The 72,089-nt window shown below is 35.6% G+C and overlaps 1 protein-coding gene across 1 annotated transcript; it reads left to right on the top strand.

Annotated features, from left to right (window-relative positions):
* Positions 1-24,244: 24,244 nt before the first annotated feature.
* On the top strand, positions 24,245-68,556 carry LOC111151439 (zona pellucida like domain containing 1). Its single transcript, XM_022509446.1, has 10 exons — positions 24,245-24,353; positions 39,030-39,250; positions 42,359-42,540; positions 43,836-43,908; positions 48,332-48,429; positions 49,801-49,881; positions 60,399-60,570; positions 61,815-61,923; positions 67,952-67,981; positions 68,381-68,556. The coding sequence occupies exons 1-10, from the start codon at positions 24,248-24,250 to the stop codon at positions 68,554-68,556; spliced, it is 1,248 nt and encodes a 415-aa protein (XP_022365154.1). The 5' UTR covers positions 24,245-24,247.
* The last annotated feature ends 3,533 nt before the right edge of the window (positions 68,557-72,089 follow it).

Here is a 72,089-nt window from a genome sequence, read left to right as displayed (position 1 = left end):
AAAATAAAATAAAAATAGTAATTCTGAAAGTGAGACTAAACATTCACATGGTACAAACTTGATCAAGCATAGAGGTTAAGAGGTACAAAGTTCTTATGTTCATTTTATAATATAGTTCTTTAGTGTGAAGCTTAAACTTTGCTTTAATAGAAAACTAGAGTAAAACTGGTCTTCTTTATTTAGTTTTTCCTTTAATTCTGAAAGAAACATATTTCCCCAATTACAAGTTATAAGAAAGAGTTATAGACATTTTCTGTAATCCTGTACTGCTCTTTTTTATTCATTCATTTATTCAAAACATGTCATTGAACACTACCTACATACTAGGCATTCTCCTGGCGCTAGGCAAGCATCAGGGAACAGAACTCACAGGAGGGATTACATCCAGGTTAGTGTCTGGAGGGAGAAGACCCAGAAGTAAGTAAATTACTTAGTACACTAGAAAGTGGTAAGTGCTTTATAACTGGATGAGACTGAATCATCCAGGGAAGCAAATGTACATATAGAGGCGAAGAGGGCAAAGACTGAGCCCTGAGGGCAGTTCCATCCCTGAGAGATAACTTTGTGAGAAGCCTGGAAGTTAACCTTTGCCCTAGTTCCTTACACAGGGGGCTGGTGATTGTCAATTTCACCTTTCTAGGTCTGACTCTAATAACAAAAAGACAAAGACTTGTCTTTGTGTTTCACAGTGGAAAGATCCTTAGGTTGAATGACAGAAATTATGTAACTCTCCTGTTAGCAAGATCCTAATGTACTGACTTACTATCACTATGTTTTAGTATAGCTCCATGCACAAAGAGGGCTTTTCACTTTCATTTTCTAGCTCGAGCTATTCAGTCACAGAGTTCAGTTATATGATTTTTTTTTAAGATTTTATTTATTTATTTGACAGACAGAGATCACAAGTAGGCAGAGAGGCAGGCAGAGAGCGAGAAAGGGAAGCAGGCTCCCCCCTGAACAGAGAGCCCAATGCAGGCTCGATCCCAGGACCCTGGGATCATGACCTAAGCTGAAGGCAGAGGCTTTAATCCACTGAGCCACCCAGGTGCCCCTAGTTGTATGATTTTTAAAGGAAGTTGGGAGTTAGCCATATAGTGTGAGGAAAACTGTTACTGGCCAGAGTGTCTTTGAGGTCTAAATTCAGCCTTCTTTAGGAACTGAAGGGCATTCATTGGTAGACTTTCCTCTGATTACAAAACATTTAGTAAATCCCCCCTTTTTTTTTTTGAACAGAATAACTGCTCAGATTTCCACTTCTGGTGCTATCAAATACCAATGAATATTTTATATAGCTAAAATTATTCCTTGATACAAGCATATGCTGCAGGTACAACTAATCAAATATTCACCCAAGTCATATAGCTTGTAAGACTAATAAAGGGCTCGGAGTTTTCAGAAAACTGATAAAATTTTCTCTTAGAAGTTAGTGGAATGTATGACATTACTGTTCACTACATTTTAATGGCAAAATAATAACAAATAATGTCAGTTACTTTATCTCAACTATTTCATCTTTTCCTTGCTGAAAGCCTGTAATGGAATTACAGTCTTTTTAGCTAACCAACTTTTAAAGAATGTGGGTAGTGGTTTCAATATTCATGAAATGCTCATTTTTCTCATAGGATAGAGGCTACTGATTTTTTTTCTGTAAGTGACAGAATTAATTAATTGATGTTTGAACCTGTTGAATTTTCATTTTAACTTTCAAAATGATAAAAAACATGACAGACATGTATTCAAAGTAAAACCTGAAACATCGCTTGAAAACACCTACCTCAAAAGCTTCATTATAGAATGAAACAGCCTCTGGAGGATGAAGAATAGCTGCAGTTCCTGTCAACATAATGAGGAAAACCTACAAGGGATTTCCTGGAATCATTTTCTTATGATTTTAATAACAGTTCTTAACCAAAAAAATAATACAGGAAATTTCTATTAGTGGTATTCAAAAAATTGGTAGATTTATGTATCTCATATTTACTCATGAATAGAATGGTGTTTTAAGTTTATGGAGCTGACACTTCTCTGAAAAACATGAACCTGGATCTGTTTGGTCTAGAAAGTACCAACTCTCTCTCAACGCTAAACAAGACATAGAAGGCTATGTGAATCGCCTCCAGTTATTATTTTTTTAGTAGTTACATTAGCTTTAAGTTCACTTGCCATTTAGAGAGAGAATTTGGTTCAGGGAATGGACTAGAAATCTTCAAAGGCTGAACTCTTAGATTTTAATCTCAGTTCACAGTAGCCATAGGCAACTTGCCTCTGTAAGAAGCAATTGAGAATGTAAATGTTGTTAACATATCTTGAACCAATTGAATACAACAAAATTTTATAAAGCTATATGTCAGGGTATTACTGATAATGTGCTTTTTCTGGACAGGCATTATTATTAAACAGCTGGTGGAGTACTATAAATCTACACAATGGGCTTCGATCTGCCGTCTGGTCAGATCGTGCATAAGGTGCATTAGGTTAAGCTTTAGTTTGGTCAAAATATCCTGAAACGTTTTTCCATGGCACCTGAATCCCAGCTTCCCACTTTCCTTCCCAATGAGAAATCATAATGGTTACTGGAGTGGAAGACTTAGATGACGTCCTGCTGGGTCCAAGGTCTCCAAGGGCTGATGGAGCATGTTGTTTGGAGATCCCTAAATAAAAGCAGAGATTATGAAGCAGGTTCAGTGTCTAACTCCTTTACAATTGGGTCCTGTTGGGTTTTTTGCATTGACAGCCTCTTAGTCATTATGATTCCAATCAAACCATTTTTCACGATGATATTCCATATCCCATTTTCATCACTACCTGAAATGTAGTATTGAAAGGGCCAGGCATCTTTCACAAAGCATAACAGGACATTGATAACTGTGCAGACGGACTCCCAGTCCAATCTCAGGCCTTGTTTCTTACTTTATAATCTTTTTTTTTCTGGACCATCAGGCTTTCCCTCATCAGGCTGACGATAGCTCGCTTCACACATACCACTCAAGACTTCTGTGCAGTATAAAATAGAAGATCAAAAGCAGGTAGGAGAAAAAGAATAAGGGAATGAAATGAAAACTGAAAGAGATGTAGCTGGAAGGAAACAAAGGTCTATAAAAGACGAGCTCAAGTTTCATGTTGGTGATGATTAGTCTTGCAAAATCTTCTGAGACCGAGGAAGCATTTGCTTGTTGAAAATCCAGGGTTTCCCCCACCCCCCTCTTTTTTTTTTTTTTTTTTTTAAGGCTTTTCATAATGAGCAACTCTTCTCTCATTTGAAGGGTTGAATCTTTTCTGAAAAAGTTTGGTAAGGCCAGGCATTGGAACACTGAATCACATGCACCAGAACCAGGCACATGGAGGACAGCTGACTCCACAGAACCAGGGACTTGGGTAAGTGCCCAGCACCAAAGCCACCTAAAGTGACAGCAAATGCTAACTTTTTAGTAAGCATGGAAAACTCATTTTAATTTAATACTTTTTTTTATGTCATAAGGCAATCTCCAGTAAAATTCTGGTGGTGTGATTCCAGCGATGGGTAAGTGTTGGGCTGGGGAATCTCTTAATATCACAAAGAGAAACGAAAAACATCTTTCCATATTTGAGTACAGAAAGGTAGAGAGAAAATTTTATTTTGTGAACTAGAGTCTCATCCCAAAGATTTGGGTTGGATTTGGAAAAAGGACTTACTCTTTTGGTAGCTTCTTCAATTTTGAAGTTAGAGCCTGAGGTCAAAATTTATACATGATTACTTACACCTTTGTATTTGAGCCTGGTGTTCCAAACACAATGCACTTCCAATCGGCTATGGCCCATGGGTTTTCTATTAATGAAATACCTTACCTCATTTCTTACCAGAAAATCTGCTTGAATATGGGTGCCACCATCTCTACTTACAAAGATGATATGATAATTGAAAATAATTATGGTTTTATTTTCTTTTAAATGGAAATAATTTTAATAATGAGTCTAGTGTTGTTAGAATTGCCATGGAATCTCACGTAATCTGGGAGGAAACATGGTGATTCCCATTTCTTGGGTGACCTCTAATGCTCCTTCCATTCTAAGATTGCCTTCAGTAAAATTAGTTGTTTTTGATATTGAGGAGAAGACCTTACTTCTTAGGTTCATGTGTTTGAAATAACAATCTTTCTGGTTCTCAGGAATATGGCATTATTTGTTTTGCTGCAGTAAACTGGCTTCTTATGATTCATCTTAGGGGCCAAAGAAAAACAATTCTAAACTTTCAGTTTAAATAACTTTGATAGCAACCGCAAAGGGGTTGAATTTAGTTAAAAACCTAATATTTCTTTTAATATATAATAGAATATTTCTTTATTATATCATTTTTCTGTCACTAGCTTTATCTTATGAGACACGTATCAGAGCTATTATTTGAACATTGCTCCTAGTTATACATTTTTTAATGTACCTAAGTGATTTTTTATTTTTCTTTACAGACTATTATTATACTTGACTAAGTATAAAAATCTATAAATATGTTATATGTACTTTCATTTTAGAGGCTTCCAGCAATGTCTTCAAAATAAGATATAGTAATTGTTATGGTTAATAGCCACATAATATAATAACAAGATCATGCTAGATATTGCCAACAAATTCTGCATTCCCTTCAAGACATTTAAAGCTTTTTTCCCCTTTTTAAGAAGGCTTATGACAATGATCCAGAGGATAAACAAACAAACAAACAAAAAATCAGATTTTTTGGCTAGAAAATCTTATTTCAAAGGTAACTTTTGAACCATAAGCAGATGCTCAGACTATAATCTATTTAGTTATGACATCAAACAATGAATTACTGAAGATTTATGTTTTTGTAGCTTTTTCAATAGCTTGGATAGCATTAAGATCCTTAATAGAGGATGATAATCTTTTGTATCATTTAAATACCTATTAGCAATGTTTGCTTGCAAGGAATTCAATTTTTTGGTCAATTTACCAAATTTGTGCTTTTTTTTTTTCCTTTTGTGTTTAAGCTGGAATGTAAACTGGGTCAAGACTATAAATTAAGCTTGATCTGGCTTGCTGTGTTTTGTTTTCATTACAAAACAGTGTAGCTAGAAACCAGGCATAACAGTTTTACCAAGACATGGTAAACATTAGTCTGAGTTTCATAGATTCAGAGTCATTGCTGAGTCACTAGGTATCTAAGTTGATTTTGAGTGGGGAATTACAGGAATCCCAAACTCTCAAGATTTCAATGATATGGTAAAGAAAGGTACATCTCAAAAAAGTAAATGGTCGATTTGACCAGTTCAATAATTTTTTCCAAATATTGAATGAACATCATGGTAAGTGTTTTATTACTAATGATCAACGTTTCAGATTGGCTGAAAGAAATCTCCTATGAACATACTGTGTCCTGTCCCCTAGATTTACGTATTATTTTATATAGAGTCCTATACTAATTGTTTAAAATGGGGTTGGCAAACTTTTCTGTATAAGGCTCACAAAGTAGATATTTTTACTCTTTGTGGGTCTTTGTCATGACTACGTAAACTGTCATTGTTGCTCAAAAACAGACGTAGAAATATGTACATAAATGAGTGTAACTGTGTTCCAGTAACATTTCATTTATAGACACTGAAATGTGAATTTCATATAATTTTCCCTTTTCATGACATATTATTTATTTTTTTTACTTTTTTCAACCATTAAAAAATGTGAAAACTGCCTTTGCTCATGTTCCATACAAAAACAAGTGATGGGTAGCATTCAGCCTACAGGCCATAGTTCACTGACCCCTAGTTTAAAGTATTAGTTTTCTAGAACTCACAATAAGATATATTAGTACATGAAGAAATATAAAAAACAAAATTACCTGTCTAGATTTTTATTGCTTTTTTAAGACATAACTAGAGCATTAGAAAATATTATAGTGCCAAACGTTGAAGAAAAATTAAAAAGCTGCTAAGCCTTAAGAATAGCAAAGTTAAAATTAGATTAAGATGACAGTTATATTATTTCTATTGTTATATATGTGAAAGAACAGGATGCTAAATACAAAAGGTATTTTTTAGTTTGTTAAAATGTAGTTGAGGTTAAATGAAAATGTCAATGGCTTTGTTTGTAAAGTTCAGATTCTCTGTAAAATGAAGTTAACTTGAAATTGTCACTAAGACTACAGTCATTTAATATCTAACTTCATCATTAGGAAGAGTAAAAAAAAAATGAAGACCGTTTAGTGTCCTATATTAGAATTTAAAGTATATTTGCTCAAATATGTTTACTTAATAGATAACCAGAGCTCATATGACTACACTGTCTCTCAGTTGAACATACCATCATTAAACCACTGAATATAAACCTTCTGTAAATTACATGCATTTTACTTTCAAATTAAACCACTTTTTAGATAAGATATAATTTAAAATTGGAAAGAACTTACTGCTAAATTTCTATTTCAAATGTAATTTATCATAATTTGGACATAAGAAGTTAATTGAATAATGGAAAAATACTAATCTTTTAAGATTTTAAATCATTACCATAGAATATATACATTTAAAAACTTATATGTACTTGTGTATAATGTGCATTTGTGCTCATATATTTGAATTCTGGCACTGAAATTCTATTTAGAAACTTATTTTGAATAAGTATTTAAATTTAAAGTAATATGTTTCTGATTTCTAAAAACTTCTTGCTTTGTCGTTTCTATCATAGAAATGTGTGCCACCAATATTAATAGAATGAGGAGACTTAGCAAGGGATTATATTAAGTTTGGTGTTTTAGTTTACAAAATTGAAAAAATTATTTGCAAGGCATAACAAGTGCTAACAACTTTTTCTTTAAGAAGTCAAGCAATTACTTAAAGCTAATATTCAGGGAACATAAAAAGTATAAACATTTTTAAAAAACCTGAATCAATTAACTAATTCAAGCAATTTTTAATCCAAAAGTTTTATATACATATAGATGTAATCTTAGACCCCAATCTCATTTTCTTTTGTATTAAAATCATATAAAAATCAATATAAATTACTTCTAGTGGTGGGTGGGTTGATTTAAGGATTTTAATGTAATGTTTTGTTGAAATTAAAAATTTGAATTTCATTAGTGATAGAATCATTAAAGAATAAAGAATTATCATGATCAGGACTAGAAGTTAATATACTTGATTTTCTACATTTTGGTAGTGTGGTATTGTCCCTTGTATAACAAGGTAATAATACATTTAACAAGCATTTCTTGAGAATCTGTAGTGGATTTGGCACTTTGCTAGATCCTAAATATAAAAGTGAACATAATACTCTTGCTTTTATGAAGCTTACAGGTTTATTAGGGGATAACAAAGATGTACATATAAATCAGCTGGGGTGATTTTGAACTCCGACTCCCACCAGACATGTAGCAGTGCCTGGAGATATTTTTGGCTGTCATGACTTGAGTGGGAGTCCTCCTGGTATTTAGTGAAGCCGAGGATACTGTTACATCTGCTACATTGATGTTAGAACATCCTGTAACAGTTATCTAGACTAAGATGCCAATAGTGCTGACTTGGATAAACCCTGATCTCAGTGTAGCACATTTTTAGAATTGCTATTATAGAACGGTGCAGAGACCCTGGTGGAAAAAGAATAGGAAGTGGTCAATTCTATGAGCAGGAAGTGTTGTCTGGACAAAGGAACATAAAGAATGAATCTTGGAACACTGGAAAAATAAAATAAAATTTAAAAAATAAAATAAAATAATATCTACCATCATTTTATTCAAATAAAGACTTATTCCCCCCCCCCCAAAAAAAAGGAATATCTGAAAGAAGAGCTATGTGTGAACTGACTCTTGAAGGGCTGAATGGAGAGATGTTCCTCATAAGAGCGCTAGAGTTGGGAAGAGGAACTTTCAGACTGAGGCAGCAAAATGAACAAAGGAATGAATGTCTGAAACAACTTCTCATTTTTGGGAACATAAGTGCAGAGTGGGTAGAATGGGCATGGGAGTAGGGAGATTTGGGGTTGGGCAGGTAAGTAGGAATCTTACCTCAGGAAATTTTTCTTTCTTTTGTTTTGTTCTCTTACATCATAGAATTGGGTGTCCCTCTGAAAGGTGTTGGGGATAATGAGGGGTTTCAATCAAGGACATGACATGATCAGGCAGTCTGTTTGTAGGATTCATCAGGTGTGGTGTCAAATGTCATGGTTATTTAAGGAAACACAAAATCCTACATCATTTGATCAGAGAAAAGCCACAGGAAGAAAAAGCCTTCCAGTAGGAAGAAAAGGATCCCTACTTCTTTTCCCATAAATGTTGTGTTTCTGGTTCCATACCTTTTACTTATTTGGTCCGAACTCTACCAAAGCAATAAAAACTCAACCTTACCTTGATTTCTGTGTTTTCATAAGCGTGTTATGTTTCTGATTGGTTGACTCTCACAGGCCTAAGCTGCCATGTTGAAGAATTAGGTAGCATTGTCCTTTCTCAGAGGTTGTTTTCAGATTTTTGTTATGGAACCATGACAAATTTTTAAAAATCTGCTTACCAATAAAAGAAGACAACTAGAAAGGAAATCTCAGCTATAGCAAAACCTTGTTCTTTTATATCAGTGATTCTCAACCCTGGATGCCCAGTAGAATCACTGAGGGGAGAGGGGTGCCTGTTTGGCTCAGTCAGTTAAGCATCTGACTCTTGGTTTCCATTCAGGCTGTGATCTCAGGGTCCTGGGATAGAGGACCATGTTGGACTCTTTGTTGGGCTCTTTTTTGGGCTCCCTGCTCAGCGGGGAGTCTGCTTGAGGATTCTTTCCCTCTCTTTCTGCCCCCACCCCGTTCATGTCTGTTCTCTCACCCTCTCCCTCTCTCTCTCAAATTAGTAAATAAATCTTAAAAAAAAAAAAAAAAAAGAGTCACTGAGGGGAGAGATTTGGGTATCTGTATTTCTTTCAACTCCTTAGGTTAACTCAGGGAACTCTGCCTGAATACAAAATATTAACCTCACATTTTTACTATGGTTTTCAATGATTTCTTTTTAGTTTTTCTCCAGTAAGTGTGTCTTCTTATTTCTATTAAAGATTAAAATGAATTTTAATTTTTTTGAGGTTACTAACTTTTAGAAGGTGGCTTTCTGATAGTGTTATAGGGCAAGGGGAAACTAGTCTATGATTTTGTATGTAAAACAGGTTGGGTGAGTCTCACTATCTAGAAAGATAACTAGAGATTTGAACATGGCGTTTCCAAAAGTGATATTTATTATTTTCCAACAGCCTTATTTTGTGCAGCCTAGCTCTCTGATTGGTTGGTTGATGTGGCCAATGAGCATGGTGCAGTGAAAGCAAGGTTAAGAGTTTGATTTTCCTGTAACGCATTCTCTGTTCTTTAGCTGTGGGTCATACACCTCATCCTAGACAGCTGCCTTAAAATTGTGGGATTTCTTAGCTAACGTGCTACAGGAGGTTGTATTGTGTTCCTGTGAGTGTGCTGACAGAACTCATCACTGTGAAAAGTAACTTAAAATGCCAGTCCTAATCCTTTGTTAAATCAACAAAATAGTCATTAATTACCTGCTCTGTGCAAGAGGATGACATTTTTTTTTTTCATCTGTCAAGAAACAGAAGGAAAAGAAGGTGCAGTTTTCATTCCCTATAGATTATTTATAACATCACACCAGTGAGCAAAGGAGAAAACACTATCATTACAAATTGTCTTCTCTCCAGCTTCTTGAATATTTTCTTTTGCATTTACTTTCTCTGTCATTAACAAGCATTCCCTTTGTGGAAGATTTTTCTCTTAATTTCTTTCCTAACTTTTTTCCTTCAATTCACAAGCTTCCTTAAGTAAATAACTATTGCCTCTACTTCCTTAATATATACTTAAAACAAACATCCTCCTAAAATATAAACAAATAAATAATCACAATCTGTAACCATACTTGGAGTCCTTACTTACAGCATGGAAAATATAGTTTTTCTCAGCATTTTTCTATGGGTAGCTCAGTCTGGGAATGTTATTTTCCTTTTGCTTGCTTCTTCTGTGAGACTAATCAAACATGTTTGTGGGTAGGGACATTCGCCCATGGGCACCGTGTTGCTGCCTTGTTCTAAATCAGTGGGTTTCAAACTTTCCAGTATGACTCATAGTCAGATATTTTACATTGTAATCTAACACCCAAACACATATACATAGTATATATATATTTTACAAAAATATGCCATTTTACTCTATTTCATTCTATCCCATCCTATACTGTCCCATCTTTTCCATTTCATGAAAAATGCTCTTCTTGACCCAGTAAACTAACATCCTAGAGTAATACTAATTTTTAAAAGGTTCTTCTAATCTAAACTCGTGATTTTCAACAGGATCTGTGGGTTGTAGAATCCTCCTAAAAGTATCATAGTTGTACAGATACTTGGAAAACAAAGCTGTTTTTTTGTTGTTCAGTGAAGATTTGTATTTAATAAAGTGGGTAATTTTATTTAGATTTTCAAATAGCACAAATAATGAGATTACTTTGTGTTTCAAAGACTTAACTTCTGTTCTCATTTATACTTTATTCTCTCTTTTTTTTTTTTTGAGTCATCCAATGAATGGACTAAACTAAACACTCATTGAAATTCATTTGAAAATTAATTCTGTATTGCTGGGTGACATCTTTTGTGTCAGTCTTTGGGTCAGAGACATTTTTGTCATAATGAGCCCCAGTTTTCAAACTGGTCTTGATGGAATATTTGCCACTATAGTGTGAAATAAGCTCTCCTGAAGATCTCCATGTCTTAAGAATTTATGTTTAATTTTGCCAAAGACCCCAATTTACTAGTTACGATACAACATTATTTGTAATCTCATCCACAATAATATGTCCCGCTTACCTCCTCCTTTCTGTTCACCTGTTTCTCTCTCACTTATTGACTAAGACTCACTGTAAGGACCTTACCTACTGTGGCCCACAGTCATCTCTACAATTCACCTGGTGCTTCAGATCCCAGAGACCATTTTGATTTATGAGACAGAATCTGAAATGTTGTAACCAGAGTTATATCTTATATTCCCAGCACTGGCTATTGCAGGGGCTATGATTTTGTTAGAATTATGCTCATCTCAAAGCCACAAAAGCTCATGAGCTCTTTTCTTAAGAAGTGGTAACTATCCTTCCCTTCAAAACTCTTCATTATCCAATGTCTTGACATCATTGACTTTGATCCTATAAATAAGTTAGGCTGATTTCTGCTTCTTTTCTGTAATGCTAATAGAAAAGGGATGAAATATTTTTCAAATGTTCTGTAAAGTACTTATAATTATTTAGTCACTTAGATTGTGCAAGTCCTTATTTTATAGATAGTAAGAGAGTTCAAGACAGGTAAAGTGGGTTACCTAAGGTATCACAGTTAGACTAAGTTAGCTGTAGGTCACTGTATTTTGAGTTTTTATTATGATAAATGTAAAATATACAAAAGATCAAAGTAATAGCTAAGCTTTAATGTTTTGCCACAGTGCCTACACACACACACACACACACACACACACATACACACACACACACTTTTTTGATAAGTCATTTTAAAATAGAAATATAGCTGCTACTTGAAAATCAGGATTAATGCTTAATTCTTTCCTTCTAATTACTGATTTTCAAAGAAAGGATTTAATATACTGATCACCTCCATGAGTGGTCTTTTTAATTCATAAAATATGAGTGGTCTTTTAAATTCATAAAATAGAAGCATTTAATATGGAGCTAACTGAAATGTTTACATACAAGGATTTAAATTTTAGATTCTCCCTGATTTCAACATTGATTCTTAACTAAAGCTTTTGTATATATGTACTACTTGATCTGACTGGCTAAAACTTTTGTGGATCTGACTTTATCATGGCTGAAAGTATTGTATTTTGTCCATGTAATTTTGTTGTTATCAAACATCTAATTTTGATGTATTAGAAATTATTACTTCAAGGAGGTGCTTTTAGTTATATTCTTTTGTACTATGTATAACAATTATGCATTACCTGGGAAAACCATTTAGCCACTTGGCATCAATTCCCACATCTAAAAATCAAAGGCAGCTCTGTTGCTTCAATGTATTCCTCAGAGTGATGTCATGAAGGTTAATATTACATTCCCCCAAACAGCTCAACAAATAATAAAAAAGAAATGAACATTAATGAGAACAGGGTTGAAAATGTATTTGAGGCAGAACAAAGTGCTATCACAAATTACCAGCAGCTTATTTTATTTTATTTTGTGACTATTGCTTCCTGAAAGCCTTGAGACCTTTGAGAAACAAACAAAAATGTAGATGCAAGGAGAAATAAATAAGAGTGTAAAACCAATAGCAGCTTATTTACTTTTAATATAATTTTAATTTACCAGAAGAAGAACAGAACTGTCCAAAAGTGGAATAATGCTTTCCCTTGATATGATTGGGATTAATCTGTGAGCCCCTTGCTGATTTTTATTTCTTATAAAATGATGAGATAGACATGAGGGTGTTCTGGATGCAACATTTGACACCCCCTCTGTTGTTGTGGAAGGCAATAGATCTCTAACATCTCCTGATATTGTAAGCCTAAATTCTGATACGGGAGGTGATTTTAGAAAGAAGGCCTTGAGGAATTTAATATAATTTTCTCCTCCAGTTCTTGAAACATCATGGTTTCATTGGCTCTTGATAGCTGGAAGTCATCTTAGTCATCTTGTCATCAAACAGTTCACTGCCCACAGGAGGCCCAACACCACACAGACAATTAGTGGTGGAATGAGAACCAGAACCCAAGACATTATTGTATTTAATCAGAAGCATGCTAGTGTATGCTACATAAGTGTTACATTATATGAATTGATAGGCAATGTGGAAACAAAAATATCTAAGTGAGTTTCTACAAGGAGGTTGTGGGTAGGCCCAGACTATAATATATGATGGTAAAACAACTTTTTCATAGGAAATCTTTCATTATCCCAAGGTCATAAAGATATTCTTCTAAATTAATTTCTAGAAGTTCTATTGATGTAATTACTGTGAAGCTAAAGTGTTTCCCCTCTGATTAAAAACTTTTTGAGGATAGAAACACATATTCAGAAATGTGTATTCTGTGCACTTTGTGAAGTCATATCAAATTGGAATTTGTCATCAGCAGATTCCACTATATAATCTTGGGGAGGAAAAGAAAGAAATGTTAATTAATTTAAATAGTATTTTCAGTCTTCCTATTATTCCAGTCAATAAATTGATTTATGACTGTGTAAATGTGAGGTAGACTACATCAAACTAATACCCTTCAGTCAATCTTAGTTCCCTTGTAATTGTGAGTGTGAACATCTCAATATGGGGTATATGAACTTAGTGTTTCATGATGTGAATTCTATGTCTAATGTGACTTCTGAAGCAAAACAACCACTTATTCTGTGTTTAGTGTGAGGGTTTTTTTTCCTGATGCTCTATATTGAGTAATTGAAAAATATATTCTGAGGTGTCTTAAGATTAACATTCAATTAGAGTTACAAATGACCAAATCTAGCTATTATTAAAGATTTTAAGTTCAGATTATGGCTTTTTATCTATAAGTTCTAGTAGACTGTACATTTTTTAACAAGCCTTTGAGTAATATTTGATTTTATATGCAAAAGCTGTTAATTAACATACTGAAAAGGAAATAAGATATTAATTTTTTATCAGATAAAGTTTAGTGTGTTTGTAAGAGTTAAGTTATCTGCTATAAAAAATCTAAAGTATTCAACTAATGCTCAAAGATAAAAAATAGGTTTTTAAATATGTTCTATTTTATATTTTCTTAAGTATTTCAATAATATATATAATCTTCAAAGTATGTCAATTTTACATAAAAAGTCTAAATTATTTTTTTAGCAGCAATGTCTATAATAGCCAAACTATGGAAAAATCTAAATTATTTACTCAGTTACACATCTTAAATCAGAATAAAAGAACTAACTTTAAATAGGTCACACAATTACAAAGAATATCAACATGCATAGTTCTTTTGACACAAAGAAATGATACTCTAATTTTTGATTATCTTAAATACTTTTATGCCTACATATTCCTGGATTTAAGAGATACTAACCCACTTAGAAAGCAATTATCTTCTAAGCTTACAGCAATTGCTTATTAGTCAGAGGCTTTGACTGGGACAATGGATAGATTCTTATTTGTAAGCATCATGCAACATAGCCTTATTTATTTTCTATACAAGGACTTAATAAATTAGAGAAGAGATTGGTCTCATTGTTGTTATAGTGCACATAACTCATCCAAACCATATAACCCACATTTCTAACATTCTCTAGATTCATGTTACCCATTATCCAATTTTTCTCTCTGAAACGCCAGTGGTACAGTTTTAATCTTTGATTACATTTTGCCTTTACTGACTCTTTAAGATATTTGAATGAATTTGTCCTGCTTTAGATATTTCTGATTTTTACAGAATCTTGTATTTTCTCGTATTATTTCGGTCTGATAGGACAACAGAATTCTTATGGCTATAAAATGATACCAGAGCAGTGAGAATTCTATATTTCAAGAGTCTAAAGGAATGCAATAATTCAAATACAATACATAAACCTTTGCATTTAGTTATATTATCTCTTTGGTCTCTTTTTTTGTATCCTGAATTGGGGAAAGATCAGTCGTAAAATACATTTTCAGTGAATTGGAGAAATCTGAATATAGTATTGATATTAGATGCTACTATGAATTAATTGTAATTTTATTGAGTTTAGTAATGGTATTGTGGTTATATGGAAAAGGTCCTTTGTCTACGGCCATACCACCCTGAACGCGTCCGATCTCGTCTGGAAAAGGTCCTTTTTTTCTTAGGAAATGTATGTTGAAATATTAAAAACCAAATTGTCTAAAACTTAATACCAAATGATGCAAAAATCACCATCACCACAAGAATAGATGGATGGACTGATAAAGAAAATAAACCAAAAATATAAGAAAAATAGTATCTACTAAGTAATATATATTACCTTATATTTATTATCTCCCTTTCTAGTGCATAAACTCAGAGAGTAAGGATCATGTTTATTTTGTTCACCACTGGATCCACAATGCCCCGGGTCTGAAACTTAGAAATTGCTCTATTAAAAAAAAATGAACACATAAAATGAGTGAATTAATTAACAGAGGAATTTCAAATAATGGGGGTACTAAAAAGGGTACTCCTTTATTCTTAGGCAAGAGCTGACCAGGGTATGAAGTTATCTTTCCATTATCATTATTGGTACCCATGCAAATACTTTCGATTTTTTGGAAGTTATGTTGGTATTCAGCCAGAATGTCAGCATGGTGTCTCTTCTAATTGGCTGGTTCTTCTGTTGTGCCTTTTCATAAATATTTTGTATATTATCTCTATTAAGAAAGAAACATTTTTGTTTGGAAATAATCATACTAACTGCTAATTATTTAGCTAATTACAGGGAAATGGGCATTTAAAATAAATAGATAAATTACATTTTATTATTAATCTGTTACCATGGTACTTCATGAAAAATGAGAGGAAGTTAATATACTAACATATCTTGGGGCACCTGGGTGGTTCAGTCGTTGGGCATCTGCCTTCAGCTCAGGTCATGATCTCAGGGTCCTGGGATTGAGCCTTGCATCAGGCTCCCTGCTATGTGGGAAGCCTGCTTCTCCCTCTCCCACTCCCCCTGCTTGTGTTCCCTCTCTCACTGTGTGTGTCTCTCTCTCTGTCAAATAAATAAATAAATAAAATCTTAAAAAAAAAAAAAAGAAATATACTAACATATCTTCAAAGCTGCTTTAGTAGGATAAAATGTACACATACCTTGAAAATGAAACTGGTGAATTATTAAAAAAAAGGCTTTTAGAGTGACCTAGTTCAATCTGTCAGTACCCCCCAAACTAAGGTGTTAGAATAAATGTTTAAGCTGAACACTGTAGATCATTTTAATTCCATAGAATACTCAAGAAAACCCTCAGCAGAAAGACAAATGAGAAAAGTGGGCAAAGAGAAATAAATGAACAGTGTGTCAGAGAAGATTGGAGAGGGCTTTTCTCTTAGAAACAGCCTTGAGCATTCACGTTTTCTCGTGGTATACATCAGCATCTTTAGTCATAAAATTTCTGAGTATCTTCTTGATGGCTAAGCATATCTCCTTCTTTGAGGCATTTTTCTGAAAGTTCATGGTACATTTTATTCTTTGTTTAGCAAGACAAGGACACTCTATGTTAGAGAATGTGTATGTACATAGTAATGGATATTTCTGATGAAAGTTTTTCCACTTTCCTTTTAATATATCTATTGCCTTTAATGTCCAAGTGGAACATGGAACTAAAGAGCACAGAGTTTCAGTCTAGACACCCCATCAGAAAATATGTCTCTTCATTAAACAGTTGTGGTTTCCAGCACTTTAAAACTGATGATTGTGGAGGGTGAACTAATAATTTCTTTTTCTAGAGGCAAGACCATGTAACACTTTGAGACTTCACTGAGCAAGACAGTTGCCTACCTGTACAAATTCAGTGCCTTTTTGCCCCAGTTCTTACCTGGGTCTTATTGGTTGCTTTAAAGGGCTTTATTCCTTTAACTTAAACTTTGATCTCTGCTAAATATACATATTTCTTCTCCTCTTTCCCGGGAGCCTTTACACTATTTCCAGTCATTTAAAGTATAATGAACTGTTTTTTATCTTTTCTGAGGGGCAGGCTTGGGTGGGTGATACAGAAGCACCAGGACTGAGGTTATGCTCCCTGTAGAAACCAGCAAGCTTGTGCAGAGCAGGTGGCTAATAAATTCGGAGGAGGGCTGACAATGAGAGAATTAGGGCAATCACTGATGCGAAAGGCCCCTTTCATATTTTTAAAATCTGTATGATAAAATGATCAGCTTTAGTTTAGTGAAAAAAAAATCCATCTTAGCATGATGATTAAACATATGAAGAGCTGATGTTTGAATTTCCTATCTTCCCACCTAGAACAGTATCATACAGATGGTCTATATATAAGGAATAAAATTAAGGAAGTAAGAAACTGATAAATGACTGAACCCATTTGTTTCTGTAAAAGTTACTTCTTGAGAGTAGATAAAAGAACTTTGAACTTGTTCACTTTTTCTCAGGTCACAGGGGTACTATTTAATAAATTGCTTTTCTCAGGTACTAAGGGCCACCTTTATTCATCTGAAAAGGTTAATGCAGTTGTTCAAAATGTCCAAGTCTTTCCCAGAGAATAATTTATGCACTAAAAGTCTGTTTTATTTGGGAAATGCCTATATAATGTTAAAAAAAAAAAAAGGTGAAGTACAGATTAAAAAGAGGTAGATCTGGCAGTTCAAAACTAATTTTTTTTTCATTTATATGTATTGTTTATATATCCCTGACTACCCCATTTAAAATTTTAATACTCCCATCGTTCCACCCCAGAACTTCCTATCCTTCTTTTTGCTCTGTTTTTTTTTTCATAGTGCTTATTCCAAATATACTCTGTATTTTACTTACAGATTTTCTTTCCTTCTGACTTCCTTACTAGAATGTAGGTTCTAGGCAGACAAAAAGTTTTCAGCAGCCCCCCTCACTGGATATGTAAAACCAGGCATATGTAAAACATTCAATAATATTTAATAAATGAATACAGGAATAATCTTTCTTGATCAAATTTACTAAGTGATTGCCATTTTTCCCTTTGAGGAGTGTAGGTTTGTTTTCTAGAAGGAAATGCCATGTGATAGTTGAGGGTGGTTTCTAGAGTCATTGTGCATCGAATCTTGACTTTAATTCTGGTTATCTTAACCTTGGGCAAGTTAGTTTACATATCTGTGCCTTAGTTTTCTATCCCCAGAGTAAGACAAATAAATTACCTATCTCATGGTTAGATGACAAGTATAAAGTGCTTAAAAAAAAACGTGCGGAGAAAGGGGAGCGTTCCTACACTCTTGGTGGGAATGCAAGCTGGTGCAGCCACTCTGGAAAACAGCATGGAAGTTCCTTAAAAAGTTGAAAATAGAGCTACCCTATGACCCAGCAAATGCACTACTGGGTATTTACCCTAGAGATACAAATGTAATGATCCGAAGGGACATGTGCACCTGAATGTTTATAGCAGCAATGTCCACAATAGCTAAACTATGGAAAGAACCTAGATGTCCATCAACAGATGAATGGATAAAGAAGAGGTGAGATATGTATATATATATATATATATATATATATATGCATATATATATATATGCATATATGTATACACACACACACACACACACACACACACACACACACTGGAATACTATGCAGCCATCAAAAGAAATGAAATCTTGCCATTTACAATGATATGGATGGAACTAGAGGGTATTATGCTGAGTGAAATAAGTCAATCAGAGAAAGACAATTATCATATGATCTCCCTGATATAATGAATTTGAAAGGCAGAGTGGGGGATTTGGGAGATAGTGAAGGAAAAAAAATGAAGGAAGATGGGATCAGGAGGGAGACAAACCGTAAGAGACTCTTAATCTCACAAAACAAACTGAGGGTTGCTGGGGGGAGGGGGTTATAGAGAGGGTGGTTGGGTTATGGACATTGGGGAAGGTATGTGATATGGTGAGTGCTGTGAAGTGTGTAAGCCTGAAGATTCACAGACCTGTACCCCTGGGGCAAATCATACATTATTTGTTAATAAAATAATAAATTAAAAAAAAACATTGTGGTACACGATCAGTCCTTAAAACTCACTAGTATTACCATTAAGCCAATCTGTGAAAAGAATAATATCTTTATGGCCCTCATTGCCTAAGCGATATAGTCATGACAATTATGTAAATCTTAAAAATATTTTGCCTTAATCATCAGAATTGTTTAGGTAAAGGCATATGTGATGTATATGTTATTAATATAATTTACTCTCTGAAGATTACAGAACATTAATTTTATTTATTTGACATACTCCAGTTAGACCAAACAGAGTAGTGTAATAATTACAAAGGTCAAGCTTGGTTTTGAACTTTACTCTGTCATTTTCTAGATCTGTGACCCTGAACAAGTCAATGAAAAACTTTAGGCTTCAGTTTCCACATCTGTAACATGGGTAAAAAAATAAACCTACGATGGTAGTTGAATACTAAATATAGCACAATGCCTGGCAAATAACAGATCTTGGTAAAAGGAAGGTCAAAATAAGACAATCAAATATGCAAAACTAGAGAACGGTGCTTATGACAGAACCATATCAATTTTCATAAAATTGAGAATTGAAAATGAAATTACATTCTTCTGACTCATGTTCAATATTAAGCAAATAAAACAGAATTTATATTTTAGAAGAAATTACCATTTTAAAAAGAAAATTTAATATGAGAAACTTGGACATATTTGACAGCAAATCACTTGGCCCATGATTTTCTTTGAATTGCCACATATAAAACACAGAATCTTTTAGTGCCAGTTTAAGAGATGTGAGTGTCTCTTTTTACACTTTAGGATTAACACTCCTAAATTCCTTAAAATTCAGTGTTGTGGACATAAGTCTCTTCTCCCTCCTTTATCCCCATCAATTTAAATTTATGAAGGTACAAAGCTAAGAAACTCATGCAAAAACCTTGTGCACACTTTCTCCAATGTTTTTGTTATCTAAGAACTTGTTATGAATGTTTTTTATTATTGGTTGTGTTAGGCAGTCCTGCATACCATTGTCAGCACTGAAGTTGGGGCACTGGTTTTTGCAGTTAGTTATGGCAGAGAAGATGGGAAATAACTTTGCTCAAATAGAGTCTGCTGGAGCCATGATGGGACAGCAAACACCACATGTCCCACCAGAATGGACAATGAAAATTGGGTTCTACTTTGTGATGTGAAGCTCAACTAAGCTTTTATAACCAGACAAGGACTGGAGTACACATGTCTAGAATTATAGCCTCCTAGGAACTAGGGCTCTTGAGCAAACAGGACTTTATGCTTTAGTGAATGTAAAGAGTCTCAAATTGTCCCAAATCCCAGGCAATTCCATTTCAGAAAGAACTTTAGGACCTGTGGCAAGATAACATTTCGAAGCTTGCCTCTGTGAGATGATGTTCAGGGTCTCTGTGTGTAGGGGAAATGATGAGATGGGATGGAGGGTGGGAAGTTTGCATGTTAATAGTTCATCATTTTGTTCTAACTTGCAGGTGGACTATAAAGAGTCTCCCCAAGTCTTGAGATGTGTTATAGGGATCAAAATGTGGATACCTACACAAGAGATGGGGATGTCCTTTAAGAATCTCCTGCTTGATATACCTTAATATTAACACACAGATCAGTACAAACACCATGATAAATATAATGTCACCTAAATGCACAGAGCTGTTACTAGACCATGGACACCTTGGTGTTGAGCAGTCTAGCTCCAGAACATGTGGCTTTGCCAAAGAAGCACAGGCCCTGTCACTGTATTTTTTTATTGGATGTACTTGAGAAAGTATCACTTGCATATCAATATGTGGTGACTCTGAAACTGGTATTTCAGTGTGTTCTGTATGTCCACACTATGCTATGTTCTTTTTTACCCTCCCCGTTTTTTGAAAATTTCTTCTCTTATGTTCAATTAGCCAACATATAGTAAGTACGTCATTAGTTTTTGATGTAGTGTTCAATGATTTATTGGTTGCGTTTAACGCTCAGTGCTCATCACCACACATGTCCTCCTGACGCCCATAACCAGGTTACCCTCTCCCCCCACTCTCCTCCTTTTGTAATGTTCAATTTGTTTCCCAGGGTCCAGAGTCTCTCATGGTTTGTCTCCCTCTTCGTTTTCTTTCTTTTTTTTTTTTAATGGTACATTTTTTTTTTTAAAGATTTTATTTATTTACTTGACAGAGAGAGAGATCACAAGGAGGCAGAGAGGCAGGCAGAGAGATAGAGGAAGAAGCAGGCTCGCCGCTGAGCAGAGAGCCCAATGCGGGGCTCGATCCCAGGACCCCGGGATCATGACCTGAGCTGAAGGCAGAGGCCTTAACCCACTGAGCCACCCAGACGCCCCCCCTCTTTGTTTTCTTTCCATTCAGTTGTCCTTCCCTTTCTCTGTGGTCCTCTGTACTATTCCTTGTGTTCCACATATGAGTGAAACTATACGATAATTGTCTTTCTCTGCCTGACTTATTTCACTTAGCATAATCTCCTCCAGTTCCACCCCTGTCAGGGCAAATGGTGGGTATTCATTCTTTCTGATGGTTGAGTAATATTCCATTGCATATATGAACCGCATCTTCTTTATCTATTCATGTGTTAAAGGGCATCTTGGCTCTTTCCACAGTTTGGCTATTGTGAACATTGCTGCTATGAATGTTGGGGTGCAAGTGCTATATTGTTTATGCACTTACAGTTTCTAGTCTTCAATCATCATCCTGATTTTCAAATGACAAATACAGAGAATGACTAGGGGGTGGTTGAATCCATATCTGGTGAAATAAAAATCAATGTATATTCTGTTGACTTAAACTTCTTTCTATCTCTATCTTTTTTTCATCAAAAAATATATATGAAGTGCTTTAATCTTCACAACAGTGCTGCCACCACTATTGGTAGGCTGTTTCAAATAGCACGAGTTTCTCATCCATTTTTGGTAAACATAGATGTATCCAGTTTAGTCTGTAGCAATAATTCTCACAGTTTTCATAATGAGGGGTTTTTCTCCATTTTTAAAAAATAATTTTCGGGGTGCCTGGGTGGTTCAGTGGGTTGGGGCTCTGCCTTCGGCTCGGGTCGTGGTCCCAGGGTCCTGGGATCGAGCCCCGTGTCGGGCTCTCTGCTCGGCGGGGAGCCTGCTTCCTCCTCTCTCTCTCTCTGCCTGCCTCTCTGCCTCCTTGTGGTCTCTGTCTGTCAAATAAAATAAATAAAATCTTTAAAAAAAAATAATTTTCTTCCTCATAATGCCTGTATTATAAAAATCTAAGCAGATTGCATTTACCACATAAGAATTTGTTTATCCATTTCAGATGAAAATATCTATTAAAAATCTGTTAATTAATAGGATGCCTGGATGGCTCAGTTGGTTAAGGGTCAGACTCTTGATTTTGGCTCAGGTCATGATCTCTGGGTCATGAGATCAAGTCCTGTGCTGGGCTCCGTGCTAGGCATGAAGCCTGCTTAAGATTCTCTCCTAGTCTCTCTCTTCCCCTCCTCCTGCTTGTACTCTTTCTCTCTTTCTAAAAAAAAAAAAAAAAAAGGAAGGCAAAAAGATTCATTAATTCATAAACTTAAAGAAAAATAACTGATGACTGATGATAAATAACAACCAAAATAACAATGAATTTATTTAATAAGAGATGATATTTAGGTAGTGTGAGCAGCAAATGTTACTAGAAAGACCTGGAGTTGAAATCTGGTTTCTCCACGTGTTTTCCATGCCACTTAAACTTCCTGAGACTTACTTGTCTCTCTCTCTCTATATGGAATAATAAATGCAATCTCATCCAGTTATTATAAGGAATATGAATTAGAGACAATAGGCAAATGATCTGGCTCACAGTGTCTTCTTCATGCATAGTGTCTAAATGGTAAGTGTTATTTTTCTCCTATGAAAGAATATAAAAGCTAGAAAGTGTTTCAGAATAAAAATCACTCATCAATGAAAATTCTTGACTCTGTGAATCCTAAGGGATGGATCCACACTGCTCTATCTAATCTAGAAATGCCTATTTTTCTAGATTAGAAGACAACAGTATGAGTCTAGAGTCTCCAAAGCCTTGAGGGAATCAATGGGAGCTATCATGAGAAGGCATATGTATACTACATGAGAAGGGTAGGGTGTATACTAAGTTTGTGTGGGATGAGATATACTGCTCAAAACAAGCTGCTCTCTTCCCTACTAGTATTCCAAAGACTCCAAAAGGGCAAGGATTTCCTGTCTATTTGAAGTGCCTTGAGGAACTAGACAATGATGTTATAGAAATGGCCAAGAGAACCCAGGATCTGAGTCAGCCATTTGTGTGAACTTTTAGTTTACTGAATGTCCTAGGAAATCAGAAGTAACCAGACATATGGCTGTTCTCCCAAAAGTCATGAGGCTGGTACCTGAATAGCATGTTATAATGCTGAAGGAAGGAAGCTCCTATTGAATATATATTTTTTCAGTCTATTTTTGAGAGTAAACTCATGCCTTCCTTTCCCACATCCTTACCAAAGTGACTTTGTTCACCATAAACTTGTTATACTAAAATGATGGTTCAAAAGCAAAATGTATTTCCTTCCTTTTGTTAAAGACTTGCTTAATCATCTAAGGGCAGATCTTTAAGGGAAGCTAAAATAACATCCCCCCCAACCCCAAGCTTTTAAAATGCACTAAATTATTTGAGTAAACCATTTACAATTTTCTTTTCTTTTTGCTTTTTACACATGGACCAAAACCACCAACCCAAATTATTATTTTTTTTTCAGTGCACAAATTGCACTGAGACTAAATTGGGTGCTTTTGGAAGATGTTTTAACTTTATCTGGCCAAAAAAAGGGCATGTGGGGAAAAAAAAAACAAAACAAAAACACCAGACTGACTGGTGTTTAATTATCAAAGCCAGTTTATATTTATTTGTTCAACACAGAATGACAATTTAAAAAATCACTTTCCATTACTTTCTCCTAAGAATTCAAGGTGCTCATTTATCTGTATAATCAGTCTTATTTACCCACGAATGATGAGTCATTGATGGAAGGATGATGTCAGTTCACACATACTATTTTTCTATTCTTCCTTTTGCTTTAGCCCTGTGTTTCTGAAAAAAAAAAAAAAAAAAAAAAGCAAATGATACACACAACACTGATTTTGAGAAGCAGCACTAGTCTAGAATTCCTTTGTTGAAGGGAAATTTTTCCTGACATTGTTTAGCTGTTAATAGTACAGAGAATTCTTTGAGAATCAAGTATTGAGTGTTAAATCTCTCTTAATTATATTGGTATTTTAAAGTGCAAAATTGTCTCTACATTGGTCAGTTTGTCTAGATATGTTGTTCTAATCTGTTAAATATTTGGTTTGAGTTCTTCTTATTTATAATACATTTTCTTTTGCAAGCTTTATGACTTATATCTTAGTTCTTCCACTAGAACAGTCTGGATTTGTCACCTCTAGCAAACTGACACCCAAGAATGGGAGCAATTTACAAATATTGTCACCAAAATGTCTGCCTCGTTTCTGATAATTATTTCTCATAATCCTCAGACTTTAAATGAGCTTTGCCTGCATGGAGATAGCCTGCCAGTCTCCTATCCAACAGTGAGTTCAGATCAGCCTCAGTCTTTCCAGCAAGAAGGAGTGAAAGCTGGTGATGTACACATGATAAGAACTCTTTTCTAGGTTTTGCAATGGAACGAATATGGTTGCTGTTGCTTCTAGCAATTGGAGTGCTTCTGGGGTCTGCTCAGTTTAATGGCTACAACTGTGATGCCAACCTCCACAGTAGATTTCCTGGTAAGTCTGAACCTAATCCTTTCTCTAATTGCATCTGCAAAGAGTGATTATGTTTGAATAGTAAGGCCCTTAAGTACATAGGGAAAATGGAGGGAAGTGATATCCATCTACATTAAGTAGATATTAACAAGTGGCAAATGACAAAAGACATTTTTCTGGAGTTGTAATTTATATCCAGATTAACATACAAAGTGTTCATCATAGTTAATATTATTATAATGGCTGCTCACAAATGTGAAAAATATCGGTTATTGGGTGATAGAATTGGGAGAGGCTAATTTCATCAAAACTTGCCTAATTAATGCCCTTTTTTTCCCTCATAAATTAATCCAGACATTCAAAACAACCCTTACATGCTGACAGTTTTACTTAGGAATAATACTTAATAAAATGATTGTGAAATGTTGTGCATTACTCAAAAATATTATTTCAATGGTGTGTTGGTCATTTCCAAAGCACAACGACCAACTTGAGGATACATGGCCCAGCAACCATCAATGTTGTGGACAGACAGGAGATTTTGACCAGATTGATGGACATGTCCTACAGGTTCCTACAATCTGCACTCAGTGAGAAGTAATTCAGTGTTTCATTTAACTATTCATCATTTTATGTCAGCTAAAGTTATAGATTCATAGATAAACATTTACAAAATAAAGATTAGATAGCCTGGAATCATTTTTCCAAGTTTGCCATGCAAACTGAAATACTTCCGGTCATGTTTTACATTTTCTAAACCTGCCAGTACTCCTGTGTTTGGAGCATGCCAGAGCAACATCCGACTTGCATAGAGTAATCACTAGGTAGTTATGTTGTTGATGTGGGATTTCTAATTCACCTGAAGTGAGGTAATCTGTATCTCCAGAATAAAGATCCAAGTGTGTAGGAATGCATTCAAGAACCCAACTGCTTGGCAGGTTAAGTACGACCTGGAGGTCAGGATGGGGAATGTCTAAAGGTAAGTCAAGCAAGGTGTTCTAAGGCAGGGATGTTAATGATTTTGAGTACCACAAAGGAGGGCTTTTAAAAAATATTTTTTATTATGGAAAATTCAAATATATACAGAAGTAGAGAGGAGTAAAGCATTTGTACTGATCACCCAACTTCATCAATTATCAACACATAAATTTTGCTTCATCTCTCTCTTCTTACCAACCCTCTCTCTGGAATAATTTAAAGTAAATTCATTATTCATGTTTCAGAATGTGTATCTGATGGAAAAGAACTTAAAATCTTTATACTTCATGTATATGTCTAATAAAGTTAATGATAATTCCTTAATATATCATCTAATACTCAGCTAAGTTGCCTCTAATACATCCCCATGGTCCCTTTATTGACATGTGTCTTTAGTCTATTTTATTTTATTTTTAAAGATTTTATTTTATCCATTTGACAGACAGAGATCACAAGTAGGCAGAGAGGCAGGCAGGGAGGGGGGGGAGAGGCTCCCTGCTGAGCAGAGAGCCCGATGCGGGGTTCGATCCCAGGACCCTGAGACCATGACCTGAGCCGAAGGCAGAGGCTTTAACCCACTGAGCCACCCAGGCGCCCCTAGTCTATTTTAATTTATAATAGTTTTCTGTCCCTTGCTTTTCTAAAATGTTAAGAAATGTGGTCATTTGTTTTGTGGAATTGTGGCTTGAATCTGGTTGATGTAGCTCTGACGTGTCATTTTACATGCTCCTCTTTTCCCATACACCCTATAAACTAATTAGGGCTAGCAGTTTGAGTAAATTCAAGTTTGGTTATTTTGCCAAGAAGACTTTGTGAGTTATTCATGTGAAGTATTTTGTCTTTGATCTATAGGCAATGAAGACCCATTGTGTCCTTCTAAATATATTATTTGAAGGATCTGACCTGGTCACATTTTGTTTTAGAAAGCCAACTTTGGGAAAAGTGAAAGAATCAAGTTAGAAGAATCTAGAGGCAGAGAGAAATGTCATGAAGGCAGGTCTGTGGGAGCGGCAGAATGAGACAGCTCTTAGAAATATGTTGGTGGTGGAATTGACAGAGCTTGAGAGCTGGTTCAGTTGGGGAGGTGAAAGAGAAGATGATGTTGATGTCTTAGACGATGTTTTGAATTCAGATAACTGGGTGGTGATATTGCCAACTAACACCAAAAGTATAGGACAGTTGCATGTTTTAGAAAAAAAGTTTGGGTTTGAGAATAATGAGTTTGAGGAGTTTCTAGAACTTCTAATGGCAGCCTCTATCCAGTAGTAGAAAAAAATGGACCTGGGTCTAAGGAGAGAGGTTGAAACCAAAGATAGCTATGTAGGAGCTGAATCGCTGTAGAGTAAGTAATGAGTGGGAATAGGAAAATAAAAGGTAAGAAAATAGACTATTATTTTAGATAACATTGGTGATGAAGGGAAGAGGAGTAACCTGAGCCAGCAACTAAAATACGAAGAGAGGATTTGGGGATTAGAGAACTTGAGACCATTTAGTATACATGAGTAAAGGGAAAGTATTCAGAGATTGGGAATAGCAATAGAGAAAGAATTGATATGATGAGGCAAGAAAATATGGAAGAGAGCAAAGATACAGGTGGAGGAGTTAACCTGGGGAAATTGGTAACTCTTTCTCTAGGAGAGAGGGAGAAATAAAAGACACAGAGAAGTTGAGGGGTGCTCATTGTGACATGGGAGACAGAGGCAGAGACCCTCTGGAGAGTGAGGGCCCAGAGGCCTGGTTGAAGCCAGAGAAGGTAGTCAAGCTGTCCCCTATTATGTGCAGAAAAGAAAGTCAAATGTAAAAAGATTGTTCAGCAGAGAGGATCTACCTGATCTTGTACTTAATACTTGTAAAGGTAAATAAAACATGTAAATGAGCCAGGAAGAGGCTAAGACAGGATAAGGAAGTATTTTTCATATAGAAAATTTAAAAATTATGTTAAAACACTCACTTATAATGGTGCCCACCAACCACTTGCATTAAAATCACCTGGGATAGTTGTTAAAAGTGTTTTACCCCAAATCTATTTACTTCACTGTTTTACCCCAAAAATGTAGTGTCCAAATCTCTTATAGTGGTGTATTTTAAATCCTGAGGATGAGTCTAATGCATATTTATGGTTGGGAAAATCTGACACAGTGTATACTATTATTTTCTTTAGCCCATTATTCCAATTAAAAGCATAGTCATGTGTTAGGGGAATAAAATTAAAGACAAAATCTTCCCGCCATCCAAAAATGCTCTCTGTGAGGAGAGTAGAGATGAAAACACTTATCATCGAATAAGCATTAAACCAGAATGTGAGGCTTATCATAAACAATCCATCAGGAGAGTGCAAAGACAGAAAGAAATCTTACCCTTTTATGTAGCCAAGCAGATGCAACATATTACATATGTTTTCAAGATAAACAATAACTAGTCCTCCAATAAGAGGACTTGACAGCACCATTTGTCACAAATAGTTCATTCTAAATATACCTGGTAATTGGGATGACCATCTGTGTTAGCATATTGGCTTTATCTAGAGGAAAAATAAACTCCTATCTTTACAAAAGGAAGTCCTTTTGTAATTTGGAGCCGTGCTCCCTTGAGGGGAGGCTCCCACCCACCCACCTATAGAAATAGGGGGGCTATTTTCCTTGATGTTTACATTTCCAAGAGATGGTTCCCTGATCCTTGAGAAACATTCCTGGGTCATAAAACTGAGAGCAGTCATAAAACTGAGAGGCCTATCTAATCTTCAGAGGATTTATATACTTAGAATTACAAGTTTTCTAAGTACAAGTATTCAGAATTACAAGTTTTCTGATGTAAATGATTTAAGAAAAGGGAGGGAGAAGTTTCTTCTTTTATTTTAAACAGGGAGAAGTAAATCTCTTTTTTTTTAGATTTTATTTATTTATTTGACAGATCACAAGTAGGCAGGGAGGCAGGCAGAGAGAGAGGGGGAAGCAGGCTCCCTGCAAAGCAGGGAGCCTGATGTGGGGCTTTGTCCCAGGACCCTGAGATCATGACCTGAGCCGAAGGCAGAGGCTTAACCCACTGAGCCACCCAGGCACCCCTAAACCTCTTAATTTGTATTTGTCCTTATACATGTTAAAACTTCTAGTACTGTTCAGCTTAGAGAACAAATATCCAGACTTTCTAAATGTACACGCATGTGCACGCACTCACATGTGTACACGCACACACATATTATTGCAATGAAAAATTTATATTAAAGAAGTCTAAGATCCGGATAACTCAGAAGTCCCAGGAGAGGCTTTAAGTTTATATGGGTATTATTTTCAAGTAAGCCTATTTTTGCAGGTCATTTGCAGAAGACTAGAATGAGCAAATAAAGCATAAAGGTTAATTGCTCACTCCCCTCTTGACTTGTGGCTTCTCTTTCACATCAGGATCACCCTTGATGTCATCAGGAGTTCCACAAGCTGCTTAGATACTAAGCAATGGGGTAGAATGAGAATGAGCCTGGCAAAGGAGAGGGACTATCTAAATGCAAAGTAATGTTAATAATGATGAAAGTAATCATCTCACCCTATCTGACCTTTGCTGTTTCATGACATTAGAACTATTTTTTTAATTTCCATGGCATTTATCCTTGGGCCAAGGGAACTGCCATGGTTTAATTCATTTTAAATTTAAAGGGACCCCATTTAATTTTAAAGGTAGTTAACTCTTGGCTATCCAAGCTGATAGTAGGGGACAGACTATACCCCACTGACATTATGGTAACGCTCTTTCCAGAATAAAATTCAAACCACAGTTGACTTTTAGAGTACCACAGAATTATTTAGCCTAAATTAGATATATGGATAAATGCATTTGGCCTCTGTGACCAACAAATACCTTTCTGGAACTACCCCACCTTTTGGAAGGTGGTAGCATATAAGGGTTAGCCTCTAAGAAGTCTTTAATGATAAAGGCACCATGGAGGAAAGATGAGGCTTATAGCACCAGAAACTGTGGCACGGCGCTCTCTTATAGTGAACTAACCACTCATGGGAAACTGAATATATCAGTGTTACACAACTTGTCATTTTGATTTCTACTTAAAACAACACTAATAAGGAAGAAAACAATGGGTCCCATATATTGAGTGAAATGTGCATTACTAATTCTTTCTTGCAGTCCTTATGACAAACCTATAAAATCTTTTAACATCATTTTACAATGGGGAAATTGAGGATTAGCATCTGTTTAATGTTGCAAAGCTAGAAATTGACAGAGATATAAAACTAAGACCTTTTCCATCAAACCATGATGCCTTAAAGTGAATACTAAGTTTAAAAGAATCAAAGTGGGAATTATCACATCAAACAATCTGAAAAATCACATAGTAGGGAAAATTGTTTAGCCTTTTAAGTACTTGCTTGACTAAGGAAATCTTTTTTTCCAGTGATATTTATTAATATTTCAGTAAACATAAGTGTTCCACAGGAGATAAAATTAAGAATCACCAATTTAATTGAATTTATGAGTGGGTCAAGCAAAATGAACTCTAATCTTGTGTTCGGTTCTGCTTGACCATTGCATTATCCTGTGCCCAAAGTAAAAGTGGTTAATGGAATAATTATTCAAGGGAATATGTTTTGGACTCTCTGTGGTAAGAAAGGCCTACTCTCCTGCCTTCCCATGTAGTAGTAGTGTTTTGGTCTCCAAGCTGTCCAGAGGATGCCTGCCTTCTGCATTACACCTGTGACTGCCATTACAAGACCAGATGAAGCAGAAGAACTGATCCAGGCAGTGATTGCTGATCACTTCCTGATTAATCTAAGTGATACAATGCAGTGGCAGGAAGAATAATTAGCCACAGGTTTAGTGGCTTAGTAATTCAGAGTCCATACCCTTCTTTATTTCAATAAAGAATTTCTTTATTGCATGAATTTTTCACTTCCTCTGCTTGTGCAAGTAAAATCCATATGCTTTTTCCTGCCTGAAAGAGATGACCAATGTTTTCTGGTTCCAAAGAATGTAGAGCAGATAGTAATGAATGTAAGTCTGCAAAATTTGCCTCAGACTGCATATGAATTTCCTGCAGCACTAGAAACAACAGCTTGTATTTGCTAATGAGAAACAGATGTGAAAAACCAAGGTGGCAAGAAACCTGTTCCATGTAGAAAGAATTCCTAATCTACCTTCAATTCTCCATCAGCTGCTGGTGTTATGTGTGGAGGAAATATCACTACCTCTTTGGGACTTCTTGCTCATTTAGCACCAAAATCTCAATATTGTATAAAATCTTGTTGAGAAGAAAATCAACTTAAAAAATGAGTTAAAACAATGAACATAGCATCTGTTCTCTAAGCAATTTTTAGTTTATATAGTGCCAAATATTTCTCTCATTTTACAGAGTTAGAAGTGGAAATGATATACAAATTACTCATAATCTGCTAAAATGGCACAAATTAGTTTTGGAATGTCTATTGGAGTTCAGGAAGTAAATTCTTTCCAGGTGAGATCTCTATGGCACTACAAAGCAGTGTACTCTTCAGTATAGTAAAGGCTCCTCCTGTTATATGTAATAGGTTTTGGTTTACACAATCAGTTTCAACCCAATGCTACTTTGAAGGGCATGTAATCCAACCTGTGAACAGAGGTGGTCATATTCACAGGGTCACCTACATCTTCGTCCCACCCGCACAGAGCCTCCATCTGCTCACAACAGATATCCACCCCCATCCCAGGTCTCCTTTGGTTTGGGGAGAGTGCCCAGAACATACTTGTCATTTCAGGTGCTCCACTGGTTATTAAACTGATGTGGTTTTTGCAATGGGGGAGAGGTGGGGAAAGAAGACTGATCCTATTCCCAGCTTTGTTTCACACACCACCACCTGAGCACTAAGATAGATTTTTTTTGGACTCAGGCTCACAAAGTTTTTTATGAGCCCTCTTTCACTGAGATTCAAAAACTAGGTACAGAAATGAGTCAGGATTCATCTCCTTCATGCTTCCTCCTCCCCACCCCTTCCCCCCCCCTCGTGCTTCCTCTCATCCTCTTCATTCAAACTTTTTCTTGTCAGCATGGAAATCATACAAATAGGCATTTGGTGGGTATGCTTAATCCTACCAGATAGAATCCACCCTAAGGGTTAGATTCTGCCCCAAGTATATAGGTGTGACTAAGCAGTTCAAGTGACTAAGAGACTTGCAATATTGGCATCACCTAGGGGCTTGTGAGAAACACACAAATCAGCCCACCCCCCACCAAGATCTCCTGAATCAGAATCTGCACTTTAATAGGATTCTCTCATAATACATATGCTTAGTAAATCATAAGAAGTGTTGGTTTGAGGGGCACCTGGGTGGCTCAGTGGGTTAAAGCTTCTGCCTTTGGCTCAGGTCATGATCTCAGGGTCCTGGGATCGAGCCCCGCATTGGGCTCTCTGCTTAGCAGGGATCCTGCTTCCCTCCCTCTCTCTCTCTGCCTGCCTCTCTGCCTACTTATGATCTCTCTCTCTGTGTCAAATAAATAAATAAAATCTTAAAAAAAAAAATAAAAAGAAGTGTTGGTTTGAGAATGGTGCCATGATGTCCTGCTAACTTTGTGTTGCTGCATAACCACACTGTGTATGTCAAGTCCAGGTGGCTGTCATGCACTTGCTCACTATTGGTGACAACAGGAATCAGCAAATCTATCACTGTTAAGGGAAAATAATTAAAAAAAAATCATTATTAGTAATGAGGCAAGATAATTAGTTACCAAGACTAATGCATTTTAAAAGGTTAAATACCTAAACAAAAACAGAAAAAAAACTATTAATTTCATATTCTTTAATGGGTTGAATTTTCTCAATTGGAAGTCAGAAAATATGTGACATTAAAGATATTGATGTCTGACTAAAACTCTGAAAACAGTAATCATCTCAGGCACTTAGCAGAGTACAGATAGGAAATATGAGTTCTGGATGAACAGTCAAGATGACACTGTATTAATTGCACACATATTTTCTTTGTGAATCTTGGAACTTATTATTAACCATTAGAAACCATGTATGCTCTTTGTGAAGGAATTGAACTAAGCATTTTTTTTTAAAGATTTTATTTATTTATTTGATGGAGATCACGAGTAGGCAGAAGCAGGTAGAGAGAGAGAGAGGGGAAAGCAGGTTCCCTGCCCAGCAGAGTGCCCCATGCAGGGCTTGATCCCAGGATCCTGGGATCATGACCTGAGGCAAAGGCAGAGGCTTTAACCCACAGAGCCACCTTGGTGCCCCGAGCTAAGCATGTTTTAATAGAGATTTGATGCATATTTGTTAGGTACCTGGGGAAATCCAGAGCTTTCAATGAGATCATAATCTACTGGGAAAGCAAATATCCACTCCCAGACATAATGTCAGCAGGTCAGTAGCCTCACAGTTAAAGGGATGCAAGATAGAGTCCTTCCCCTGGGAAATGAGGGAAAGTCTCATTAAATGGACAACTTAGATATTATTTTTTCTATTCTCAGCTCATCTCCCTTCTTACCTCAATGCAGTCATGAGTATTTCATCTATTATTATTGTTTATTAGTGATACATTGAGTATTTGGTGATTCTCAAATTTATGTTTTCTGTTCTTTGCTATACTCCAAATATTAGAATTATATTTCTGATCACCTGTTGAACATGTCTCCTCTTTTTCTTTCCTGTGTTCCTATCTCAGGGAATGACCTACTCACCCACTAAAGCTAGAAATCTGAATATCAGTTTGACATCTCTCTCTCTCTTCATGCCATCATCTAATCAATTTCTCATAAGTTAGCCCATTAGAATGATTTCATTTCTATGGATGGATGGATGGATGCAATCTCCACACCAACATGGGACTCAAAGTCCTGATCTCAAGATCAAGAGTCACATGCTCCTCTGACTGAGCAGCCAGGTGCCCAGGAATGGTTTCATTTCTTCTCAATGGTCCCTTCAAAACAGCTCTCTCTTACAGAGGCATGGTTATATACAACAGGTATGTGAGCCTCTATCATGTCTTTATCAGGCTGCTCTATAATTGCCTAATTTTTCTGCCTCCTCTAATCAAACATGAACATCTTGAAGTAAGGTAGTGTTCTTAATGCCTTTATCTTCAGAGTCTAGCAAAGAGACTTAATATGGATACAATAAGTAGTTTTAAAAAATTCGTTTTTGACATGAAGTAGCATATAGTTTAGATCTTGAGAATAAATAGGAACAATAGGTTCTAGCTTGTATAAAACTGATGGAACTGATTTTATCTTAAAGATTTTTATTTATTTACTTATTTCAGACAGAGAGAGAGAGAGCATGAACAGGGAGAGGGGCAGAGGGAGAAGCAGATGCCCAGCTGAGCAGCAAATCCAACATGGGGCTTGATTCTAGGACCCTGGGATAATGACCTAAGCCAAAGACAGATGCTTAACAGACTGTGCCACACTGGTGTGCCACTGATTTTGTCTTAAACTCCTGTGCACCTCGCCTTTTTTTTTTTTTTTTAAATGCACTGACCCCAGAGTTACTGATTTTCATGTGAAGATTTTTCCATTTTCAGACAGTGGAAGAATATTTTTGAGCCACTGCTCTGTGGGGCTGAGTACTAGCCTACAGTTCAATTTTTTGGGGGTGTCACCATGTTTGTATCAGAATATGTGTATGCAGATCATTTGAATAATGTATTGCTCAGTGCTCTTATTATGCTTGGTAATAATTAGAGAATGTTAGAATAAATATGCTGATGTTAATGAAAGTAAATGTAGATCTCAAACTTAACAGTATTGAGATGAGATGAAGATCAGTCAGTCTATCAAAAGCTGGGGATCTTTAGTCTCATCTGGATGCCATTGGATTTAAGCTAGTTGAGTGTGGAATTGTTGAGGAAAAAGAAGAAAGTTAGATATACTTGTTAGATATATGAATGATATGTTGCAAATATATTGTCAGTAATTGTGTCTAAAGGGAAATTATAGTTAGGTGTTCTAGGAATTGAACTTTATTGGGAATGAAGAAACAGAATGAGATTTTTATTCATATATATAGAATTAGATTCATCCCTTCTTTATTCCCATTTATATGGTAATAATACTCTAAGAACTCTAAGTTTGGACACTTTTTTTTCTCTATGTGGTGAGATAGATGGTTGATAGTGTGACAGGATATTTAAAATTTGCATAATTTAAGAAAGTTGAGACAAACTCATGGCCTGATTGATTGGAGAGGGAAGTATAGAGCATTTCTTTATTTTTACCTGAATTTGATTTAATACTGTATTTTTTTTTTATTCTTATGAAAAACTTTAGCCTGGTTAAAATATCAGAGGTGGGGACTGGAGTGGTGCATTTGGTTGGGCATCTGACTCATGGTTTTGGCTGAAGTCATGACCTTGGGGTTGTGGGATTGAGTCCCACATTAGACTCAATCCTCAGTCTGCTTACGACTCTCTTCCCCTTTTCCTGTGCCTCTCCCCACTGTTCTCTCTCTCTCTCTCTCTCTTAAATAAGTAAACAACTCTTTAAAGTATCAGGGGCAAAATAGCTATTTTGTCAGTATAACCCCACATAAAATCTGTAAGCTGACCTATCGTAAACATGCTTAGTATCTTTAAATATAAAACACTAGAAGTAAAAAAATCTAAAGGTATTTATTCCTTGATCTTGTTTTTAACTTGTACTCATTGGGTTGTTTAATACTCAAGTGTTGTTCAAAAGAATATAGCAATTCTGGCCAGAGATTGGACGATAAAAACGTTGAAGAAATTTAGTTGTCGAGAGCAACTGTTACTCATTAACTCTGAAAGAAAACTTCTCTTATTTTGGCAGAAATTGCCCTTTGGCAACTTAAAGTATCTTTTCTCCCACCTCAAAGCCTCACAAATGGAAAAGTTGTGCTGAATGGATGTCTTTAGTATCTATAACCAGGGAAAAATGTGTTTCTCAGAAGGGATGGTGAAAAGTCTTTAGAAAACTAGGTTAGGATGGATTTGAACAGATCTCTTTTCTTCTACTGCAAAAAGCCTTTAGCTTGTTATCGTATCTCCTAGTGGGATCAGCTTGTAGCAAATTCAGTTCCATTTCAGGAGTTACAAGTCTTCAGTTAAACGCAGAAAACTGAAGAGAGCTCTACATCTGGACAGAACAATCTTTGCCATTTATTAAGCTCTTCTAAGTATCCACTAATTCCTCTCAAACAAAGGTGACGAAGCTGAAGTCTTGGTTTAAATTAAGGGGAATGATATTTCTCCTTTGTAACATATTTAATGATATGTATTCACTTGGATGAATTTGTGATACTCCAAGTAATGCAGTGATACAATTCTTTATTCCACTGGACAGAAAAAGAATTCTTAGTAAACTCACTGGTAGTTAAGAATTTGATCTGACATTGAGGAAGACATTTTGTTAACTTACAGAGACCATTTTTTATGAAATGGTTTCCTGTGATTTTGCCAGTGTGTCACTTGGCCTCCTTTTCTGCCATTTCCTTCTTTCTATTTTAAATTCAACTGAAAACAGAACCATCCAGTTCTCCATCAAGCCTGGACATATTTCACACTTATGTTGTTATTCACACTCCCCTTTGTGTTATAAAATTTCTACTCCTTTAAATATCCAATTTACTGATGCTTCAAAACTCAGGTCAGGGACATCTTCTCCAAGAAACTGTTCCTAACTAGCTCATCTGGGTAAGGTTCATTCTTGGTACTACCCCAAAGCTCTCTGCCTAATCTTTCTGTCAAACTGGGCCACATATATCTCCTTTTATGGACTATGATGTGCTGGAGAACAAGTACCACTACTTTGTAAATCCTCTTTGCAGTCTAGTGTTCCAATATTTCATGTAGTTAATTACTTAATTAAATATTCACATCAATGAATATTATAGCTTCCTCCTTTCTGGGACTTTCAGTTTATATAGAAGACAACTAGACAAATACAATAGGATTCTAGGGCAATATGACAGCATAATGCAGTGGCATAATTTAGATTTGGGATTAGGGAAGTCTTTGGGGAAAGGACAAGAAATTTGAGACCTGAAGACTGAATAGGAGTTAAGCAGACAAAGACTTGGGGGGAGGAGGAACATCCTAAACAGAGAAAAGAGCACTGATCAAAGGCCCCGTACAAAATGTATTAGGCTTTTCAAAGTACTCATAGCATTTGAGGAATAATTTATATAAAATAATGTTACATATTTGTAGTGATTTTAAGGGTACAGCTTATGATTTTGACAGGTGTATGCAGTCGTGTAACTACTACTCAGATCAAGACAAAGAACATTTTTATCATCCCACAAATTTTCCTTGCTTCCCCTATTCCAGACAATTCCACCCCTGGAGGTAACAGCTATTCTGCTTTTCATCACTCAGTGTGATGCTTTCAAAGAGCTAAAGAAAGTTCAGTGAAACAAAGGTAGGGAGCAAGGGGGATGGTAGAACGATGTGAATGCAGAGGTAAGATGATGGCAGATCATGGAGCGTCTTGAGGACCTGCTTCATGATTTGGAATTCTGGCACAAGTAAAATGGATAGGTTGAAGACCTGAGCAGAGGTGAAATTATTGCATTCATGTATGAATAGCTATACTAATTAGAGAAGGTTAAGTGTGGAAATAAAGGAATCAAGTAGGAAGCTAACATAATTCTCTAGGGTAAGAGATTTGGTGGCATGAGCCAATGAATAGCATGTAGATAGAGAATAATCAATAGATTTTAGATCTTATTTGGAGTTTGTAGACCCTCAAACATTTATTAAAATGAACTCTATTATTTTAGTAAAAGTTATTTTATTATTTTAAAAGTTATGGTTGCATTTAAACAGCTAATGTTGCTGAAAGCTAATAGAGATATTTTCCCAACTTTAAGTAGTATGTATTATTTCCTATATACTTCATAATGAATTATATCTACAAAGGGAATATTGCTTGGAGTTTTCTAGAATAACTAGTCTAATATTTGCCTTTGGCCAAGAAATAGATTTTCCATCTTTCTCTTCATCTTTAACCATGAAAAATATTTTCTTTCTTTTTGTAATGAGTTTAAAATCATAACCAAACAGAAATTTTCATTTTTACTTATTCACATTCTCAAAATATGACTCACTTTTCCAGCAAAAACCAGTCTGGGGAATGAATACTCCAAAGAAATATGCTGTTGAACACTTAACCCTTAGATTACATTTGAGATATTTAAGCCAATAATACTATGCCCAAAAACCTTGAGTGACATTTATGTATTACTAAGGTGAACATCATCTCATTTACTAAAAATACATTTTAGTTTGCTTGTTTTTCCTTTTTTTGAGCAAATTGAGTTTACTTCCCCAAAGAGCTTAGTCAGTTTTTGCTTTGTTTGTGTCCACATTTTGAAAACCTGATGCTTTTTTTGGATACTTTAAGTGGTAAAATGGAGTGTTAGAAAGTGGTAAAGTAATTGTATTAATTTCCTAAGGCTGCCATAACAAAATGCCACAAAAGGGTGACTTGAAACAAGAGTAATTTATTGTCTTGGAGTTCTAGAGGCTAGAAGTTGAAAATCCAGGTGTCCGCAGGGCCACATTCCCTCTGACACTCTGGATAGAATCCTTCCTTGGCCCCTCCTATCTTTTGGTGGTTTGCCAACAAGCTTTGGCATTCTTTGGCTTATAGATGCATCTCTCCAATTCTGTGTCTTCACATGGCATCCTCCCTGTGTCCATCTCTTCACATGGCATTCCTTTTTTAAGGACACAGTCATTTTGGATTAGAGACCCACCCTATTTCAGTGTGACTTCATCTAAACTAATTTTATCTACAATGACTAAATTTCCAAGTAAGATCATGTTATACAGACTGAGGGTTAGGACTATAGTGTATCTTTTTTATGATGGGGGGAGGGACATGATTCAACTTAAAACAGTACCAAAAACAATAAATGTAAAAGCTTCTGGCACTGGGGAATCGCCTCCCAACCCACCTCTCCATTTGCTACATATATTTTCTTCATCATATGAAGAAATGTAACTCGGTAGAGATATGAAAAGCTTGTGTGTGTGCCTATGCTCACCTCTGTAGACCTAGAGTGGATCCCCTCACTGATAACTCATGGAATAGTCATGGAAACTGTGATAATTATGTTTTAAATTTCCACGTCTCATTCATTCCTTTTATTTTGGCATAGTCATTGGCAAAATTTACTTAGAGCAGGCTATGCATTTTTTTTTTTTTTGTAGTATCAGCACATTTGTTCTCATTCCTTTCTCTCTAGAGTAATTTAATACAGGCAAAATAAAATGGGATTCTGACAGACAGCTTTTGTTTCTCCATCCTGGATAAGATGGGTTACAAAACACCCAAACTCTCAGCAATATGTCTTACAATGGATTTTAACTTCTCCTTCTTTACACTTGGAAAGATGCATCATTTGTAGTGAGTCTCACTACTCTGGACAGGCTATCTGAATAATTCAGTTACTCTAGCTTTGAATTTTCTCTTAACTTGATTTTTTTCTACTCGATTCTCTAATCATTCTGTAATACTCAACTGACATTTAATGCACATCCACTGTATACCAGACACAAAGCAACGGAGATATTTTCTAACTCCTAAATTACTATATCTAAGACTATTCTTCCTGGCTACTTTTCTTAACTTTCATATTGGATTATGGTATATTCAACTATAGGAATCAGTTAAACAGACTGAAGGGATGAGTAAATACATTAGAGGAGGTTAAAGTTATTCTTGTACCCTGTACTGTGCTTTTGTGACTGTTTACTTTTTATATATTTTTATTTCAGCTGAAAGAGACATCAATGTCTACTGTGGGGTGCAAACCATTACAATGAAGATTAATTTTTGCACTGTACTTTTCTCGGGTTATTCTGAAACTGATCTGGCCCTGAATGGAAGGCATGGGGACTCCCACTGTAGAGGGTTCATCAATAACAACACCTTTCCTGCAGTCGTCATTTTCATCATCAATCTTAGCACCTTGGAGGGCTGTGGAAACAACTTAGTGGTAAGACAAGTGTGAAATTATGTGCTAGGTTTGGGATCACGACAAAAAGTCTCCCCATTTCATGAAATAATCAGAAGACCAATCTATCTTTCAAGAAAAAATTTCCAATAAAACTAAACAAATCACTTCCTTTGCCTGTTTGAGGCTTCAGACATACAATTTTATTTCCCAGTAATGGTTCTGTTTATTGTTGGTGAAAGTTGAGGGGTGTGAGATCAGCTGTGCTGTTCTAAACAACATTATTTGTGCGAGTGACATTGATGAATATTTCCCTACATTTTATTATTAGCTATGCTTTTCGTGCATTTTTATGGAACTATCTTATACAAAAATTGTTTGTTCTGGTGAGTTTGGCAATGAGTCTCTTGGCCCCTTGCTTCTAGTGACCTTATTCAGAAAGAAAGATGAAATACAGAATGGGAAACTCAGAATCTTCTAGGTCCATGTTTACCATGGGACTATCTACAGCAGTATTAGTGGAAGAGGACTGTCAGCATTTTCAGTGGGATATTCTTCATCGTGTGGGACTGTTCTTTGAATTTCCAAACGTTTTTCATATCCAATCTTACTCATGAAATCCCACTATATTGTTCAAAAAAAGAAATCTCTCTAATCATTGTAAAAATCAAAAAACTGCTTCAAATATTCCCACCCTGAATGAGAACCACTAGTCTATGCTATTCATTTATTTGTACTTGCACTAAACACCAATAAATAAATAAATAAATAAATAAATAAAAAGAAAGAAAGAAAAGAAAAGAAAAGGAAAAAGAAAAGAAACTGAGTGAGGAATTGATACTCCCAGGAATTAAAATTAATCGAAGTATAAATATTATGATTTGAGGGGTGTTACACTGAAATTCATTGAATATTATTTTTCATTTTGCTTGGTTAAATATAATCTTATTGTTAAATCCTAGCACAGACAAAAAGGAGATACAGTGAGCATGACCACTTAGCCCAGTGTATGAGGAGAAACTGGCTTTTCCTCTTCATAAATTATTGTTTGGGATTAAAGGGGAAGGCTTAATTTCTCTAAGGGCAGGTTTTCTAAGAATTGATGGGAGATGGGAGATAGGAAAGGGATTTCTTTGATCTCCTTCCTCATCTTCTCTCGGAGGCCAGTTAGAGTATTGTGCCTGCACCGTGAGTATTGTTGACTCTTTTTATTAAAAACATTTATTCATCTCTCTGAGTTGTGCACAGAGAGGTTATGAGATGGGCCTGAGAGAGAGTGAAGCAGGCTGATTATTGCATGTCTGTGTTTCCTTGCGGAGGGAGGAGCCCACACGGAGAGCCAAGGTCTCCCTCCTCCCACCATATCCTGGGGTCTCTCCTTCAGGCTGCTTTCTTCTCTGGATTTAAGTCTTGCCAAGCTGCCAAGAAAATAGTTCAAGAGAAATGCCAGGCAAATCATCTGGGTGTGTGTGTGTGTGTGTGTGTGTATGTGTGTGTGTGTATGTGTGAACATACTTATGTGTGCACGTTGGTATGCACATGTGCTATTTACCTTTTTTAAAAGCTGAATAACTTGGGTATAAAAATTACTACGTATGTGTGTGTGTGTTGTTTGTTTTGTTTTCACAGAATTTGTATGTTTAGTTAGCCAGTCAGGAAGGTGTGAGAGGAGGGGAAGATTTGCTTATTTTTTCATTTTTGCTCTGGATGTCACCAGCTTTGGGGTCTGTTCCAATGACAATCCTACATGGGAAAAATTAAGTAGACTATTACATCACTGAATTAGAATTAAAAAAAAAAAAGTTTTCATTTACAATGATTCTGGCTCTGTTCATGAATCAGCTTGATGATTGCCTTGGGTTTGCCCATGTACTTCTAAGTTCATGCAGAAGGTTTATTCTATTGTTGACAAGTAAGTATTACAGGTTCCATAATATCTGCTAAAAGTATTCATGAGTGTCATACTGTCTTTGACATAATGGGAGAAGCTGTATTGCTCTAAGGTGTTACAAAAGTCAAGAACATTATTGATTATTCCTAAAATGGTGGTTCTTACATTTTAGTGGGATTGAAGAATCCAATGAAAGCTAATCAGTCCCAGGAAAATATGCATATGGACAATATTTTAATATAACTTTTGGGAGTTCATGATCCCCCTGAAACCCATCTATGAATGGTTCCCCTGGAAAGAGATGAGAGTCTCCATGTATGTACTACAGATGAAGGCCCATAGATTGACCCTCAGAAAATTTGTGACCTTAATTCATTTGTTCAGAATTCATCTCCGGGGCCCCAAGATGCTGGTGTCATTGTGTGATGCTGACCACGCGAAGGCAAACAAGACTAAGAGGACCCCCACAAAGGGTTCTGATTCGGTGAAGGGGACTGCCAGTTCACGCACCGTGGTTGCTCCTGTGATGGAGATAAGCACCACCTACAGGGAGGTCAGGAACTTTCTTAGGGAAGATGAGATCTAGGGGGGAAGCAGGATACATCATGGTGAAGTGAGGGAGAAGAAGGCAGAGGGAGCATGTATGGCTAGGGTGTTATTTTTATTACTATTATTTTAAAAGATTTTATTTATTTGTTAGAGAGAGATCATAAACAGAGGTTGTTGCAGGCAGAGGGAGAAGCAGATTTCCCACTGACAAAGAAGTCCACTGGGGAACTTGATCCTGGGACCATGGAATCATGACCTGAGCCCAAGGCAGATGCTTAACTGACTGAGCCACCCAAGTGTTCCAGTGGCTGGGACATTATTAGCCAAGAGTTTAAGTCTGGAGACATGAAACCAAAGTGGAAAACAATATCAGATTAACAGGGATTTTTTAAGGCAGGCCACAGAATTTGGACCTTACTCATGAACATTTTCGAATTACTTGCTGTAGCCTTCTGGACATGTAATCTCTCTCCTTTCTTATTTGTGAAATATGAATAAAGTGTCTTTGGTGAATATGGAGTTTCCTTTAGTTAAAAGACATATATAATCATTTATAAATAGCATTTTGTGTATATAATCTCAAAACCATGGCATGTTGTAGTTGAAACAGACCCTAGGAATGATCTGATCTAATGTTTTATTTTGCAGATGAAATGCCTAGATTTACATATAGCTATTTAATCATTAAACTTGATCTACTGTTTTAATAGGTATCCACAATTCCAGGAGTTAGTGCTTATGGAAATGCAACTTCAGTACAAATAGGAAATATTTCGGGATACATTGATACTCCAGACCCACCAACAATCATCAGCTATCTACCTGGGCTTCTCTACAAATTTAGCTGTAGTTACCCACTGGAGTACCTGGTTAATAATACCCAGCTTGCCTCGTAAGTTCACAGTCTATCCCTGTTTTCACATTCTGTCTATCTATCTGACCTTGCTATGACCCATATCAACAGATCAAATATATCTATTTCTCCCCAAATTAAAACTGGCTCAAACTGGCCAGATGTCTGCCTGGGGGTTCTCCTCATGCCCTTCAGAATCATCCAAGCAGCTAAGAACTCTGGATGCTGATGCAGTCCAAGAGGACTGTCCTGTTTCTGGGATGTAGAACAGTTACTGCATGTTGGGTCTTGCCTGGCTTCAGTCTCTGCCATAAGCTCTCACTGTTGAACTCTCCTGCCTCAGAATGTGAGACTGCATGCTCTTGCTGGGGTGTCAGCTGCACAGGTGCCGATGGCTCCCAAAGAGAGGTAATATCACTCAGAGCCAGAGGGCTTCAGATGTGGATGGAGCTCATAGCCTTTTGCTTATAGTCATGCATTCATTCATTTTTCCCAAAGTACATACTCCAAGACAAGGTTGTGTTCACAATACTGCATTGCCCCCTGGATTTGTCAGATTTGTCAAAACTTTGGCAAAATGGGATAATTGAGTGAAAACCTTCTCTCCTCAGATCTAGCGTTGGCTTTCACAAAGGTGTAGTGATTGTTTAATCTTAGTCATGAGGGAGTGTGGAGGTCACATTCTTTTTCATTTAAAAAAAATGATCACAGCTGGTTTTAGTGGCACAACGATGACAAATAACTTGGTGAAAAGCAAGACTTGGAAAAACAAGAAAAGAAAGGCTTTGAGTCAAAACAATACAGGTGTAGAGGGAAGTGAGTCATTAGGGTGTCATAGACTTAATCTGCTCCCCTGTTCTTCCCCAGTAAACACATTCCCAAGTGTGCAGTGTGCCTGGAAAGTCATTCATTCATTCAATAAATATTTATTACACTTCTACCATGTGCCATGCAGTGTTCTAGCAGTGAACAAAGTAAAACAAAATCCCTGATCTCATGAAACTTCTCCAGGGATTGATGAAAATGTGTTTGTATCAGATTCAAGTTATACTGGAATGACATTTTTCTTTAAAAAGTCCCATATATGCAATGCAAAATGCAAAGATGCCTTTGTAAATAAAAAGATCATAAAGAACAGTCTGTCTTTATTTGGTCTCTCTGGCTTTTTGATTATTTATCTGTTCAGTGATTTAAATAGTGTACCTACTCCAGGCCTAGTTAAAAGTATGTCACGCTTACTCAAGAGTTTGAGCCTTAAATCCAACATTAATGTATAACTGAACCTTTTAATTTAAAAACTCATCAGTGCTTTCCTTTCTCTAAATCTGTTTTAGGTCCTCAGCTGCTATTTCTGTGAGAGAGAACAATGGTACATTTGTCAGCACTTTGAACCTGCTCCTTTATAATGTAAGTTGTTGGGTGAAGGATGTTATGTTCCCTCTCACTGTTCTGAGGAGCCATTTATGCGGATGGGTTTTATATCAAAATCTACAAAAGCTACATTAACCCTGTTTTACTTTGGTAGCATTTATTCATCTTTACTAGAGTTTTTGTATAGCTTAGTGATAAAGGTATACTAAAAACTGCATTACTTTCTAAAAGTTGATAAATGACTTAGATTTTATTTTGTAAATGTGATTTTACATAGTTGCTTCAAGTGTCTATCTATATTTATATGTATGTATTTATTTGTGTGCCTGTGCGTGTAGCCGTAGTCAGGGTCAAGATTTTGAAAGTAATATTATTATGATAAAAAGAGAGGAAAAATCCAAGTGATATTTTTCCTGGTGATGAATGTGTTAATATTTTCAGTATGGGATTTGGCTGATGGCAATTCTGTCACATTTGAAATAACTTGGGTTGACTACATAGTATTGTCTAAACTCTTGTCATGTAAATATAGACAGTGGCAGCAAAATGTGAAAAATACATGGATTTCTATTTATAACTCTAACATTAATCCCCCAAATGATATTTTCATGTTGATTAAAAATTTTTATTCATACATTTTAAATGCCTGATTTAAATATCAATTTTTCAATCTATCAACCAACATTTTTGTAAATTATGAATCTGATTTTTACATTATTATTCATGTCATCATGGCACTGAGTTATAATTCATGCAACTGATTTAAAAGTCAGTGCTTTATACTTTGAATATAATGAGCTATAAATATTGTAGTAGGACATTTTCCAAAGGCATTTAAAAAAATCATGTTTATAAGTTTGTAGTCTGACACCACTGAGTTCTAAACAACAAATTAAAATGTGTTGGAATGAAGATTGCCTTTCTGTCATTTCCAAACTTCCCTCTCCAAGGAGAAACTGCCAAGTTACTTGGTTCCACAGTACTCAGCAAATATGTGCCAATATTCATTCCCAATATGGCCAGATATTTATTTTTGTTTTGAGCAGTATTTTTTAAACTGGAAAATTCCTATCTGTTGATTTATATGTGTAAGTTCCCTGGGGTAGAATTGAGGTGACTGGTTTGGATTCAGTATTACTTGTTATATTTGAGTGAAACAAAGATGAAACTTCCTGATCCTAAAAAAAGTAAAAAACAAAAATTATCCACATGGTGTTTAATGACACCATTATTTTTTTGTGAAATTAAACTATTCTATTACTGGTAAAGCAGAAAATAAAAATTTAGAAGTGTGGATTTGGGGAGAGCTTTGCTGTGAGGGTCTTTTCTTTATCATTAGAAATAGTAATCTCCTGTTGCTAACTAGATATAATCCTTCAAAACTTTCTAGAATTTTAATGCTAAATGAAAGCCTATAATTTGGTGATAACCTTAAGGTTTAAATTCTGTGGTAAAAAGGTAACCAATTGTTTGATATCAGACTATAAGTAAAACAGATAGTGTCAAAACACATCCCTTTTTTTTTTTGATGTGTCATGCTTTTTATTTCACAAGACGCAACATCCTGAGAGCTCTGATGGGAACAGAGTCTAAAAATGTAATTTAGGGAATGCCTGAGTGGCTCAGTTGGTTAAGCATCTGCTTTTGGCTCAGGGCATGATGCTACCTCGCTGGCTATTCATACAGCCTGCTTCTCCCTCTTCACGTTCCCTACCTCCCCTCCCCACCCTGTTCTCACTTGCTATTGCTCTCTCTCAAATAAATAAAATCTTTTAAAAAATGGAATTCAGAAAACAGAATAAATGCATCTCATTTTTAACCAGTTTGCAATACAGGTGTCACTAATGGTTGAATTAAAAAATTAAATTGAATTTTAAAAGTTATTTACTAAATAATTATATAATGAAATTTGGCCATTTCTCCACGAAGTATTTTTTTAATTAACAGACAATTTTTAGAGCAGTTTTAGGTGTACAGAAAAACTGATCTGAAAATACAGAGATCCCACAGACCTCCTGTGCTTATACACAATTTCCTCTATTACTTACACCTTGAATTTTGGGGTCTATTCATTACAATTGATGAGCTCATATTGATATATTAACTGAAGTCCATAGCTTATATTTGGTTTCACACTTCATGTATATTTTGTAGATTTTAGCAAATGCTGATGACTTGGATCCATCGTTACTGTATCACACAGAAGAGTTTCACGGCCCTAAACTACTTTTTTAACATGGCATGGATGAAATATTTTGTCATGATACAGGATATTACCAAACTAGTAATTTAGGCAAGCTTCCAGCTTTAAAATAAATAAGTCACAAAGGTGAAAAGCAAAGTCTAGGGAATATAGTCAATTGTATTGTAATAACAAGGAAAAAAAACCTAGTAATTTACACTAGAAAAAAATTGATTTCCTTTCACTAATTGATCCAAAATCATACTTATTATTTGTTTGGAACACTAACATTTAGCTATCCATATATAATTTCATTATAGCATTTCAAAATGAGTATTATTTTATAACCATTAGTGGCCATATCCTCCTATTTTACATGCAGAGTTTTTGATTTTTAACCCATAGTAATGGGTTATGAAAAGTTATGAAAAGCATGAAGAGTTATATACCTACTACTCTCATTCTTTGGAAACGAAAAGTTGTGCCTAGTCTGGTTTCATGCAATTGTTTAAGTATTCTGAAAGTCAGTAAATATACTTAGGAAAATTTTATTTATAAAAAAAGATAACTTTTATTGACTATGCCATTTCCATATATGTGGATTATTTCAAGTTGAACTGTGGCCTTATTTATGTGTAATATAAATATATAGGTTTTCTCCACTGTGGAAATGGAAAGTGAAGATGACTTTGTGCATTTGAATTGTACCTAAATATTAGTGTCTTCTGAGAAAATACAGAAAGAGTAAATCTGAAATAGTACTACATTAACTATGAATGTTTCTTAATAGTTGAAGAAAAAAATATAAAATAAATATAAATGACTTTAGGGACAATATTATACTAACAAGAATAAAAAAGCAACTATAAAAACAAAGGAGGAAAAAGTACCCTTAGAAGCAACTTTAGGAGGAAAAAATGTGATGATTCATGGTTAAACCACAGCTGAGTCCCACCATTTGCAAATGACTTAGCAGTATGATATTTGTAAATAAACAAACATTCTTCTGGCCCCTGCTAATACCCTGTTGATGCAAGAATCAGATCTGTATACTTAATGAAGTGTGGAATACTTGGAGAAGTTTGCAAAGGGAGCCGGAAAGATAAATAAAAATACTACCTATTAGAAATGGTTGGAGGAGCTATTATCATTTACCACAGAAATAGAGAAAATAAGTACAGCATATAATCCCTCATTTATATGATTTTATTTGGGAATGAAATGTTCCATACAAGTACAACTTTTTCAAAAGTAAAGTGTCCAAACAATAATTTTAAAAATTTATATGTTCAAAAATTCAAAATCTGTCACTTTCTTCCTGTCCTTCTTGGACAGAATATGCTCTGTATTTTGCCTTTGCTTGATGTCTTTGAAATTTCATAATGAACATTAACATTTTTCCTTTGCCGCAAAATATCATTGTCTTCAGGGTTACTAAATTTGGAGGAAACAATTTGCTTGCATGCTAAATTATTTGACAGCTTACATTTTTAGAAATTCTTTTCTTTTCTTCTTGTTTTTTTTTTGCATCCTACAATTTTTGTCATTAAACTGTCACTTCTTAATTTCTAACCTATTACTTTAATACTGTAAATTGGGGAGTAATATAAATAAGCTCTTGAAATTTTTTATAAAATAATGGTAGAAAGGTAGAAGTGAAATCCTGAGACACCCTTCTGTAAGTAACTGCCAAGGAATTAGGTGAAGGAACTCCGTGGCATGCATTTTGGCAACTTACAGGACATGTTGGTCTCTTTTTAGGTTTTCAAAAACATTTTGGTATTTTCAAATTGCCAGATAAGTGATTTTGGGCAAATGACACATTATCAAGAGCATAAAGACCAAAACCCTAATGGAAAGGGCTTAAACTGAAGTAGATGTAATTTAAAGAAACTGAGCATAAGCCAGTAATGTAATTTAAATAAATGAAGTATTAATTTAAATGAACTCTATGTTGACAATTGATTATTAAACAAATTAAGTATTAATCACTGACTATCAACCATTGAATGCAATTTAAATACACAGAACATTAACTATTATATATGATAAACTATGGAAACAAAAAGATTTATGCATGGAAATGAATTTGTTACTTGGATATGGTTTAAGAACAGTTCTGCTGAGAAACTAAAGGATTAACTGGATCTTTTTGGGGTTGATTCTGTATATTTATGTTGATTCTCTCCCTTTTTATATGACATTATTGTTTTAAGTGGCAAATGTGCTGTTTGGAAGACAATGACAGATTAATTGCTCATTTTTTTTCATCATTAGGATTCAACCTACAGCCAGCAGTTAATTATCCCAAGTATAGGATTACCTTTGAAAACCAAAGTATTTGCAGCTGTACAAGCCACTAATCTGGATGGCAGGTATTTTCAAACTCTTTTCTTTTTTTCTGTTGGTTAAAACATTTTGACCACATAAAGCCTAATGAATCATAAAGTTAGCTCATTCATTTTTAATTTAAAAAATACTGTCATTGCCACACCATTTAGGAATGCTAATAAATAGAAATAATAAATTACAAAGATTAAAGGGTGACACTTATTTTGTGTCATTAATTGGAAAATAAGAAGTCTTCCCATAAAGAAGGAGGGAGAATTACTGGAAGAGGGAATGAGCAGATCTTCTGGGATACCACAATGTTCTAGTCTTTCATCTGAAAGACGATGAATCAGATGCAGTCATTTTGTGACTGCATGATTTGTGCACTTTTCTATGTGTATGTTACTATTCAATACAAATGTATTTAAAAAAAACAACACAAAGAACTCTCCCCATAATGATCTGGGCCAAAATTATATAATATGATCCTCAGAAACATCTCCATAAGAAACCCCAAGTCAATCAAGTTTCATATGATTGAGTTTCTTATGACCATGTTTTAGACAATCCAGAATGATCAAAATTGAAAGGGAATTCAAAAGCTGAAGATCCAATCCAATATTATTATAAAGATCCAATAACATATTATTACATAAACTTGGCATCCTGAAGAATATTCTCCAGTATACTCTGGAAATTTAGTTTTTCTTTACCTTCTCCCTTTCTTTCTTAGTATTGTTTTTCTTGGATATATATGATTCTTTAAAATTATCTTATCAAATGCAGGAATTAAAAAGAATTATTGGCATTTACTTCCCATAGACTAGTCATTTTTATAACACCAGAGTGGGAATGAAATAATGTATAAATCTAGGCACAGTATGGCCTTGTGGAGGAAGGCTGTGTATTTGCCTCGTGGTTTTCTTTTACCTAAAACTGTCTGTCATGGACTCCCACTCTCACCACCACTGATTCTGGCATAATTTTCAGTGTATAATTTATGCACCAAACTCCTTGCTGTATGTGGTATTATAATATCTTCTGTCATTTGTTAAAGATAGTAACTTCTGGAAACAAAAGGCTATTGTTCAGAGAGAACATACAAGCATCTCTGTAGCTCACTTTTGGCTTCTGTTTCTCCAGACTTTGAACAGCTGTCTTGTACACAACTTTTGTGTGTGTATGTGTGATATTAGCCTTAAACCCACTTAATGTGGGTTGGCAATTTGCTGGATATTTTTAAACACCTCGAGCTTAGGAGAATATTCTAAAACAAAAAGCCTCTGAAATAACTAATAAGACTATAATTTTATCCTGTGGGGGTAAGATATTTGTCAATATTTACTTCCCTTGTATTAGTAACTAATACCCAAAAGGAAATTCTGAATCATGATTATGCTTACTTCTTTCTGTAGATGGAATGTCTTAATGGATTATTGCTACACAACACCATCAGGGAACCCAAATGATGATATTCGATATGATCTCTTCCTTAGGTAAGTCTTGTATTGATAACAAAGACCCATTGAAATGAAAACTCCAAGTTAGATAAACAAATTGTAGGGTACTTCTATAGCTTTTAAATTTAAAGTTTTACATTGTGAGCTTTTAGTCCTTACAAAGCCAGAAGTATAAAAGTTGAGAAGAGTTTTCAAGACAAAATGCTGATAAAGCTATTGCTGAATGAGAATTGCAAGTAAATTAGGTCCATCAAAGATATTTTATTCATGTTTAGGACACATGGGAATATTTCACTGTCTTAGAAAAAGCATGGTTAGGATATTATTGGCAATCAAAGAAAGGCAGTAGGAGGTACTATTTATTTGCAGCTAGACAGTCTCATCGTATGTCAGAGAGAGTAAAATTAAAGTAATGGTCTAGATAATTTAGACCCCAAAATGCTTTTCTTCATTTATCAGTATTTAATATGAAAGTATGATATAGCCTGCTACTCCTTTTTTATCAGAGCCAATAACTTCAACTTCATTCCCCAATAGACAATGATAGAGTGAATGTAATCTACATTTGGGGAAAGGGGACATTGATCATAAAAACATTCAATCATCCAAGTTTCCTTTCAGCATTTTTATCTAACAGGAGAGCAGACTTGAGAGTCAAGCAATGGCTTCTAATCATGCTTATAAAATGCGGTTGGCTCAGATCACAGCTACATATTGACACATGATGGGAATAATATGATGGGAAACCAAAAAAATGTGCTTTGTTGGCTAATCAAGGTTAAGATGATGGTCAGAGGCTGGGTCAAACTGACACTCTTATATCCTATTGCTGGAAGTGTTAATTTGGGAAACATTTTTGGGAAAAAAAAATGTTGGTATGTATCAAAAACCTTAAAACATTCCATATTCTTTGATGTTACATCCACAAATTTAGAAGCATATTCAAAAATATTTATGATTTTCTGGTCTATCAGTTATACTTAAAATGCTAAAACTTGGGGGGCAAACTGGATGTTCATCAATGAGGAAATGGCTAGGTGAATTAGGGAGTGCTAGTAATTTGGGAGCTTGCACAGCACTAAATTATATGAAGTTCTTTATAAAACAGAAAAAAAAATTGATTCTATTTTATCTTCTACCTTTCTGTCTTCTTGGTATTTTTAATCCTTGGAAATATGTGATTCTTTAAAATTTAAATGATCTGAAATATGAAGTGAAAGAATCAGTGTATATAATTGTATGTACAATGAACTTCATTTATATAATATGTGATAGAAAAGACTGTAAGGAAATACATCAACAGGTAGACCTTGATTACTTATGCATGGTAGGATTGTGAATCATTTTGTTTTGACATTTTTTTCTTACTTTCCAAAATTTCTATAGTGTTCACATGTTGGTAATGTGGAATATGATCATCAGACTTCTAGTATGATTATGGTTTAGGGCTAACTCTCTTTAGTGTTCTTATTAGAACTACAGAGAGTGAAATGAGTAACTAAATGAGTTTCTCAAATGTCCGTGTCAATGAAAGTAGTTGAAAAAGAAAACTGAGAAATCCCCAAATAATGTGTTCATGTTAATAAAAATAATTAAGATCAAGAGCAAATAGTGCAGGGAGAGGGGTTTGCTGCAGGAAGCAGTGTAGGGAGAGGTGGTAGGAGAAGTGGGGAAGAAAAATCAATGTTGAGGGATCCCAGAGGTGGCAGATTTCAGAAACAGCCAGGAGAGATGCATACCCATGAAGGAGAGGGTACCAATCTGAGTGGGGGTTGCTAGGAACAGGGCTGAAAACCAACAAGCCAACAGCCCTGGAGAATGTGAAGAGTGAAGGGATAGAGAGTGACCAGAGCTTCAGAAGTGTCAGGTCTCAAAGTGCCAGGAATACACATTCTAAAAAGTGAGGGATTCACCTGGGAAGACAAGGGCCTTGGTGGAAGAGGCGTATGAATGAAGCTGAGGAACATGGAACTGGTAGTAGAACTCTTGAACATCTTTAGGTCCAGAGAGGCAGGGAAAATTCAACCACACAATTATGGCACATTCAATGGAAACTTTTCTGTCCTTGTAAAACAAAGGCAGGAGAACCTTGAGTTAAGCAAATCTTTGAGGAAGGTCATTACTGTTCCACATTGCCCAAAGAGTCCTCAGAAAATGACAGGTCTAGGAAAATCCAACTCTTTCAAATGTGAATGGTAAGCAATGAAGATACTGCTTATAGTTTTCCAATGTACTGCCTGAAAAGTGTAGAAAAAAATAGCTGAGAAAATTTAAAGATAAATTAAACTCATTGGAAAGTTTGCTATGAAACATATAAGATTTGCAATTAAACATAGCAACATTAATTTTTTTTATTAAAAAGTAACCATAGAGCGACAAAAGCAAAATTAAACAAATGGGATTATATCAAGCTAAAATCTTCTGCATAGCAAAGGAAATCATCAACCAAATGAAAAGACAATCTTCTGAATAGAAGAATAGGAGAAAATATTTACAAAACATATATCTGATAAGGGGCTAACATCTAAAATATTTAAAGAGGGTGGCTGGATTATAGACATTGAGGACAGTATGTGTTATGGTGAGTGCTGTGAATTGTGTAAGACTGATGATTCACAGACCTGTACCCCTGAAGCAAATAATACATTGTATGTTAATTAAACTAAACTAAACTAAACTAAACTAAAATATATAAAGGAATACCTGGCTGGCTCAGCTGGTTAAGTGTCCAAGTCTCTATTTCAGCTCAGGTCATGATCAGGTTATGAGATTGAACCCCACATCAGTCTCTGTGCTCAGTGCGGAGTCTGCTTGAGATTCTCTCTCTTCATCTTCCCCTGCCTTCTCCCTTTCAAGTAAATCTCTCTCTCTCTCTCTCTCTCTCTCTCTCTCTCTATATATATATATATATATATAAAATCACTCCTATAACTCAACAGTAAAAAAACAATCTCATCAAAAAATGGACAGAAGATATGAATATAGAGATGGCCAACTGGTACCTGAAAAGCTGTTCAATAATCAAGGAAATGCAAATCAATTCTATAATAGAGATATCACCTCACACCTATTAGAATGGCTACATCTAAAAGATAAGAAATAACTAGTGTTGATGAGGATGTGGAACAAAAAGAACACTTGTGCACTGCTGGTGGGAATGTAAATTGGTATAGACCCTATGTAAAACACTGTGGAGATTCCTCAATAAACTAAAAATGGAATCACCATTTGATCCAGCAATTCCACTATTGGGTACTTATGCAAGAAAATGAAAACACTAACTCAAAAAGATATAGGTGCCTTCATGCTCATGGCAGCATTATTTACAATAGTCAAAACATGGAAACAGTCTAAGTGTCCATTGATGGATGAATGCATAAAGAAATTGTGAATGGATATCATATCGGGGGGGGGAAAAAAAAGGCAACCTCTCATAGGTATCATAGATACAGAAAACAGATTAGTGGTTGCCAGACATGGAGACTTGGGGGTGAGAGAAATGGGTGAAGGAGGTCAAAAGGTTAAAAAAAAAAAGGAATTGAAACAGAGGAAAATGAGAAGAGAAGGACAAGAAGAGAAGGAAAGAAAGAACAAGGAGTCAAGGCAAAAATTGTCAAGGGTGAAGAGAAGAGACAAGGGCAAAGAAAGGAATGGAAGGAGAAGGAAGGAAAGAGAAGGGATGTAAACAAGTATGGAAAAAGAAAAAAATTGATATTCTTCTTTGTAGTAAAAATAAGTGACCTGAAATCATTCCTGGGAAGACTGAGTAGATAGAGTTTTGCCTATTCTTCCCGCTAAGTACAACAACAACAACAACAACAAAATCCCTGAATGTTATATATAAAATAAAATATAAAATAAATTTAAAAAGATGGAGATAGGGTTCAACAAGCTAGGAAATTTGAGACCTCATGAATGATATTGTGGTGAGTTCCCTGGGTTTTCTTTTTGTCTTATATATCCCAGATTTAGAGCTGAAGAAGTTAACTCAAATATCAATGGGCACAGATATAAATGAATGAATGGATGTATGATGATAAAGCTTGCCCTCTCAAGCCAAAAGACTAGGAAAGGAGAGCTTAGTAAAACAGAAAACTTACATAATAGTTGTACTACTCTAGTTTAACAACACAAAATAAAGTGTGACTTCATCCCCACGCAGGCCAGCAAAGACTGAGTGGATGGCCAAATTGCCTTCCTTGGTCTGGCTGTAAGAAGGTATCCCAATCTCCGTTTATGGGATGATTTCAGAGAAGGCTGAAAGGGGATTCTGTACTTCTACTCTCACCTGGCAATAATGAAATACCCTTACATGCCCCATTGGGTTAATGTCAAAGGAGTCCCAGTGGAGAGTCAGATGTTTACTATTACCCCACTGTAACGAGACCATAGTCCTTGGGGTGTTGGCAGAAGACCACTCTTACCCCAGCTAGTCAGAGAGATATTATTGGGTGCCTAATGGGGAGTGGAAACTCCCACCCTACCCAGCATTAACAAGATCCCCACTCCTTGGTGGTCAAGAAAGGCCAAGAAGGAGTCTGGATTTCTGCTCCTATTTGGCAGTAATGACACAGTGCCTCTCCTTCCCTGATGAAGTGTTGGCAAAGAAAGCCAGCTAAAATATAAGGTTTATATAAGATCCTGAGTCTCATAAAATACTGGTCCAAATGTCCTAGGTTTAGTAAAAATCACTTGTCACAACAACAATCAGGAAGATCTCAAAATGAATGGAAAACGGACAAAAATAAATGTGACAGGGAGTTTAGAATTATCTAAAAAAAGATTTTAAAGCAGTCGTCATAAAAAGTTTTGACAGACAATAGCAAACATGCTTATAACAAATGGAAAAATAGAAAGTCTTAGCAATGAAAGGGAAGTCTCTGAACAGAAATGGAAGACATAAAGAACAAATGGAAAATTTAGTACTTAAAAATATAATATAATATAAAAAACTAAATATGCAATTATTCTAAAATCTAGCAATTTCATTCCTGGACATTTTTCTCAGTGATTATGAGGTTTACATAAAAAAACATGTATGCAAATATTAATGACAACTTTATTTGCAATAGCCAAAAGCTGGAAAATAATGGATATTCTTCAATAGGTAAATAATTTAATGTGATATATTCATGGCATGAAATACTACTCCTAAATAAAAAAGAATGGATTATTGATACGCATAACATAAATGTATCTCTAGATAATTACAGAGTAAAAAAAATCAAGTCCCAAAAGATTACATATCGCATGATTCCATTTATATAACACTTCAAAAAGATGAAATTTTATGAAGAAGTTTATTCTAATGTCTAAATGAATTTCTCTTAAAAAATCATAGTGATGGCGGGGTGCCTGGGTGGCTCAGCCAACTGGTTAAGTGTCCAATTCTTGATTTTGGCTCAGGTCATGATCTCAGAGTAATGGGATCAAGTCCTGCTTTGGTCTCCACACTTAGCAGGGAGTCTACTTGAGATTCTCTCTCTCTCCCTCTCCCTCTGTCCCTTCCCCTGCTTCTGTGCTCTGTCTCTCTCAAATAAATAAATAAATCTTTAAAAAAATCATAGCGATGGTGATAGAATAATAGAACTCACTTAGGAAAGGATAGGACAGTAAAAGGGAAAGCTACAAGAATGAGAAAAGGGAACTGGAAGAATTTAAGATGGAATAGGAAAAAAGTGTGTTATAGAAACATTTCTGTGAAACAAGAGGAATACACAATTAGGTGTTCTAGGGAGAATAAACACAGCAGAAAGCACAGTATAGGACAAAGAAAATAAAACTAGGATGCAAATAAAAAGAAACAAATATAAAAGAAAGGACAAAGAGGATTACAATAAAGATAATAGAAATAAAAGGTAGGCCAAAGGAATCCAACACATGTCTAATATACATAATTGGAATGTCCCCCTCCCCACAAAGGATCCAACATAATACAATAGAACAAGTAATTAAAAATATAGTCCAGGAATACTTGGTGGGTATTAAGGAGGGCATATATTGCATGGAGCACTGGGTGTGATGCATTAAACAATGAATCTTGGAACACTGAAAAAAATAAAATTAAATTAAGATGTTAAAATTTAAAAAATTAAAAAAATATATAGTCCAGAAATACTTTCCTAAATTGAAAGAAGACTTACACCAACATAAGGAAAGGATGCCCTGAATAAAATCAAAGGTTTCATCAAGTGGAAATGAGCAGAACTGTAAAAAGACATAATCAGAAATGTAATAAAAATGGGAGACTTTAATTCCCTTCTCTCAGGAAGCTCAGATCTGGTAGCCAACAATTAAGTAAGGGTATAGAAGAGCTGAATGAAATAGTAAGTGAGCTATATATTAATAGATGACAATGCTTAACAATATGAAAACAAAAAGTCACCATTACTTAGAAGTTTAAAACAGAAAACACTTGGATCAGAATTGGAAATATGAACCAAAATTTTGCAATAAATAAAATTCTTTGAAAAAACAAATAAAGAATCACAAGTTAACCAAATCAAGAAAAGGGATGAACAAATCCACAAAATACCCCCAAACATAGAAATAGCCCAACCACATATTATAGTTAATAACAGTTCTAAAATTATTAAAGGAATGTGATATTATACAAAATAAGCCACACAGACAAAAATTAGAATAGTGAGTTGAGAAATAGATCCAAAACATATGGGAATTTATGATATGATAGACTGATATCACAAATCAGTAGAATAAAAAGAGACTTTAAAAATGGTGTTGAGGGGCACTTGGGTGGCTCAGTGGGTCAAGCCGCTGCCTTTGGCTCCGGTCATGATCTCAGGGTCCTGGGATTGAGTCCCGCATCGGGCTCTCTGCTCAGCAGGGAGCCTGCTTCCCTCTCTCTCTCTCTCTGCCTTCCTCTCCGTCTACTTGTGATCTCTCTCTCTGTCAAATAAATAAATAAAATCTTTAAAAAAAATAAAAAATAAAAAATAAAAATGGTGTTGAAAGTGCATAACCATGAGGAAAATATCATCCTGGATCTATAGTTCATTTAATGTACAATAATAAACTTTATTGTTTATATTATATTTATTATATAATATTATCATATTATATAATAAATATAATATAACATATTAATATTATATAATATAAATTATTATATTATATTATATTGTTTATATTATTTTTATAGATTATTAATTTAAATATAAAAATACAGTTTTAAAAGTGGCAGAAGAAACCATATTAACATAAATATTTTTAAAACTTTGGAGTAAGAATGATCCATCTTTGGTCCAAATACAGACATACCTTGGAGATACTGTGGGTTTGGTTCGAGACCACTCTGATAAAGCACATATTTCAATACAGTGAGTCAACTGAATTTTTTGATTTCCCAGTGCATATAAAGTTATGTTTAAATTATACTGTAATCTATTAAGTGTGCAATAACATCGTGCCTAAAAAACAATGTACAGACCTTCATTAAAATGTACTTTATTGCTAAAAAAAAGCTAACCATCCTCTGAGCTTTCGGTGATGTGTCATCTGTTTGCTGGTGGAATGTTTGCCTCAATATTGATGGCTGCTGATTAGCCAGGGTGGTGGTTGTTGAAGGCTGGAGTGCCTGTGGCAATTTTTTAAAATAAGACAACAGTGAAGTTTGCCATATGGGTTGACTGTTCCTTTCACAAACAATTTCTCTGTAGTATGCAGTGCTGTTTGATTTTACCCACATTTTACCCACAGTAGAACTTCTTTAAAAACTGGAGTCAGTCATCTCAAATCCTGCTGCATTAACAACTGAGTTTATATAAAATCCTTTGTTCTCATTTCAATAATCTTCACAGCATCTTCACCAGGAGTAGATTCCATATTAAGAAACCAGGTTCTTTGCTCATTCATAAGAAACATCTCATTTGTTGAAGTTTTATCATGAGATTGCAGTGATTCAGTCACATTTTTCAGGCTCCACTTGTAATTCCTAGTTCTCTTGCTATTTTTACCACATCTGCAGTTACTTCCTCCATAGAAGTCTTGAACCCCTCCATGTCATCCACGAAGGTTGGAATCAACTTCTTCCAATGTCCTGTCATTTGATATTTTGACTTTCTTCATGGCATCTAGAATTGTGAATCCTTTCCAGGTTTCCAATGAACTTTGCCCAGACCCATCAAAGGAATCACTACCGATGGCCCCCGTAGCCTTACCAAATGTATTTCTTAAATAATAAGACTTGAAGTCAAAATTACTCCTTGATCTTTGAGCTGCAGAGTGGACGTTGCTGGGTAACTTGCGCAGCTTCTGTCAGCACTTGCTGCTTCACCTTCTTCTTTGATGTTACGGAGATGGCTTCTTTCTTTAAACCTCATGAACCAACCTCTGTGAGTTTCACGCTGTTCTTCTGTAGCTTCCTCATCTCTCTCAGCCTTCCTAGAATTGAAGAAATTTAGGGCTTTGTTATGGAGTAGCTTTTGGCTTAAGGAAATGTTGTGGCTAGTTTGATCTGTTCACCAGACCACTAAGACTTTTTTCATATCAGTAATAAGGCTGTTTTACTTTATCATTCATGTGTTCACTGGAATAGTTCAGTCTTAATTTCCTTCAAGAACTTTTCCCTTGCTTTTACAATGTGGCTTTTTGGTGCAGAAGGCCTAGCTTTTAGCCTGTTTCAGCTTTCTACATGCCTTCCTGACTAAGCTTAATTGTTTCTAGCTTTTGATCTAAAACGAGAGATGTGTGACTCTTCTTTTCACTTGAACAATTAGAGGCCACTGTAGGGCTATTAAATGGCCTAATTTCAATATTATTGCATCTCAGGGAATGGGGAGGCCTGAGGAGAGGGAGAGAGATGGGGGAACATGTGATCAGTGGAATAGTCAGAACACACATTTATCACTTTAACTTCACTGTCTTAGAGGGTCATAGTTTTTCGGGGGGATGGGCAAATTACAATACTAACATTAAAGATCACTGATCACAGATCACTGTAACAAATATAATAATAATGAAAAAGTTTGAAATATTGTGAGAATTACCAAAATGTGACATAGAGACAGAAAGTGAGGAACTGCTGTTGGAAAAATGGCGCCACTAGACTTGCCTGAGGCAGGGTTGCCACCAACCTTCAACTTGTAAAAACCACAATCTCTGCAAGCACAATAAAGTAAAGCATAATGAAACAGGATATGACTTACTAAAAGCTATATAATAAAATATTGAAAATTTAACATAAAACTAAACCTCCTATGTATAAACAGATACACGCAGGCATACTCGAGAAATGTCCAAAACTGGGCAACAAGCAATTTGCAACTTATATAACAAACAATGAACTAGTATTCCTAGCACATAAAGAACTTGTAGGAAACAGAAAGAAAAAGCCAACAACAAAGTAGAAATTTGGGCAAAGGACATAAACTGTTTTCAGATAAATACAGATGGCTCTAATGTATATGGAAAGATATACTTAGTCATTCCCACTGACAAAAATGTAAATTAAAGGGGCGCCTGGGTGGCTCAGTGGGTTAGGCCTCTGCCTTCGGCTCAGGTCATGATCTCAGGGTCCTGGGATCGAGTCCTGCGTCGGGCTCTCTGCTCAGCAGGGAGCCTGCTTCTCCCTCTCTCTCTCTCTGCCTGCCTCTCTGCCTACTTGTGATCTCTCTCTGTCAAATAAATAAATAAATTCTTAAAAAAAAATGTAAATTAAAATTATTGGTGACAGTTTACTTTTCCTCCCCAACAGTGAACAACTAATTTTTTCCCATACACTTTGTTGTTGCTCTGGGGGAAAGAAATTACTGCATATATTACTGGGGGAGTACAAAATGCAGTAATATTTACAGAAGGCAATGTGGCAAAATCTATTAAATGATATTGTACAGATAATTCTGCTTATGTTCAAAATAAGGCATTATAAGGCTATTCATTATTAATTTGTAAAAAGCAGAAGATTCAAAATGATGCAAAGTTGCGTAAATAGGGACCTGATTAAGTAATGGTTGCCGCATGTGCATGATGGAATACTGTACAGTACGCAAAAAGAATGAGGGGGCTTGCTAAATACTCATATGGAAAGATCCCTAAAATGTCCTGCTAAATTTTTTAAAAGGCAAAGAACAAAACAATGTAGGTTTTTTTTTTTTTTTTTTTTTTTTTTTTAAGAAGGAGGAAACAATAAGAATTCATTGCTTCAGCTTCTGTATATGTATACACTGGGAGGATGCAGTAGCAAGTGAGGTCACCTCTGGCAGATTTGAATGTGGATATGGAATGGTGTGGACAAGGGCAATGATGAGAGGGAGACTTTTCACTACGTATGTTTTATACTGTTTGGATTTTTGAACCTTATGAAAGTATAATCCCTCTAAAATTTGATGGTACTATTATAATCAGAAATTGATCTGTTTAAACTTTGCAATCTAGGTCACTCGTCATATTTGTTGAGCTAGCTTATGCTCTTATTAAATATCTGTAACATGGCATGATTTTGTTAGCTCTTAATACTGCAGAAATTAGTTTACCATTTCCAGTGGGCTGGTAATCTTCAGTAACATCCTGTTTTCACATTCCCTAAAATGTAGCTGTGACAAAGATCCTCAGACCACCGTCATTGAAAATGGCAGAAGCCAGCAGGGCCGGTTTTCCTTTGAAGTGTTCCGATTTGTGAAACACAAGAATCAGAAAATGTCTACCGTCTTCCTGCACTGTGTTACCAAGCTCTGCAGAGCTGATGACTGCCCCTTCCTTATGCCTGTATGTTTTTAGCAACTTTCTTCTAAATTGTCAAATTGATCTAAGCTGAAAGGTTATCCAGTGTTAGGGACTAATTTCTGTATAGAAAGTGAATATGGGTCAAGCCAAATAGTTTGAAGTAGAGTTTATTTATTTATTCATGCAGTAAGATCTATTGGATGCCTACTTTGTGCCAAGCATAATACTGGGAAAACAGACATGTGTGCATAAATTCTGAACTCATTTAGCTGATCTTTGAGGAACATGAGACTGTCATGGAAGAAAATATGACAAAAATGTTATGGTCCAAAGACACATGTATGGGTTGTTGTAAGAGGCAGTAATCACCATTGTGAGAGTAGAACAGGAGAGACTGGGAGGTTTGATGGAAGACATGAAACCCAGGGTATGACTCTGAAGATGGATGAACCCCAAAGAAACAAAATCAAGAGTGTGAGAGACACCCCGTCCCAAAGGTTGACTGAATTCACAGACACATAAGACAGAGTAACCAGGGAACTACCAGACCTTCATGAGGTGATGGGACAGAGTAGAGGATGATTGGAAAACATAGGGAGGGGGCAGGGCTGACACTAGAAAGGTAGATTTGGGATGGATGGCCCAGGAATCCCTTGGATTGCAAGTTAGAAGTTATAAAATAGGTGTGGATCTGAATTGCATACAGCCATTATTAAAATATTGATCCATTTACTAGTGAATAAGAAAAAATAGCTATTGCTGACAGGTCCCTAAGGTCACATCAGTATTAACCTGAGAAAAACGAAGCCACATTTTAAAATTGGAAATAGCTTTAATACATTTTTATTTATGCTCTAATTCATGCATTTCCTTCACAATGATTGATTACTTTAGTCCTAACTAGCTGTATCAGATGGGGTTAAATGGTGAATCCACATTACCTTGACTCTGTGCTGACCAACATTTCAGGAAAAGATTTATTAAAGGCTTGAGAGAAATAAAAGAAAAAAGTTTGATAAATACAGCTCTTTTTCAGGGGAACCATTGAGCTATGTAAATTAATGAGGCAAAGCACAATTATAACAGGAGGAAATAAGAAATGTGGCCCAAGCCAGAATGAGAAACACTGTAGCAATCATATGCAAAGTAATTAAATAAATGCACAGAAGTAAATGAATAAAATTAAACATGTGGTATCTCTTCCAAAAGAATCTGCTTTCCAAATGGCCATAAAGAACCAATTTTGTGCTGGTGTGGAATTTCATTTGTTTTCATTAACACCTCAGATTTGCGGCCACAGAGAAAGAAGAGATGTGGGGAGGAGGACCACTTGGAGCCCCCAGAGCACGTCTGGAAACGCCGTCCTCTCTGCTGGTCCCATCATTACTCGGAGTGGTAGGAACGTTTCTCCTTTTGTGTGTAGTAATAGATTGTTCCAAAATGGCTTATTACTTGGCTTCTAAGGAGAACTCAAAGTGGTTTCTCAATAACACTAATTAACTGTGAAACAAGATAAACTGCTAAGCAACTTTAATTTCACAGTAGTTTCCTGTTTACTCAACTTTCACACAAAGGGCAATATTGTCTTTTCCAATATTTCCCTTTTTACACAGGCACACACTACACACAGGCACACACACACACACACACACACACACACACACACACACACACACAAGTATACAAATATACCGTGCTGGACATGTTTCACTCACCCTTTTCTCTGCCCTGCTCTCTCCCCTGAAGGCCTGTGTGAACTGCACCCATCCAGTGCTTTGCCATCCAGTGCTTGGCTGGGTTTGGCCAGTAGGTGGTGCTATTCGAGGATGAAAATGAAGTCCACAGAGTTCCTCCCCAACAACTTTCTCCACAGAACAGGAACCTTCCTATAGCCCAGGGAACTTGACTTTCTTTCGTGAATTCCCTGTATCTTTAAAATAGTCCTATTAAACTTTTCTTAAAATGCCCAGTTTGAGTACCATTTGTTTCTTGCCAGGATCCTGAATATTACATAGCCCTTCCAGCACACCCAACCACGGTCACGAATCTAACAGATACAACGGCTTATCCGCACATATTCTCATATATACAAATATTTGTGCATGCATGTACATTCACAGACACTCTCCAAAGGGATATTGTTTTCTATCAGTGTGAACCCGGAGACATTCAGAATCAACTGGAGAAAACAGACATGCAGGGTAAACAACCCAAACTTCAGTCAAAAAAACTGATTCTAGCTCCGGCTTGTGTCCGAGCAAGCTATATGACGTGGGATTTTATGTCACCTCATTGGGAAAATATCTTAAAACAAGGGGTTTGAAGAAGTTGCTTTAAGATTCTTACCCTATGGATCTAAATTTGTCTTTAAAAAAAGTAGAGTTCTGGTTTGGATTGTATTCTAATAATTTTTTCTCACTTTTATCTTAGCCATAAGGTTATTATTATGTTTAAATTAGATTATCTTTACTTTTTCTCCCATGCCCTCTGTTCCACAGTGAAAAGAAAGTTTTGCCTGAAATAGGTAATTAAGCAAAAAATAATTTGACCTAGAAAGTTTAGACAGTTGCTTAAATTATTCACTCCTCTGTGTTTCTTTAGACATAGCATTATTTAAAAACAAGCTAATGGTTTTTTTAAAATAATGCAGAAATTTATTAAATATGAAATTTCAAACTTACTCTGCATTCCCTGAGGTTTGTTATGTGTTTTGAATGGTTTGAAAATGACTGGCTTGTGATTTGTGAAAGGCCCAATTCTTATCTCTTGTCTGGCTGTCAGAAATAGCTCATAGAATTACACTGCATGGAAACTCAACTCTCATTGCCAATAACTAGGAATGGTTTTGGGTAGACACAATAAAAATATTTTTATTTCTATGGAGCATGTCTAGCATCAGTTTTGTGTAAGAGAAAAAAACCCTTGAAAGGGCCATCTCTCTGCCCATGTTGAGTGGATTTTCCTCCTTATTAACCTGCTTGCTTCCTTCTTCCATGCACCGAATCAAATTTAAATGGTACACATTTTAATTAATTTTTAGCATAAGATACGTTTTTACAAGGACCAACATTTTTAAGATCCCCAAATCCCAGTAAAGATTAACAAAGTAGAGGTTTCTTTTCTTTTCTTTTCTTTTCTTTTCTTTTCTTTTCTTTTCTTTTCTTTTCTTTTCTTTTCTTTTCTTTTTTAAGATTTTATTTATTTGTCAGAGAGAGAGAAAGAAAGAGTGGCAGGCAGAGCAAGAAGCTGACTTCCCGCTCTGAACAGGGAACCCGATGTGGGACTTGATTCCAGGACTCCGGGATCATGACCTGAGCTGAACGCAGACACTTAACTGATTGAGCCACACAGGCGTCCCCCAAGTAGAAGTGTCTGATTCTACCATAGCCAGCCAGCCATGCAAGTTTACAGGTTTCACCTATACCATATTCACTCGCCCCAAGTATCTTGGCTCAAACCTCAGGCAGCTAATGCCTCGGTCACAATGTCACAGAGGTCATGCCTGAATATCTTCCTTTCCAGTTGCAACCTATTTTCACCTCAAGGATAACATTCATTTTCCAACACAGTAGTGTTGTTTTAGTAACCTCAGTCTCCTCACCGGCAAAGCCCCCAAAGAATCATGTTTAAAAGTTCTGGATGCCCTTCATTCCTCTCTTATTCTCTGTGGTTTTATTTTTTATAATTTTGATAAATAGCCATAGGATGGTGCTCATTTCTAGACAATCATGTAGAGGTATGGCCTCTACCCTCACGGTGTAGAGGGCCATATATAACAATTTTTACTTTATGTTACTACAGTATCATAATTTAAAAATTATTATTTTAAATTCTACATACATATAGAACTCAGAAATTAAGCCATATCCTTCAATAGGAAAATCCTATGTAAACATAAAATCTAACTTAATGACCAGGGCTACCTTCTTTTCTCAGTTTCACTTTATTTTTACCTTAGGTCAGCTAGAATTTATCTCTCCAGTTCCTGTGGCCAGTTTTATATAGACAAGTCCAATTTCAGGCTTGATTTGCTCTCTTCTAAGTTCTCTGGTACTTGGAATTTTTGCTCTGTTTACTCATTGAACCACTCCTTTCCCTTACATCTGACTTAGGTCAAGTTTAATAAGTTGTTAAAGCTTAGTACTTTTCTTTTGTTTTAATACAATCGAAGACATTCTGATCATTTTACCCAACACTGTAAATCCTTTTGTTGATTGATTTAGGAAAATATTCATATCTTCAATATTTCAAATCCTCAAAATTCCTGAAGTGTTCTTATTTCATACCTCCACACGCTAAAACTATTCAGTAGGGAAATGCTTATCATGGGGTATAATTCTGGAAATTCACAATTGCAAGTACTAGAAACCAATAGTACCTAATTGTTTTATTTACATAAATTCTGATGGGAGGAAGTCCTAGTCAAGCTATTCAATGCATATCATTGAATTTTATGGGGACTTAATAATTCATACAAACCTCCACATGGCACAGGCATTCTGTTTGGAACTGGGAATACACTAGAGAACAGGCCACAGTCTTTGCTCTCAGGAATCTTAGTCTTCAAAGGTAGACATGGACTATTAACAAACATAACATAATGGAGGGTAAAAAGTTAGGAAATCCTCAAGGTGCCTCAGTCAGTTGGGCTTCCAACTCTTGATTTCAGCTCTAGTCATGATCTCAGGGTTATGAGATTGAGCCCCGGCTCAGCTCTGTGCTTGGTGTGGAGAGAGGGCCAAGATACTCTCTCTTGGGCACCTGGGTGGCTCAGTTTGTTGAGCTTCCAAACCTTGCTTTTGGCTCAGGTCATGATCTTAGGGTCCTGGGAATTGAGCCCCAAGTCAAACTCTGTACTCAGTGGGGAGTCTGCTTGATGATTCTCTCCCTCTCCCTCTGGCCCCCCCCCCCCCCCTCTCTCTCAAGTAAAATAAATAAATATTTAAGAAAACGTGTCTCTTTCCCTGTCCCTTGGCCCCTTTTGCCCTCCTCTCAAATAAATAAATAAATAAATAAATAAATAAATAAATAAATAAATTTGGAAGCTCTGAATTTGAAATATGTGGTCCGTTTTACCATATAGGTAGATAATCAAAGATTAAAGAAAATAGTTTGCTTGTGCTAAGAAAGGAAGAATATTTATTCTGTATATATCTTTGCACCAATGTTTACTTTGTCCATTTATTTCTGCTACTTATATGAAAGAAAAGCAGAAAGAAAGTGTTTATCAGGTGCTTCTGGGTTTCCAACAGCCATGATATTGCTGCTGTCACTTTCTTCCTCTGGGTCCTCAACTAGCTGCATGCATTTTGAAGAGCGCACCAAGTTTAGTATTCCCATATGTTCTAACTCCAGAAGGTGTCTTTTAGCATATATGTATATGGTAAGACCAAGTGTGTATAAGAGAAAAATAACAGAGTGTGTGGTGAAAAAAAAATCTAGAAAATGTCTACCTTCCCTTTGGGGCTAAACCAAATTGCAGGACACTAGAAATGGAAGGAAACTGGAAACAGCAACTAGATAAAGTGATTCGCTCTATGTTTATCCACTATCAAATGCAGTTCCAAATGGTATTCAAATAGTACATGCTTTGATTTTATCCCTCTGCTGCCATCAGAGGTAGGACACTTGTACTTTTTCAGTCCTGGAACCTATGGCTGGTATGGCTCATCCGACAGTTTGTCTCATGTGAAGATTTTGTCCGTAGCCCCATCCTTATGAGTGACACCTGGGGTAGTTTTCTTACAGAAGTGTTGCTGCTAATGTGGGAGAGAAGGGAACTTTCTGACTTCTTTAATTAACTTCAGGATGCAGAAAATAATATGGGCAGCCAATCTTAGCACTTTCACCTAATTTGGGACACATAGGAGAAGGAGCTTTCTAGTCTTAAAAATAAATAAATAAATGCAAATAAATGTGGTTTATAAACAAAGAATAACTTTGAAAAAGGAATTTTAGAGCCTTACATATTCTCCTCCATGTTCCAGTGAGGCAGTTTGTCTTGGAAATCTTTTGGAAGAATTGATCACATTTCATTCATTCCATCCAGTTCCATGAGAAACAAGTGTCTTTATAAAATAGTGTTGGTTGAGGTTAGGATTTTCCTAAGGGTGTCCTGTAATGAAAATTTGTGCTTTTTTCCCCTCCTTTTTGTCCTATAGTGGTGCACTGCACCATTCTAAAGAATACTATAAATGAGCACTCTATTAATTTGGAGCGTTGTACTTCTGGCTCAAACAGCAGAATCATCATTTCCGCCAAGACTCATATGTCTTAAAAGAAATGGCATCAGATGGCTTATAAATATCACGCCAGGTTCTCCCAATCAATCATTTCAAATACTAACCCTGGGGTTTCATAGCTTGAGATAGTCATCTTTATAACTAAAAATATTTTCCATACTTGGCTAGTCTATATTATTTTAGAAAAAGGATTCTGAAGTTGAGCTGTTATTTAAACATATGTTTACTTCATCATGGAGGCTGTGACAGATGGAAGTTTCTTCATCTGTAAAATGGGGGTAGCAATAATGTTAAAACCATATGGCTGTTACGAGGACAAAATGTGATGACACATGAAGCAACACTTTGTAAACTGTATGGCATGACACACATGTTAATTGTAATAATATTTACACTCCCAGTCAACTGCACACATTTTATGGTTCAGATAACGGACACCCACAGGCACATACACACCCACATATTTAAGACCAAAAATGAAATCCACTCATTGTACAAGATCAGGGGTTAATGGCTATACGATTACCAAATACGTAACCCAAGTTGGGATACCAGGTGAATGCATTCATTTCATCGATTATGAGGTTTGCCAGGGACAAGTAAAAAATCACCAGCTTTAATCTTTTACTTAACAGATGCAAAAAATCCTGCAATGCAAGATTAGGAGTATGTTTTCCTTTCATTTAGTTACTAAGTGTGAATTTATCTTTTAGGAACTTAAAATGATGTTTTTGCAAATTATGATGGGCAAATTTGCAACACTTAAAATAGAGCGGCACTAAATAATGAATACTTCTCTAAAACAAAATAACAAATGGCAGGTTATAGGGCTATAAAAAATGTAATAGCTGTTAACAATTACTGCCCCCACTAACCTGACTAGAGAGAGAATGACAAAGCAAGGTTGACAGGAAAGAATATTGTAGAGTATATTTTGTGATTATATCTGTATGCCTAGGGAAACTGGCAGGGTGTGGGCTTATGGGAGAGACAGAAAAAATCTCAGACACATGGAACAGAAAATGGGAAAGCAGAATGGTTTAGGAAGAGTTTCATGATTCCCTCACCCATGGAGCTTGTGGATGAAGCACATATAGGTAAAAAGTAATCACCGAATTATAATAAACATAAGTAAATATTTAGAGATACAATATTGCTTTTCTTTTTCTTTTCTCTCTCAGATGAGACTCCAACCAACAATTCGCAGCTTGGTAAGCTAATGAACATATATTGAAAATAAAAGTATGATTTTTAAAATTTTAAGTGGTTTTTGATTATCAGTTGCAACTAAATATGATGAGTTCTGATTTTCCAAGTTTGTTATATTTTACATAACATCTGAACTCATATGAGACCTGTTGGTCAATTTTTATAACATTTTACAGATAATTTTTTTTTTTTTTTTGGCAGCCCAGGGAATATCAGTCTTCTAAACTGCATAATCCTTTGGTAATTGGATTGAATTATAGTCAAATAGATTATAGCATTTATCATGTCATGCTGTTATTTTACAAGATACTAATGACAGATGTTTTGCAGGTATAAACTGGGATAAGGTGAGATAAATCCAATATTGGACCTTTCCACTATGTGTATTTTATTGCTTGCAGGTTCTCCAAGTGACCCTCCTTTCCAGCTGAACGCCGTTACCAGTGCACTGATATCAGGAATGGTCATTCTGGGAGTCATGAGCTTTTCCCTTCTCTTGTGCTCACTGGCCCTTCTACACAGGAAGGCACCCACTAATTTAGTGTTGAATGGCATAAGAAACCCAGTCTTTGACTGACTGTAACAGGTCCCTCCTTTTGGGAAAAGGATTCACTGACCATACCATGGGTGACTTGTCAGTGTTTCATCCAAATTGAATGCCAGCCAGCATTTGGTATTTATAGGTATGATAGATTTCACAGTGTAGCTCATTAGCATGATGATAGTGAAAGAATTTTGATGCTATTGTTTTTGTCATTTATGTATGTGGTCAGCCCTATTTGTATGGCACCAATGGGTATAATGACAATAAGCAAACAATATTCAGGACTTAGATCTTACAGGATCAGTCACATTTCATTTTATTTCAGTTTTCTTTTGATTATTGGTTGTTACAGAGATAAAAGGGGGGTGTAGAAAAAAATACATTTGTTGCATTTTTTCCCCCTGGTAAGTGTTAAAACCCGATGTAATAGCATTTAGAGTTGTATATGTGGTCCTAAAATGAAAGTCATTCTTTTGTTTTATTCCAGATAATTCCAGCTTGGGGATATGTTTTAATTGGACTGGCCAATTTGGACACTTGAGATTTAATTACTTATTCTATGACCGGTGTTTTTGGCTGATTTCCATGTCTGATGACATTCATTAAAAAAAAAAAAAAAAAAAAAAAACTCTTGGGAAATGTATCTTAAACTGGAGCATCTACTTGTGTAGCAAATAGTAAAAATAGTCATTAACCTTTGAAAGATACTAAGTGACCCTTAGTATCTCATTATTCATTTGTATAGAAATGACTGTGATCAGTTTTCTCCTGGTTCAAGTGAGAACATCAGCACATGTTGACTCTCCTCCCAGGTAAACCGCTCAGCTGCTTTTGCAGCTCTATTTCCAGCAGTGAGGCAACTGCAAAGATCTTTCTTCATTCAAGAGCCATTACATGGGAAAACAAACCATAGTTGTGGGAGAGGACATCGTCCCCACATATACGTGTAGTGTTCCCATAGGGGTTTTTAACAACCTAGTTTCCCTTTTTTTCCTATGACAAAGAGGAAACAGGCTAAGTGTGTTTTGCAGAACGTTGTTGCAGTCTCTATGAAAAAATGTCCTTTTCCCACAAATTTCTGATGCTGGCTAAACAAAGAATCTGGAGGAGCCTAACTTGTTAGGGTGTCTTCGTGAAAGTGTCATGTTCACCATGGAATAAACAGTATTTTCCTATATAGTAAACTGCAAGAAGTATGTGATCTTTTATCAGTTTTGCAAAAAGTTTTTAAAAGCCAAGTTTTAAGCAGACTATGTTCTTACAAAAAAAAAAAAAAAATCCTTCCTTTTCTTCAGCCTATCTACACAAATGAATAGAACATTTCAGTGACAAACATCAAAATCTAGCACATGGCTACTAGATGTATTATGTTACCTGTAACAACTGCTGTAGAGACTAATTTATATTCAACATTTGTGATCCATTATTCAGAACTTAATTTTCTATCCTATATGCAAATCGCTATGCAATTTTAAATTTGTTTCAAATGAAGTAGCTATGTTCTGAAGTTAATAATTAAATCAATCATCAAATGAAAAACACCTTTTCTCCAATTTGCCTGAACAGATCAGGAGAAAGTGTTTATATTATAATAATTAGCTATATGATTGCCTCAACTTTCTCTTTCAATGTTTAGATACAGTCAAAGTGAAATGGGTCTGGAAAGTCTTCGGATAATTTATTCAATATTAAAAAGTCTAACACTTAGAAAGCCAACTTCCTCTTCCCTGTGTTACTTCAAAATCCCTTTGAAGTGACCATTCTGAACTTTATCTGTATTAAGAATTTATTTTCTACTTTAAAGGGAAAAATTCTACAGAAAAGAAAAAGTACAGACCATGTGTGCTACTTATGTGATCTTATATGCACATGGATAATTAAAATAGTCTAGTAAATCTATTTCAGATACTTTAAGTGAATTGCCATTAATCTGAGGATTAAGTCCTGTGAATAGGACGTTATCATTGAAACCAGTTGGTCAGTTTGATTTTGTGCTTTGGGGAACTGTTTCAGGTCAGTGACCTTTTACATTCTATATACCACTTTTTAAAACTGAATAATGGACACTTCATTTTGTAAGCAACTTACATCTCACATTATTTTTTTTTTTGCCTTCCTGTCACTATAAATGGGAGAATCAGAGCTATAATGTGACAAACCATGTTTGTTTTATATAGTTTTGTTCTTATCAACCTGCAGTTATGTGTAGTATTTAGTTGCACTGAATATTTTGGTTACTATATTGTGAAAGCCTTACAAAATATGTGGAAATGTTCCTTCAGTTTTAATACCTCAAACCGTTTTTTTTTTTTTTTTTTTTTGGCACTTCAGGGGTTAGGTCCGATGACATGTAAAAGATGATTGTTTAATAAAATAATTGTAAATGAATATCTTTAAAATAGTCATCTGTTTTTGTTTTTGTTTTTTTTTAAAGATATTTCTCTTTCCTAATCTCAACATTCTCTTCCTAGTTTCACGAATGTTAAGAATGACTGAACTTAAAATAAGCTCCTTCATGCAACAGGGAAGGGCAGTGATCTCTGAAGCTAGATGAAGCTTGTTCTCTCCATATTGAGCTTCCTGGTTACAGCTCTGTGTTAGGAGACCTATTCAGGAGATCAGCTGACGGTAAAGAAGTGTGCTTTACCTTGAGTTTGAGAACTAACACTGAACCTATAATTTTTAAAACTTTGAGGGGAAAATCAGAACTGGAAAGACAAGAAGCTCAGCCTCTGCCTAGAGTTTCACAGGCTCTCATGACATTTCCCAGGGTCAGCCTGTCATCTCTTGTTTTGAGAAGTAACACAGAGTTGAGGAAAAAAGCTTTTCCTGACTCAGGGAAAATCTCATCTTAAAGAAATGAGTAAACCTCTGGGTCTCCATGTGATGGCACGTAGCTTTGGGAGAATCACAGAAATGGTTCAGGAAGGGACATTGTCAGCTGTGGAAAATGTAAGGTAGTAAACGTCTAAAAGTGAGAAAAGAGCAGGAGAAGAAGTCCATGGGAGACACTTATTTGTGAACACATATGAGGCATAATTTGACGGATTTCCAGAGCACTTGGCAGGAAAGAATTATAACAGGATGGAGAGCCTTCTATTATGACTGTGGAGGCTATTAGGCTAGCACACATTGGCTTTCATTCCATATTTATAAGGGAAAAAGCAAGTTGATCACAGATCAATTGCTTTTGAGAATGAGGTTCCTCAATATTTACAAGTGGGAAGACATTTAATATAAAACAATTCAAATTTGCAATTTAGAAAAAAAAATGTAGTTGGGTAGTAAACAGAACAAATGCCAGGACTACCTGTTGTATTAATCAGGGTTCTCCAGGAAAAGAGAACTAATGGAATATATGTACTGGATATAAAGAGGTTTATTTTAAGGAATTAGTTTACATAATTATGGAGGTTGACAAGTCCCAAGATCTGCAGTCAGCAAGGCCCAGGAGGGCTGGTGGTGGAGTTCTAGCCTGGGTCCAAAGGTCTGAGAACCAGGAGAGCTGATGGTGTATTTCCAGTCTGAAAGCTAGCAGGCTTAAGACCAAAAAAGAGCTATTATTT

Source organism: Enhydra lutris, unplaced genomic scaffold, assembly GCF_002288905.1.
Source record: "Enhydra lutris kenyoni isolate GAN:26980312 unplaced genomic scaffold, ASM228890v2 scaffoldscaffold2, whole genome shotgun sequence".
In the NCBI taxonomy this organism is placed as follows: Eukaryota; Metazoa; Chordata; class Mammalia; order Carnivora; family Mustelidae; genus Enhydra; species Enhydra lutris.
The sequence above is the reverse complement of the archived record's forward strand: the minus strand, read 5'-3'. Positions and strand labels throughout refer to the sequence as shown.

Coding starts and splice junctions, on each gene's coding strand:
- LOC111151439 (XM_022509446.1), top strand. CDS start 24,248: ATGGAACGAATATGGTTGCTGTTGCTTCTAGCAATTGGAGTGCTTCTG. Junction 42,541..43,835: donor AATAATACCCAGCTTGCCTC/GTAAGTTCACAG, acceptor AATCTGTTTTAG/GTCCTCAGCTGCTATTTCTG. Junction 60,571..61,814: donor ACTGCCCCTTCCTTATGCCT/GTATGTTTTTAG, acceptor TTAACACCTCAG/ATTTGCGGCCACAGAGAAAG.